Raw genomic sequence first — 58,241 nt, 5'->3', positions numbered from 1 at the left:
GTAATTTGTGTTGCTGAACATCTTGTATCTGTGATGAAAACTACAAGAGAACAGAGGTGGAGGTGGGAGGTGGAGGTGGATGGAGCCAGACAGACGTCCTGTTGACCAAACAGAGATGCAGAAGTCACGGCCCTCAGCCTCCCTGACACGTTGGTGTAGATGATGTCATTTTATTGTCTGTTGCCGTGACAACAGCCTGATGCACCTCCACCTCTGTGATCCTGGCAGGATGTAGTCTGTTGTTACCTGACATCAGGGTCTGCATTTATCAAGAGTCCCAGACAGGAAGTGATTTCTGATCCTATTTATAGGACTTTTAATCAGTAAAATCATGAAGGAAACGTCACATTTCATGTTTCATGTTTGATGTCAGTCGTGTTTCAGTCACATGATTTATGTTTGTTAACATTTAAATCTGTTTTTAACCAACACAACAAAGTTTCCACCTCAATAAAGTGTGAGAAACCTTTTAAAGATGATTTGCATGTGCTTAAAAACACATGGAAGGAAACTCACTTAACAAGCTGACCAAAGGTTTGATTAAACCAAACTTATCGTTTGTCTAAATTCATATTTACACTTATAAAGACTTATCCAACATGTCTGAGTGTCATCAGGAGTTTGGTTGGTTTCCTCTTCTCTCAGGACACAATAAAAGCCTTACAGCAGGTTTTTACAGCTCCTTCAGTGAAAATAGAAATAACTCATCCAGAGTGGACGTGTTTTATATGAATGGTGTAAATCTCCTTCTGGATCAACATCACTCTGAGCATCTCGAGTGCTATCCAGCATTTCTGCCTCACATTAGCATCCTGTTAATTATCTACATACTTAGCAGCTTTAGCTCATTTATGTGGAAGCACTTATGTTAATGAGCGAGGGCTCGCCGCCGCCTGTCCACATTACAATAATCTAATTAGCATCATCGGTGAAACTGAATCATCGACTGGTGTTAGCTGGGTGCTAATGTGAGCTGGAGTGGATCAGACACGAAGGATTAATGAATGGATGGAGGACGAGTGGAGAGAAGAGGAAGAGGAGACAGACAACAGTTTTCACATCAGGTGTTTCTATGGCAACAGGCATGAAGTGAAGTGCATGGGGGCAGATTCATTATTACAGTATAAAAGATATTTAATCAGTTTTCCTTCTGAGTCACGGTTGGATTAACACAGCAGAGGCCCTGGGGTTGAGATGAGCTCTAGACCCCTGTAGACCCCCGCTGTTCCCCCTTCACCTTCCTCCCACTGTCTTTAAAACCAGGGATGCCTTCAAGTACCCATCAAACACAGTGTTTAGTTCACTGTCCATAAGAACAGAAACGTCTGTGTCAAATTATAGTTTCTAGTTTCTACTGGTTGACGTGACAAACGTTCAGCTTCACTGATGAAATCTGAAGTGTGTGAGAAACCTGTTGATTAAAGTGTATCTGTACTCAAAGACTGTTTGTAAGGTAAGATATGAGAAGTCATCACTGTGGAGAATCTCACCATTCACGTTTTCTCAGTTATTCTTTCATTCATAACATTCATTATAATTTGTTTATTCACTTCACATGTCTGAACTAGGACCATCAGTTTAGTTCACTGTAGTAAACAGATCTGACTCAATACATATCAAATATTAAAAATCTAGCCCAAGGAAAACCCTGGAATCTGTAATTAATATTTACATGTAAACATTCAGATACCGGTTGGTTCTGGTTTATATTTTGGTTTGAATCCATTTGGTTCATTAATGACCCCACAGTGACCCTGTTCCCTGTCTGCAGCAGAAGTCTGAGGACAGACTGTCAGCGACTGAGAGCTTTCATTATGTTAATGCTCTGTATGTTTCAGGTCTGTGTCTCTGCTTTGATGTGAAGTGCTGCTCAGTATTCATTTATTCACCTCTCAGATTTTATACTTTTTTCCTGTGAGCACTCAGAGCAGCTTGGCTGTGTTTACGAGCAGAAGAGGAGATTAAATAACCGAATCCTTTTACGAGACGAGAGGACGTGAAGACAGAACCTAAACACAGAGCTGAGGATTAAACACAAAAACCAGCTCCTTCCAGACTCGAGATGAAACTCATCGGGCCGTTCGCATGTTTTATCAATGTGATCTGTGGTACTCACCTCCAGAATAATCTTAGTGCGCCAACTTGTCAACATGAGAGTGGCGTTCAAGTACCTTAACACTGTGTCTGAGTGTTATTCAGAGGAGGTGACGTTAATGTGACGTCTGACTGAATCAGTTCTCACAGTCGCTTCCAAATCTCTAAAGAAGTGTTAATGAAAGTTGTTTTTCTTTGTTATTCGGTCCATTAAAATTATGTTAACTATTGTCTTATGGGTTTACTTGAATGCAGCAGTGGGAACAGTTTTCAAACCAGTTCAAACACAATAAGTGAAGCAACAAGTTACTGCTTCAGAGGGAAAGAATTAGTCTGAGTAACTAAAGAATTCAGAATTTAAGGAGCTGAAAACTGAAATAAACAATCTGTATGATGGTCTGTGAAGGCAGCAGACAAAAGACTAATGAAGGACAGAAGAAGACACTGCAGCAGCCCAGCATCCTGCTCACACAGCAGAATTTTATAACTGCATTGGTGCACGGAGCCAAATAAAAAGAGCTCAGACCTACAGCATCACTGCACTAACAACACTCACACACACACACACACACACACACACACACACACACACACACACACACACACACACACACACACACACACACTGCGTCAGAGAGCTGTTGTAGGTAAAAACCCTTGTGGAGGTTTTAGGATCTATTTTCAACTAAAACAAAAAAACTGAAACCTGAAATACAAAGAGCATTTTTGTTTTCTTCTCTTATTTTTTTTTAGGTTTGTTCAGCTCCGATTCATCAACCTGTTGTAAATAACTTCTTTAGATTTGATGAAACAATACAACTCCCAGCAAATCATTTATGAAACAATAGAAAAAAAGACTTAATGTCAGAAATTGTGTAAAAACCATGGCAGGTTCAGATTGTTCAAAACTAAATCTAATATGTTTTATTGTAGATGGAGCAGCTGTCAGATCATAAAATAAAATCTACTGTTGCTGTTTCACAACAATTCTCTATTGTTTTTATTAATTATTGCACATATTTGAAGAGCTGCTGCATTTTAAACCTTTGAAAACAAAAATGTTTGTTTTACTTAAACTAACTAAAGAATCAGTTTGTTTTGAAAAGAAATAAAATTAATGATGACAATATTTCAGTAAATTTCTAGGAATTATACTTTTCTCGCTTCTTGAGTGAATTAGGGCAAAGACACATCAAGTCGAAATCTACAAACTATGATCGACTAAGTGATTCGTTATGTCGCCTTTAGGAAATATCTCTCTATACCAGCAGGTGGCAGCAGTCTGTATTTATCATGGAAAAAGGGTAGGTAGAAGAAGACCCGGGACAGTCGATATGCAAACTGTAAACAAATCAGCTCTGAGTTAACTCATTTCTTGTTATTTGACTATTTTCACACCACTCTCTGTCACCACAGACGCTTTATAACCACAGTATTTCTATTCAAGGGCATGTGTGAGAAAAAGCTGTTAAAGGCAGCTAATCAGAAAGGTCTTGGTCACTGATGGATCTGCTGCTGCTTTGACGTGCACAGTCGGCCAAAACTCCATGAATGGTGGTCCGACTGGTGCCAACGATGATGCTCATCGGCTCCAACGTTGGCTGACGGCCAGTGCATTGAGTATTGAGTCTTGACCTCACAGACACAAACTACAGGAACAGAAAACCTCCTGCTGTCAGAGTCCAAAGTAAAGAAACAACTTTTTGAGAGGAGATTCTACTATTCACTCACTGTTCTTTTGTTTTGTGTCCCGGCAGCTTGTTTCTTTATGTAACAGACAAGATGCACTTGTTGTTGCAGCTGAGTTTGTGTTGAAAGAAAGAAACTGTACAAGTGGAGTCAGTTTAAAACTCAGTTTAAAGACAAAAATGAATCAACATGACTCAAAAAAGCCAGTGACGGTGGATAGTTAGGTCTCTGGCTGTGAATTTTTCCAAGTGAGTAAAAACCACATATGCAACATTTCCATCGTGTGTCTCAAAGCCATAGTTGTTTTTAATCAGCTGCTGAAGTCGTCCATCAGTTTCCGTCCAATCACAGCCTCAAATGTTTCCTCCAGACACAGAGTCCAACCACAAACGTGTTGTTCGGTCTGTCTCTCTTCTTCTGCAGCTCATCACTGATTATCTCTGAGTTCGTCAGTCAGCAGTTTGTGTTTCTGTCTGGAAGAAACACATTCACATTCCTTCAGTCAGCAGGACAAGAACTAGTTTCTGAGGAGGACCTGGATCTTACGTTAAGTCCAACAACAGTGGGGACACGTCTGTGGAGATTCTCGATCGTCCATTTGAGATTATCTGGATGTTAAGTCATGGCTGCTGGACATTTTTTCCAGATTACAGCTGAGAAGAAACATGTCCTGTGGTTTGAGGTTTTGGTCTCGATGGAGTGCAGCAGGGAGGAGGTTTTCAAAAAATAATGTAATGGGGGCAGGTGATGCTGGGTTCTTTGTGAATTCCACAAGCACTGAGATCTAAGTTGTTTTGGCCTGGTGTGACAAAAAAAAAACAAACAAAACTAACATCTTCAAAATTTGTGTGGTTTGTTTTATGTTTTTGGACTGAACATTATCAGTGGATGAACTCTGTGATGAATGAAGTGGGACAGTATGTTAATAAACTAACACTAATAAGGATGGTAATGTTGTTTAAAGTTTCCGTTTCTTAAGCCAGACCACAAAGTTTCTCTAACCTTCACCAAGTCCAGTGAGCAAAGCAAAGCAAAGAACTAACTGTAGTCAGTCAAACTGGACGTAAACATCATCTGGGAATATTTTATTGACATATTTAGTATCAGTGTATTTGTGACTTCTGTACAGAACCACAGTGGCGACTCCTGTTTAGTTACATAGGAACTTTTGAGGAGGCAGGTTTTCATGAGACTGACTGAGGTTAATAAGACAGTGAATTCCAACAGTTAAGGCCAAATGACGGGGAACAAACATCCATGTAAATACTCATTTATTTTAGTGTTCTGCTCCGTTAAATGACTATAACACCAACATCCAGTCTCTTTCAGTTCCAACCTGCAAAATCTGAGCTTGTGTGTTTAGATAAACTCTGATTTAAAAGTTTGTTAGATTTCCTCTTGGGTGCAGTTTGTCCTCCTCCGCTCCAGCTGGAGCTGAGTTATGGCGGGAAGCAGCAGCCGCTCGTACAGCTGGTGGAGGTGGAAGGAGAAAAGAGAAGAGGGAGTTTTCCTGTGATAGGCCGTCTGTAAGAAGAACACACCTTCTGTCATCCTGCTGATTTTTATTATTCAACTCTTAAAATTTATGGAATAAAAATAAATTATGTTCCATAAATAAATATGGAACATAAATCTATTTCAGACTGACAGGTACAGTTGGAATAAAGGTTTAAATGCATTTCATAAATTCTCCTTCTTGTAAAATATCAAAACTGTGATCAACAGGTGATGTGGTTGTGATGCAACTGCAAGAGATTAAAACATGGAAACTAACATTAGGTTCTGCAGAAATAAGACACTAACATCTCTCAAGGTTCTGAAAGATGAACAGCTACATGGCCAGAAGGAGAAGGAGGATTGGACAAGTGTAGTTTTATTCTTTTAGATACAGAGCAGTTGTCTTGTTATGTAACTGGATGATTCAGAGGAGGAGACGCCAGATTTAGTGATAAAGATGAGGAAGATGAGCAGCAGGTGGAGGTCAGGATGAAGAGGCGGAGGGGGATGATGATAATAATGATGAGGAGGGTGAAGATTCAGCAAACACACACACAGAGTGTTTCTAGTTTCTGCTGCTATTTTTAATCCTGAAACATTTGAGAACTTTAGAGCAGCGTCTTTAGAGCAGGTGTTTTCATCACCGTATGTTTTCTCTGTTTCCCTGTCTACTTTTTAAACTTCCATCTTCACTCATAATTACATGATCCTCTAATCGTTTCTATAAGGGATCCTAAAATCAGACTTTTCAGGTGTGAGTTTTGGTTCACGTCCACATTTAAGACTCAATAGTCTTTTTAGTTATTTTCAACCTCTGCTGATTTCTAAGTGAAAACCTGTGAATGTGGCAAGCTGTTTAGATCCAGAGGCAGCAGAGCAGCCCCGAGTCATGATGCTCCCTCCACCATGGACTGTTGGGTTGATGTTTTCATGTTTATTCATGGATTCTTTGTCAAATCACATGTAATGTTGGGAACCACTGAACCTTAGTTTCACCAGTTCACAGATCTTCTACCCAGCAGCAAAGTGTCAAAGTGTTTTTTGAGAAACTTTAGCTGTGCTGCAGTCAAGCAGAACTACGTATCACACTAAAAGGAAACCACAAACCAATGTGGAGTGTTTGGGTTAGAATTAGTACTTTTACACTTATAATAAAAAACATGCCGTTTATTTCATGGATAAAACAAGAAAACATTTCACTCTGGACTCTAACATCAGTTACTGTGGGAAAGTCCAGACCTCCTCCTAAAACGGACGTACTCGCTCTGTAACCAAATCGTTCTCCTTTGCTTCTGTCATAATTACTACGACTGATTCAGAAAACTGTGCACAACACTTCATCTTGTTCTATGACAGCAACAAATCTTTAACAAGTGAAATTTCATGGGCTCAGAAAGCAGACCTTCGACGAGGGGTGATTTGATGTTGTAGTTCTCTTAGCTTGGCTGAATATGTCGAACCGAAAAAATCTGATTCATTGCTGCTACAGAAAGTCAAATCACATCATAGGTACTGTACATTGAAACCATTTGTAATTAATTACATCTTTCTCCAGCAGTTTGTCATGTCACACCAAAAACAGCGAGCACTATTACCAATACAACAAACTGCACCAGAGCCAGTGCAAGTTGTATTTACATTTTGAAAAACAAGTCGTAGGGTTCAAGTTGCAAACTTTTCACAATGACACGGTCCAGAGAGGTCGAAGTAAACAAGTCACAAATACAGTAAAAAGATCTAGAACTGTGTAGATGAAACAAAATTCTCATCTGACCTCTCTTCACAATGATCTGCTGTTCAGTTGTAAATTAATAATAGGGCAGCTGCATTTAAGGCGCCAAGGGTTCAGTGTCTTGTCTTGGGACAAGAACCAGGAATTCAAAACAACACGTTGGGGGTCCTACCAACTGATCCACAGTCGTCCCCAATTATAGACACAGAATGAATAAATATTTACTTCCTGTGATGCCAGGATTACTAAAAACAACTGAAACTGACTAATTTTGAGCTGAACGGAGAAACGCATTATCAGGCACTTACTATTTATCACTATAAACTGAATAAGCTGATCAGGAAAGCTGGCTCTGTGCTGGGGGCTTCTCTGGAACCTTTAGAGCAGGTTGTGGAGAGGAGGATGCTGCACAAACTGCTGAGCATCATACAGAACAGCTCACATCCTCTCCACGGCGTACTTGTCAAACAGTGTTTTTGTTGCTATTTCGTCTAGAAGCATAAAACTTGCACTGAAGACTGGTGTTGATTTCGGCTTTTCAGTTTTCCATTATCTGAGTCTACAAACTGTCAGAAAATAATAGATAATCGAGTCTGAGGTAGGAGATTCTGGGATGTGAGTCAGTGAATTTAAATGTAATAAGCAAGAAAATAAGCTCATTTATTCACACTCCGTTATCAGTTTCAACTTGCATCATACCAACAGGTGTTTCTACTATTTTGTTGGCTCCATTTATATCACAGGTCAGACTAAGTAACAGAAAAACCTGTCAAATAACAAAGAACAATTCATCAGCAGCACATAGGACAGAAAACGGAAAAGTTTTTATTCAACTCCTCAGATTCCCCACAAATACATCTACCTCTTTAGAAATCAACATTTGAGTGTTTAAAAGTTTTAGTGTTTGGATTAGAAAAGCAGGACACAGAGGGAGTGAGAACGTAAAACATGCCTGGACTCTTAATCTGATAAACCAGATCAGAGTGTATTTCAGTGGGCAGATGGTTTCCGTGGTTCGCTGTCCTGTCAGACAGCAGACAGTCACAGTTGTAATTTTAGGAATGTAAGGCTGAAAATTAAAGGAACGTGCTGCCGTTTTTAGCCTGGCAGTTAATAATCCAGGGTCATAGTGCTGTGGGGAAGACGTCTGTACTCAGCGCTGGCATTTTAATGTTCATTCCTCATATTCTTAATCTGCTCAGCTGTTTTTAGAGCAGCTGAGCAACAAGCTGGAAGTCTTCATCGATAAAAAGACTCGACGCAGTTTCCTTAGACAGAGATTTTAAAAGCAGCGTGGACATAAATCATTCTGTCTCAGTAAAAGCTTCAAACGAATCCTCCAACAGCGTGGGATCGACTCCACTGCTGAAACCACTGCTGCTCCTTCTACGGAAACTAGTCTCTGCTGCAGAGCTCTGCAGGGAGGTCAGAGGTCACAGCAGAAAATGATATTAGAAACTTACATGTTCACACTGGGAGAGACACCAAGATTGGAAAATGTTCCTTTGTGGTTCCTCTGGTCTGGTGGTGTGGTTTGAATCTGAATGGCTCATCACAGATTTTCAGGTGCAGACTTTTCATGGTTCGTGTGATATGAGCTGAACCTAAACTGCTGCAGTTTGTTTATTTTTCACGTTCAGACATGTGAACAAAAACAACAACGATAACGTCATTTGTGTATCAGTCAAACTAGTTTCAGAATCAGCTGGATCATGATATTTTCCTTCCAGTTTGTCCTTCTCCATAAATCTCCAACAAATATAAAACTTCCTGGTCTCTCCGCTGACCCCCATCTGTGTTGTCGCTCTGCTGCCTGTTTATTTTTACCAGCTGTGGGGAGCCGACACTGACTGATGACGACATGCGATATGTGTGAACAAGTGAGATGTGAAACATGATGAAGATCTAGGACCATATAGAAGTGACTTGAAGACATAAAAACATAGAGTATACATGCACTTCTTCTTTTCATGAACTGTGGACTGCAGGGCCAGTGTTCGAATCCTCCTTGTCTCAAGTTTCCTTGGATAAAACACTGAATCCTGAACTCCTTGTGCCTTAAACATAGCAGTCTACCCCCAACGTTTTTCCCATACAAATACACCAATAACCTTACTAGACTAAAAAAAGAGCTGAGTGAGGATAAACCTCTAAAATAAGATGTGTCAGTCTTTAGTATTTCTCAGACCTTTAGTTCTAAAATGAAGATTTTTGTTACAGAAACGTAAAAACTTGATATCACCTGCAAAAATGGGACAAACTGATCTGCTAAGGGTGCACACCGAGGACTGAGCACGCTGTGGACTTTGCCTCCATAAACATGTAAACTCAGGTGTTTTGGCCTGAGTGTGAAAAATGCAGGCAAACAAAAGAAAATGCAATTACGCATGTAATGTGATGTGAAAAAGGCTGCTGAGGTTGTTGTGGCTTCAGTGTTTAATATGTTCAAAAGTGTATTTTTCTTGCTGCTGTTATTTGAGTGAGGAGAATGCAAAGAAGAAAGTGTATATTGACAATGCATGTTAATATATTTAGAATGATAAATGAACAAATAATACAAACATAGTTTCTGTCTGGTGATGCAGAGAAAAACAAGCAGAATCACTGGGGCTGCAGACAGAGGTGACTGTATTTTACCATGTAGGACAAGGCCGTTCTGAGCATCACATGACTGGAACATGTCCTGCTGATTTGAAAGACTTAACAACAGGAGGTATTTCTGCTTGAAAACTGGTTCCAGGAGTGTCAACTTGTCATTTAATCTATTTTTGTTCTGTTCTTAGGATCGAAAGTTTTAGTGCCAGGTGTGACTAATTCTGTAGGCCGCCTGCTCTATTTTCTTCTGAATGTGTAAGTGTGAAGATGCAGTGTTGTTTCTGTTTCTTTACTCTCTGAAGCTTTAATGTCGTTTTACATGCACTATATTGTTCTGTTTGGTAATGTCAGATCAAGTAATACTACACATCAAGTAATACTACACATCAAGTAATACTACAGTGTGGTTTTGGTACTTTTACCTGTTTCTGCAGGTAATGCACCTCATTGTGTCAGCATGATAAAATCATACTTTAAAGGCAATGAATACACAAATAAATGTGATTTTATGGCTGCCGATAAAAAACACAAATGATTTAGACCAAGATGGTGGATCATTAACCCTACCAGTCTACCAACATGATCAGATCATGACTAGTTCAAGATAGCTTTAAATAAAAACAAGCACGTAGAGCGATACAATCAACTTTTGTTGAAACTGACCCCTATAGGTTAACATCACCTAAACGAAACCAGGTTCTCTTGTATTTTCTGGATAAACCGTTTGATGAGTTGCTGCTCATCAAGTGATGGAACTTTAAACATCCATCACTTCTGTTCGACTATCATACACAAAGTCTTATTAACATATTGTTTAACGTCCCTGGTGGATAATATGAACTTTACTTTCCGAACTAATTCCTCCCTTACTGAATTAAAACATTAAAATGACATTTTGACAGATGACAGATGATTTTGACTGACACCAGTCGGTGGCAACATGAGCCAGTTAAGAACACATGTAATCCAGTGCTGAGTGTGACAGTAAGTGAAGAGTGACGGCCGGTTTTCTTCTGCCATCGCCCATCGAACAGCTGTAACATACCAGCAGTCAAAGTGACATACGACTAATGAGAGGAGTTTGTAGAAAAGGGATGATTTAAGACTAGCCGTTGCTGCAGAATAAAACTCTGATTCTTTAGTTTTGATGGCTTCTTGGTTTTTTTTCCACAATCTTCAGTCTTTCCTGCAAAGCTAAAGTCAAACTGTTCACTTAGAATTAAGTCGAATCGTCTCATCTTACGGCTCATTTCCACTTTTCTGCTGTGAAGTCAAACATCATTTATCAAACGTAATCTTTGGACAGCTGGAGAATTGAAGAGCCGGCCCTGTGAGGAAAAACCATCCCTCACACAATCATCCAGTGACAGAAGAAATACTGAACTGTGATCATACAGAGAGACGGTGCTCTCTGCAAACTGATGACTGAGGAGTTTCCAATTCACTGAGTAGTGTCGAAACGTAAACTGTACTTATATATGTATAACATATAACTTTACACATTTTAAAAGAAAATATTTTGATCATGTTCTAATTTTGACACAGTTTAGTTTTGGATTTATTTATATTTGTCCTAAGACAATAACACACAGTCATGTAGTCACTGCAATATTGTATTAGTTCTAAATAACATGTACATGATCATATTACTACAAATGAAATAGGCGCCTTCCAACAATAGTTAGTTCCTATTACTGTTGCAGGAAGTATGCGACACTGCAGACACCTCAGTGTTTTTTTTTTTTTGTCACAAAGCCGCTCCAGTCGCATGATAGAAACATCGTCAACACGCCCACTCGCTCTGTCCGAATGTTCGGAATAATTATCTGGTGGTGACGTTCATTTAATGTCCAGGCTGAGTACATTATTTTATCATTTTTGTTTAGTTAGTAGGAGGTCATAATTCTAACATAACATCTATTTATGTTGATATCCTACAGCATAATTACATTAACAAAACGCACATAATAAATCTTAGTTTCTTGTATTAACTCTTGATTCTGACATAATATTGTATTTTGATGTACTAATAGTGTTTTCTTATTATTTTGAATTAATTTACAGTAATATGTCATCATTTTATGCAGCTTCTTAACAATTTGATGTAGTTTCTCAAAACTGGCACCAGGTTTTTCATCCCTTTGACACAGCAAGTCACAATTTTCACAACACAATCTTTGAATTGTAAAAAATAAACCTTGTCTTACTAAGTCTATATTTTTAAATAACTAATTTAGCCACTTAGTGTCTTACAAATATGACTTGGCTATGTCACTGAATATGGTCAGAGATCCCAGCATAAAATTGTCTCTTTGTCTCTTCACTGCCTGTTATTCAGCTGCATAAATTATACCTGCTGACTGATGGTTCCTGCAGGATGTTGCTTTCAAGAAACACTTTAACTCTGCATATCAGGGCTGAGCAGGCAGGATGCCACCAACACAAAGGAGGGAATGGCTACAACAGGAGCTCGCGGCATAAATGGCCTTCAATGTCCAGGAAATGACGATGGAATCAGAAAAAGTCCCTAGTTTACATTTGATTTCTTGACAAATATTCGTACAGTTTCCCCAGTGGGACAGTGTTTTCTTCCCAAGAGCTGAGTTATGTCTCGGGCTGCGCTCTTTTATGGTCTGTTGGAGAAAAAAAATGTTTTTAATGTTTAATCCATAAAAAACGTGAAAATAGCAACAGAAGTTGTTGGAGCCATGCAGCAAACACGAGGATGAAAACGTCAGTTACTGTACATGTGCGAGCTTCATTGTCCTTATTGTCATCGATATGGAGGCTCTTTAACGCAGAGAAACAAAATGAAGAAAAAATATGAAGGCAGGAAAAAATGAAAAATCTCATGGTCAGTCAAGATGATCAGGAGGTAAAAACAAGAGTTCTTCTACAGAGGACTGTGCTGAAAGCACAGTAACCAATTAAATAGTGAGAAGATAAAATAAAGGACGTGATCTTATAGTAAGTCAACAAACAGCAGATCAGAACATTCTGCAGGTTTCACTGCGGTCAATCACAGGCAATGGCGCTGAAACCCAGCAGCTCTTTTTGGAAGTGTGGACATTTTTACCGTCTTCAGCTGGACACAAACCAGGGACACTGGTGTTTGCGTGTTAAGCATCTCAGTCCACTTGATCTCTCAAGTGAGTCAAGTCACTGAGCTGTAAAACAAACACTGAGCCAGAGATCATTAAACTCATCAGAAATGAAAGAACAAAATGTCCCCGGTTGACGTTTGATTTACTGTAAAATATTCATAAAGTTCCTGATGGCTGATTTTCCCATGAGTCTCTGGAGCTGAGTCATGTCTCAGACCGGGTTGATTTATGGTGTGTGTCAGAAAAAAAAATTGGAATAAAAACAGGACAATAAAATGTTTGTTATCTGTGTTTGTTTCCTTTGCAGAACTTCACATTTGCTTATATTGTGTTCAGTGTCAATGAAAAGTCATGAACGGCAAACAAAGGAAAACACAACAGCAAAAAGGATCAAGAAGAACCACTGCATATATGCTGCACAGTGAATTAGCTGGATGAGGTTTTTTGTCCGTGATATCTATTAACCAAAAATCAAAAAAAGATTTCTTCATTCCATTTTCTTACATATGTTCCCTGGTTGCTATGAGTCACATACAGATCTTGCGCATGTTTAGCTACTTACTTCAGATTTCTGTAAGAAATGTGATGATTCAGATTTGACTGATCACTGGGCAGCGTAACACAGAGCTACTGTCTGAAAGACTGGAGGAGCTTTGACAGGGATTATAGGCACATTTATGAGATGCTGTGTAGCTCATTTATCAGTGGACCCAAATGTTTGAATACTGAGGAATAATCATGTTCATGCTCAGTAATTATTATCTTATTAAGTGAAGGAGCTAAGTTTATACTTGAAGTTGTCGACATGGAAAAAAAAGACTTGATTTGTTTAAGCTTAATTTATGCTTCTGAAGTGCAGCCCCCAAAATGTAACTACATGTGGTGGTGGCACAACAACTGTGATTGATCCACTCTGTGCATCACACACAGACCAAGTCCTCCAACGTCTTCTCTCTTTTCAGTGTTAAAGTAAATCAGTAAAAGCTCCAACATGATCTGCTCTGTGCTGTGTAAACTGTAGAGTCAACACAGAAGCATAAATAAAACTGGAATTCCTCCACTAACCAGTGACAATGTAGATTAAACACGTCTGACTCATATTTTAATACATTTATGAAGAGTCCAAATGGATGATTGCATATTCAGATCCTCCTTGCTGCCTTGCTTCCTGTCCAGCGTGTTAATGGCTGCTGATGTTTTCTTTCACTGTCTTGAATCTTCACAGCAGCGATAATAAACATCAGTCTGATGCATGTGTTGATATCTGTTCACATTTTATCACATTTTCTTCATCTCAACGTACGTCTTATTATTTTAATCTTAAAATAATAAGATGAATCTCAATAGAAAGAGAAGAACAGGAGACTGAATCATGATGTTTTATTTTTATAGTGGAGAAAAGAGCCTAATAAAATAAAGTGTTTACTCAAAGTACGGAAGACAGTTTCTCCCAGCAATATACAAAATAATTCAAATTAAAATGATCAGATAATTAGTGAAAGTTTCACCTTTTAAGCTGTTTCATGACACAGTAAATAGTAAATACACTGATTTATTAATATGACTTATGTATAATTCTGATTTGCATCAGACAATGGTCTACTCTCTATACTCGTCTTGTTAGATCTTAGTGCTGCATTCGACACTATAGATCACAACATTTTATTACACAGACTGGAACATGTCATTGGAATCAAAGGAACAGCACTAGAGTGGTTTAAATCGTATCTATCGGATAGATTTCAGTTTGTACACGTTAATGATGAGTCTTCCATGCACAGCAAAGTCAGCTATGGAGTTCCACAGGGATCTGTGCTTGGACCGATTCTTTTCACGTTATATATGTCCCCTTTAGGCAATATTATTAGGAAACACTCTATAAATTTCCATTGTTATGCAGATGATACCCAGCTATATTTATCTATGAAACCAGGAGAAACTAATCAATTAGTCAAACTTCAGGAATGCTTAAAAGACATAAAGGCCTGGATGACCTCCAATTTCCTTCTCTTAAATCCGGACAAGACAGAGGTTATACTGTTTGGGCCTAAAAATCTCAGAGACACTATGTCTAAACACATTCTCACCATTGATGACTTAGTTCTGGCCTCAAGTAATACTGTAAGAAACCTCGGAGTTATCTTTGATCAGGATATCTCCTTCACTTCATACATAAAAGAAATCTCTAGAACTGCCTTTTTTCACCTAAGAAACATTGCTAAAATTAGGAGCATCCTGTCCCAAAGTGATGCTGAAAAACTAGTCCATGCATTTGTTACTTCCAGACTGGACTATTGTAATTCATTATTAATAGGATGTCCCAATAACTCATTAAAGAGCCTCCAGTTAATCCAAAATGCTGCAGCCAGAGTTCTGACTGGAATTAGCAAGAGAGATCATATTTCTCCAACGTTAGCTTCTCTCCATTGGCTCCCTGTTAAATCCAGAATTGAATTTAAAATTCTTCTCCTAACTTATAAATCCCTTAATAATCAGGCTCCATCTTATCTTAAAGACCTCATAGTTCCTTATCTTCCAAGCAGAACTCTCCGTTCTCAGACTGCAGGTTTACTTGTGGTTCCTAGAGTCTCCAAATGTAGAATGGGAGGCAGAGCCTTTAGCTACCAAGCCCCTCTCCTGTGGAACCAGCTCCCAGTTCAGGTTCGGGAGGCAGACACCGTCTCTACATTTAAGACTAGACTTAAAACTTTCCTTTTTTATAAAGCTTATAGTTAGAGATGGATCAGGTGACTCTGAACCATCTCTTAGTTATGCTGATATAGGTTATTCTGCTGGGGGACCTCTACTGATAAACTGAGCTCCTCTCCTCTCTCCTTTCTCCTGTATCAATGCAAATGCCACCATTGCATGTCATTAACTTTGTGTCTTCTCTCTCTTTTAGTTGTGTTTCCTCCTCTCTGTCTCCCTCTCTCTGTACTTTTCTGCAGGTATCCTCGGCCTGGAGCTGTACATCTCCAGAATCCAGTTCATCTGCCCAATGTTCTTGATGCTTGTTGTTGTCTTTATTGCTTGTTGTTGTCTTTATTGCCTGCTGTTCTTTTCTCTCTTCTCTTTCCACTCACCCCAACCGGTCGAGGCAGATGGCCGCCCACTATGAGCCTGGTTCTGCTGGAGGTTTCTTCCTCTAAAGGGAGTTTTTCCTCTCCACTGTTGCCTAAAGCTTGCTCAAATGGGATTGTTGGGTTTTCTCTAACATTTTGTATAAATATTTTCTGTAAGGTCTTAAACCTTACACTGTAAAGTGCCTTGAGATAACTTCTGTTGTAAATTGGCGCTATACAAATAAAATTGAATTGAATTGAATTGAATTTGTTCCACAATTTTTAGTTCCAAATTTTGAGAACTTTGATTATTATTATTTCTAACTTCTTGCAGAACTGATCCTTTATAAACAAAAAGGAAAGAATTTAATAAGCATCTGAATGTGTAAACATCACATTAAGCCAAAAGAAACAAGGACTCGATGTAGAATAACAACATTAAATAATAATAATAAATAAGTTGTGCAGCCCAAAAATGTTACAACCATGTGTTCCAAATTTTGAATGGTCATAAATTCAATAAGAAAGATTTTAAACAATTGTGTAAAATATCCCACATAAATAAGAGAGATTTGTGTTTTTATGTCAATACTTAATCAAAAGTGATAAACAAGTAATTATAAGAGAGGTTTTAAAGAAATGATGAGCTAAGATAGGTTTAATGTTTGGGTTGGTAGAATAGAGGTTGTTTTTCTCATCAGTGTCACATCTGACTGATGATTGATAATGATGATGATCTTCACAGCCTCTACAACTTGATGAACAGCCAGTTTGAGTAATAAAAAACAACAGACTGTTGTGCTGGTTTTGGCTGCTGTCTTCTTCTTTCGGCTTTTCCCATCAGGGGTCGCCACAGCGAATCATCCTTTTCCACCTAAATCTATCATGAACATCTTCTACCCTAACATTAGCCAACCTCATGTCCTCTGTTAAGACATCCTGGTTTTGGCTGCTGTAATAAAAGTAATGACAAAACCAAGCAACAAAGAAAATATGTTTCAGAAAATTACTTCAAAATGGCACTTATATTAAAAGAATGCACGCATGTGCCGAGGAGGATAGACAGACAGAGAAAATTGGCAGTATATTTGGTGAGTTACAGAGATTTTTATTGTGGACAAATCATTACCTGAGTACACAGTCATAAGTTTCCCACATGATGGTTGAGTTGCATCCCCAACATCTAAATCACCTCATGTCCCTGTGAGTCATACATATTTATTATGTCCTAATGATTGTGGAACTAATGCTGCCTTCACCTTGTGCTGTTTAAACTGTTAACATGAGCATTCAAGTGGGAAAGACGTCAGCGCCCAATGTGATGTGTAATTCCGAATCTACTGCCAAAAAATTATAGGACTGGCAACGTAACAGGTTCCAAAAGTGCTAAAAAACAATGATCACTGTCAGTTTAAAATGAACAAAATACATCTTGTAATTCTCGATCTAAGAATGAATGTCCAGTACTTAAAATGTATCTGTCTGTAATTATTTTCCTTTATATTAGAACAGTCAATAAGGAAGTAGCTAAAGTCAAATTTCACGTTTTTGTAGTACTATCTACCAGAACTTCCAGTTGTTACTGACCAGTCATTACGTTTGTCACCCCACTCCATCATCAGGTGTGTGCTGCTTCCAGACAGTCACAGGCTGGAAGTTCTTGCAGGCTGGCATCATCTTTTTTTATCAACTTGGAGATTTTCTCATTCATAATCAGCGACAAAATCTAAAAACGTCTTGAGGCGCAGCAGTTCAGTTAACCAATCAGCAGCCAGAAAAAAGTATGGATGAGCCATAAATAAATAAAACTTGTATTTTGGCTTTTTTGGTCAAAATAGAGCATTTTAGCGTAATGAAAAAAAAAAAAAAAAACTGGAGACAAATATAGATGCATATTTATTTGAAGGCAGCTTTTTACTTTATTCTTTAACATTTTGTAAATACAATTTTTTATGCTATTGTGATATAATCTGCAGGATCTAGCCAATTTCCATCTAAAATAGTTGTCCGTCAGGCTGAGAGGAAAGTTTAGTTTGCTAAAGGTCAGCAGGCGTCTTTTGTCCAGACATTTTGATTTAGAGGAGAGACAAAGAATTTCTATGTTGACAGTCACTTACATCAGTCACAGTCTATCAGAGGTTATTAAATAACAAGCACTGACTTCATAACACACACATGCACATTACATAGACGTTCCTGTTTCAGATGTGTGCTGAAATGTTGACAGAGTGAGTCCATAAATTGTTCCTCAGTGAGAAGCAGTTCAACTTTTCATAACCACACAGGAGATGATCCTGCAGGTAATAAAGGAGCAGTCTGACATTTCTACTGAGTCCTTTATCTGTGTTTTCCAGAGTGAGATGAGCAATAAATATGGTACAACTAAAAACTATGTTTTACAGCTAAACTATGTTTTTTTTTTACACAATCTAAACGCTAAACATCTGCAAATAAGTTTTCCTGTGTCCACTTGTACTAAAGCATGTGAATGTTTTGACACTTGCAGCTCATAGTGCTGGATGTGATTTAATATTGGAATTATTGGAAAATTGTTTCATCTTCTGTGTCAAAATCTAATTTTAATACTTCAACATTTAGAAAAACCTGGGTAGAGTTGAATTATTTCATCAGAAGAGCAGCAATCCTGTGACACTGCAAACATTTTTTTTGTATCAACATATACAATTCGAAGCTTGTACCACTAGATTTTTAACTGTAAACTTGTCAGTTATAATTTTAAGGCAGGTAATCAATGAATCATTTCACATGTGGGCACTAGTTGTTTTCTTTGTGTAAATAATTAAAGTGAAATGTTTAGTGGGGGTCTGCAGGGGCCTAACAGCAGATATCAGCCCCATGGGCCCCTCAGGAGCTTTTTCCAGCCCTGTGTATTACACAGACTAATTTCTCTGTGTGAATCTCACCCATGTGACGTTTTCTTAAGAGTCTGATGACTTTAGGGGTCATGGGAAGGAGTAGCTGGTGCTGGATGTAGATTTCCTCTATAACTCAGATAATCAAATGTATTTGTACTATGGATTAAAGGGATAAATCTGATGTTTAAGGAACTTAAAAGATAAATTCTGACTCCATGAAAAGATAAATAAAATCTCTGTCATCCAGTTTGCTTTAGGCTACATGTTACTCAGTCTACTTAATAATATGTCCAAGTTTGGGATTTATTTTTTTCAAATTCATTTAACTCATTACTGTATAGGATGTTGTATATTATTACAATGCAGAGGATTCAACTCAACCTGCAGCTGAAGAATGAGCAGCTCTCAGCCTTTAATAACCCAGTGTATGCGCTGACAGAGCACTGCATTTTCAGACAAGCCCTGAAGGTAATAATAACCATTAAAGGTGGCAAATGTTCACACACATATACACACAATGTGACTTCACTGCCTGGTGGTTTATGTTTGTCTGGGTGTTTTATCAGAGCCGCTCTCCTAAACATCTCAAGCTCATTAATGATGAGGCTGAAAATTAAGTTGCTATCAGTAAACAGTGTCTGAGGAATAAACAAAGAGCTTGACAATAGGACAGAACATTTCATCCCTAGGCCACAGCAGCACAGAAATACTCACTGAAAAACAAATATCTCACACAGTCAGCACAGTATCTATACATAACTTAATATTTTAGTCAGCAAGTTGTTTGACCCCTATTTGCTTCTCATTGAAAACATAATGAAATTGTCTACCTCAATTAGAGCAACAACAGTTTTTATTAGATTTCACTGGTTAGTTAGACTATTTACAACATACAACTGTTTATTTCCACATCCAGCAGTAACAGAGCAGCATGAATCATCTGGAGCAGTGTGTCTATCATCAGATGTTTTAACTTGCTCCAACTACATCAACATGACGAGACAAGACTCTTTTTAAAATCAAATGTCTTTTAGTGAACTAACGAAGACATTACATGACTTGTGACACAACATAAAACAACTTGCAGCTACTCAGCAGCTTCCAAGTTTTCATCCAACTCAGAAGGATGAGAACACGCACACTTCCTACTTCCACTTGTAGCATTGTGGGTAATGAAGTTCTTACTAGTAAACAACACAAACATATGTTCCTATTCAAATTTTATTTTATTTTACTTCACAAAGAAAGAAAATATTAAACTAAATGTATTGTTCCCTTAAGTCAATATTTATCATTTGATGTTTTTCTCTGATACTGATTTGTATCTAACTCATTCCACCTGATTGTTGTCTCCACAGTCAAAAATTGTCCTCAGTAGAAATTCAAATGACGCAAACGCAAGCAAACAACTTAGACTATGTTTTTGCTGGTTTTAGTTTTGACCACACACTCTCTCACACTCATACTCTGTCACTTACCTTCAGTGGGAGTCGAACCCACATGTTGATGCTGTTAGTCGGTGCTTTGATGCAACATCTGTTTCCCCTGGATCATCTTCAGTGCTGAGAAACAACCAGAGTGATAAGATAATTTCATAATGTCTCAGACAAATCATGTTTGCTTTTTTAAATTTTGAAGATGTCACTGAAGCACAGTCATGAATAATTAAAACTGGGCTCAAACTGTAAATCTTTTATAATCAACTTTAGTTTTTCTTTATTCCCATGCAGTGAACTGCTTTATTCTTTCTTGTGTAACGATGTAGACATACATTTCTTCACATTTCTAAACCTTTTGTTTTATGTTGATTATAAGTTTAAGTCAGGATCATGTGTGCTGATTATAGCACAGGAGGTAAAGTAAATGCACCTGTAATTTGAATGTTTGTGGTTCGATCCCCAGTTTAGTGAAGCCCTTTGTTTCTTTCAAACTTTATTTGCATTTTCTCCTTGTCCACATTTTCAGTTGTAAAACTATTCTAGCTGATTTTTGTCCTCTTATTTTGAGCACAAACACACACAAATACAAAGTAATTAGAACTGACTTGTCATCATTTTATAAGTTTATATGTTGAATTTGTTACCAGATAGTTGTTCATTTCCACATCCAGCACATACAGAGAAGCGTTTTCGTCCACTTGTTTCCTGTCTTTTAGCTCAGTGTTTGGGCTCCACCAACGCCTGAGGAAAATAACTGCTTTTTGGGGACTTGGTGATCTGTTGGCTGTTGGTTCAGTGGGTAGGTCAGTTACCTGTGACCTCTAGAGTGGGTGGTTCAACTCCTGCTTCTTCCTGAAGCCTGGTAACACGTTAAAGAGTCTGACTACTATTGATTTTGTGAGAGTGAACTACAACAGTAAAATTATGGTCTGGATGAGCTGAGAGTAACTGTGAAGCTCTGTAAAGCTGAGGGGAACTGCACATTCATCTCATACTTCAGTCTAGATTCACTTTATTGTTGTCACATTTCCTTTTGCATGTTAGAATATGTTATATATTGTTGATTATAGAGATAATATATTACTTGCAACAGTTGAGTGAACTGTTTTTCTCTCTCATCGCTCCCTAAATCTTTATTCCCATCATCCCCCTCCTCTTTATCTTTCCCATGTATGAGCAGCAGTGTTGATACCCAGGTGTGCAGGTTCAAAGAGTCTTTGTGGAATCTGAAGGTGATATAATGTCGCCTCACCTCATCTTGACTCACATTTTTCATCCGAGGACTGTGACATAAGAAAACTTACATGAACAGTAACTCCTGAACATGTTTGATTTCACTGTTAAAGAATTTCCACCCAGGCTGAGTCTTAATACAAGCAAACACTCACGTGAACGCGACAGATTTATGTTTTCCATATGTGCACATAAAACATATTACAGCATGTGAGTATTGTCTAAAACTGACTTAACAAGTATTGTATGTCTTCTTCCTCTGAGCCAGTGAGCTCTATTGTTTTTTCTATAAACTATTGAAAACACATCAGTGAGCGTCACGCTGTGACTCACTTTCATCACCCTGAGAACGCACATTACTCACTCCCACAGACACTGACCTGCTGCCACAAATACTCACTAATTGTCCATTTTCTAATGCAAGCTACAGCGAACAGCTGTTTTATGAAGTTGAATGATTTTATTTTAATGAAACTATATAATTGTGATTTCTAATTACTCCATATAACATATTACTTTCAGTTGGATAAAAAAAATCTTTTGGAGGAGGCACAGGTGACAAAGAATGAACAGGTCGATCACAGTTTAAATAGAGCCTTCATGTTCCTGCTGAAAGTCAAGAAACGTTCATATTGAAGTTCATACATATAATTTAGAAACAAACTATGTTTTAACAGAACTGGTTGCTCTTGATTCCTGGCCACATGTAGAAGTGTCCCTGGACAAAACACAACTCTGAACACTTTGAATGTAGACAGAAAATTCATTACTGTAGTTTTAAAGGTAAACACGTTAAAACAGAATAAAATCAAACATCCTTAATTCATCTGGTTACATGAGTCATGATTTTACTGCTAATCTCACAACCTGAGTTTCTTTTACTAGGTGAACAGCAGGTGTGTCCTTACACTGATGAAACATAGTTTATATTTTACTCCTGACAATAAAGGTCGACCACCAAACCACCATCATTCTACATTATCCTCAGTGTTTCAGTTTAAACTTCAGTTTCTGTTTGTTTTTTCTCTGATGGAGATAAACGTGATACGGATTCCTGCTTCAGTCTGATCTTCTTTCTCACTCAAGTTGTTTTTCAGTGCTGAAGATGGTCCAGTGGAAACAACTGTCGCATCAAAGCACTGACTGACAGCAGCGACACGTGGGTTCAAATCCCACTGAAGGTAAGTGACAAAGAGTGTGTGTGTGTGTGTGTGTAAATAAAACTAACAGCAAAACTCAAACCATCAAACAAAAACAAAGTCTAAAAAACCTCCAACACAAACTCAAACAACTAAAACTCGCCGTTGTTCGTTTGCGTCATTTCAACGTGAATTTCAGAATTTGGAAACAACGACGAGTAAAACCAGGTGGGATGAGTTAGCTAGCTTAAATCAACCTAGCTAGCTCAACTGTTTTTGGGATTTGCTGATGCTGGCTTACTTTTTAGTAAGAACTTCATTACCCACAATGCTACAGGTGGCAGTAGGAAGTGCGGGTGTTCTCATGCTACTGATTTGGATAAAAACTTTAGTTTTAAGTTATGTCACAAGTAACGTCTTTGTTAGTTCACTAAATGTCATTTGATTTTAAAAAGAGTCTTGTTTCTCGTTATTTGACCCATGATGTGAGTTATTGCCGATGACAGCAAAGTATATATACAGTATTTACTGTATATATATATATATATAGTATACACGGTATATATACACTTCAGTCTGTACATATCTGTACATTGTTGACATGCAGTGGCCAGAAGTGCTGCAGAGAAACAAACTCAAGCAGACATTAGTGTAAATTTCTCTGATTTGCTGTCACTCTCTCCACTACAGCACATCAACAAGAGGTTATTGTTGTCCTGCTGCCGACATGGTGCACATATCTAACTGACCTGAAAATAGCCCACGCTCTCCCAGTGGGCTACTTATATCACCTGAGACTGGTCGACCTTGACTGGGAGTGACTTTAAACTGGCCTCATGTCACAGACACACAGACAGTGGAAACAGCAGCTCAGTCTGTGTCTGATGAGGATTTAGATTTTTAGTGGCTCATTCGTTCGTGGATGTTGTTGGACGTTAACTTGGTGTCGTGTTGCTGCTACTGACCTACAATAAGAAGTCAATTTCTTCAAAATAATGATAATAAGGAAAGGAAATATTTTATTGATCCCCTTATGGAAATTGAAGTTAAACAATTGCCAGACAGTACATATTGGTGCTACCACAAGGACACCAAAACAAGCAGGCAGGAGGAACCGGGAATCGAGCCGCTAACGCTGGGGTTCGTAGATGACCGCTCGGCCACCTCAGCTACTGCTGCTCCAGTCTTTGAGTTACTGTGACTTATGTGATATTTTTGGAAACACTTAACAGTGATATAAAATAATTCTCATTCATTCAACTCAGATGACTTGTACTGAACAGTCCAATAGAAAACAGGCAAGTGACAAGTAAGTGAATTTAGAAAAGTACGAGGGGACACAAATTACCACAAACGGAGTCAAAATGAACACAAAATGACTACAAACTGAATCAAAATGAGCACAAACTGAGTCAAAATGAGCACAAACTGAGTCAAAATGAGCACAAACTGAGTCAAAATGAGCACAAACTGAATCAAAATAAGCACAAACTGAGTCAAAATGAGCACAAACTGAATCAAAATGAGCACAAACTGAGTCAAAATGAGCACAAACTGAGTCAAAATGAGCACAAACTGAGTCAAAATAAGCACAAACTGAGTCAAAATAAGCACAAAGCTCAAAGAAGCTCATAAGGACAAACAAAAGGAAGAAAGAGACTGAAAACTACCACAAATAGATGATTATTAGAAGGAATCTTTTACGATTTTCTTAAAATCAAATAAGTGGGGGAACAAATGAGTGATGGTCTTCTGAAATTCAGTTGTATGTTGAATTGTGTGATGTGTAAACTTGTTTTTAGTTGTTTTATTAGGCGGCTTCAGTCAGTATCTTACTTTCTGTTGGTGATCTTTGAATTTTACTGACTAGAAGGAACACAACAATTAAACGTAATTAAATGAAACTGACTGTCCAGAACAACACACTGTTTAGTACGTGGTGTAAAACTGAAGATATGGAGATAGTCACAAGGAGGTGTATTTTACTTGAACAGCTGTTGATACCAGTTTGATCCAACTCAGTAAAGACCAGCTGATGCTGCTTTTAGTATTTGTGTCATGTTGATCATTAGGTTGATTATTATGAAGACAAACCGTTTGTGGTTTTCTGTGCGCCACCATATGGTCCAACCTGCTTTGACATGGACGTGTGGCACCTCCAGCACCGTGAGAGTAAGATGCTGTGGTCTTTTCCTTTTTTCTTCTCCTCACTGAACTTTCCCACAATAAACATTTGCACCATAAAAGGACACAGAGAATCGTCGGTTTAACCCGAGGAGGAGCACCACCACCGGCCGCCAGGTCTTCACCGTGCGGAGCTGAACCGCGGCTTCACCTGCTGCCGCGTCCGGCACCGGCGCCGCGCCATGGGACTAACCCGCAGCCCGGAGCCTGGTCCCCGCCGACTGTCACGGATTTCTACCTGTAACAGTTGGGATGTCTTAAACCTCACGGAGCTGAACTTCTCCTGAGACGAACTGGAGAGAAACACGCAGGAAAACGCGCATTAATTGATGTTTTGCGCCGGAAAATCTCCAAATAACGTTGATTGAGTGACTGAGTTGAAACAAGAGACGGAACAAACCGGTCCGGTTTCAATAGTCACAGTTTACTGAGGTGAACGAACCGGTTTCTGTCTGGACCACGATGAGTCTGTGGACTAACGACTCCATCGCGGATCTTTACGCCGGGACGCAGCTCCCTCTGTCGGGCTCCAACTTCTCCTCCAACCGCACCAACGGCTCCCTGCACCGCGGTCACCACGACGCCGCCCCGCTGGACCTGAGGCGGGCGGTGCCGGTGGGCATGGTGCTGGCCTCCTTCATCATGTTCGCCATAGTGGGGAACATCCTGGTGATCCTGTCGGTGGTTTGTAACCGACACCTGCGGATCCCGACCAACTACTTCATCATCAACCTGGCCATCGCGGACCTCCTGCTGGGAACCACCGTGCTGCCGGTGTCCGCCACCCTGGAGGTCAGTAGGAGGGAGGTCTGATCAGTTATTGATCAGTTATTGATCAGTTATTGATCAGTTATTGATCAGTTATTGATCAGTTATTGATCAGTTATTGATCGGTTACTGATCAGTTATTGATCAGTGGAGATTTGTCAAATGTCAATAGAGGAAAGAAGTAGATAAAAATGAAAATCAAGAATAGAAGAAGTTCATTAATGGAACAAAACAAATATCCACATATTTTATTATTTTATTATTATTTATTTACTTATTTTTATTACATTTGATTTTAGTAATAACTGAAGGAAAACGTCAAATGTTCAGATTTGATATAAAGAGAGAAAGATTAGATCTGATTAATCAAATATTAACATAATGAGCTAGTCAATAATTACGTCGTTTAATGCTTGATGAGCTGGTTTAAAGATCTAACAGACAAAAATAACAACAAATATTCTTTGGTTTCACTTTCTTGAATGTTTGAATTTGATGTTTAAACTGCATATTTGTGTGTTTTGTACTGTTGATCTGACAAAAAGAGAAAAGAAGGACGTCACCTTCAACTTATTTTGCTCTTCTTTGACGTGACATGACGGGGGACTGATAATTTCATCCAATCATTTATAATTTGATTTTGGCTGGTACAACTTCATCGATCCAAACAAGACACAAGAGGTTTGTAGGATTTCTGCTGACGGTTCACTTCTCTCTAAGGCTCAGTTTGTACGACATAATATCAATTTAATAATATATAGGTGTACGTAGGTAGCTACTGTGGGCATTATGTTAATAACATTACAGTCATCTTCTGGAGAAACAGCAGTGAAATGTAAAAAGCTTTCAGATGAGTGATTCTCAGTTTGCAGGTTGACCGTATTAAGGAGCATAGACTGTAAATACTCAAATGTAAGGTTTTATATCCCAGAAGAGAGAGGCATGGTGAAACGCTTTAGATTTGACTTTAATACTGTCAAGATGCAAAAGAAACATCTATGGAGCTTACTGGTATCTAAAAGATAATTACTCAGGGACTTAGTCTGTGTTGAATGTTGGTAGATCTTTCTTAAATGGCTGAAACACAGTAGTTTATTGACTGTTACACACAATGACTGCTCTTTGTCTGTGGTTAAAAAAAGAAAAAACACTCCACTGCCCCAGTTTTTATTTTGAAACTCGAAGAAAGAGTCCAGCAGGCTATAAATAAAGACTCAAATATGCCTTTGTGAACCCCTGAACTGGTCTGGACCACGTTGTGATAAGGCATCCTTTATATGGACATATTGTCTACGCTGTTGTTAATACAGCAGCTTTATTAATGTTATTAGTGACAATATGTCTTTTTATCTCTTTAATTCATTAAGAGAAATGTCCAGTGGACTGTTTGACCACTTATCCTCTGGGCAACAGCCCAGATGTCCTTCTGCAGGACATCTGAACCAAAATCCATTTAGAAAGTGTTTTTCATTACAGCTGCCGACCTGAAGCTTTTATGTAGAACCTTTTATTAATGATTATTGTCAACATCTCTGGTGAAGATGGAGCTGAGCTGAAAAGCAGTGCAGAGCTGCTGCTCATTTGCATTAATAGAAACCAGCTAATGTGGATCGAGCATTTTATCTGGACCATCTGACCGTGTGGTCGACCCAACACGCACACATCTGGCCTGGGAACACAGGTGTATGGTTAGAAATGCAGCTTTCTTCCAGAAGAGACATGTTCAGACAGTTGAATGGAGCGGTCTCATAATGGAAAGTGTTGTGCAGGAGGAGGATGCACAACCTTGTAACCCCAACCCCCCCCAAAATATTACTGCTAATAAATCCATTAATTGTCTTATCAGAAAGTGGCACCAACAGGACTGAAGGCATTCATGATTTTAGTAACATTTGTTCTCAACCCACAAGAGACAGCTCCACATTTACATCATGCAGAACTAGACTAGACGCAGGTTCTTCCTGTCTCTGCAGGTTTTGGATTACTGGGTGTTTGGACGGATCTTCTGTGACATCTGGGCAGCGGTGGACGTCCTGTGTTGTACAGCGTCCATCATGTCCTTGTGTGTCATCTCCATCGACAGATACATCGGCGTTCGCTACCCACTGCAGTACCCGATGATTGTCACAGAGAAGCGGGCGCTGCTCGCCATGCTGGGTGTTTGGATCCTCGCCTTCGTGATCTCTATCGGCCCTCTGCTGGGCTGGAAGCAGCCGCCTTCACAGGTACACCTTCAAAGACCACAGTCACCTCAGTAAACACACAAACTGAAACAAAAGGTTTTAAGAAAACCGTCTTCTGCTTCCAGTTTGTAAAATTGAAGAAAGAGTCCAGTAAGAGTGATGAGTGTAAATTAAAGAACCTCTCGTTTCTGCTGCAGGACGACACCAAGTGCCAGATAACAGAGGAGCCTTTCTACACCCTCTTCTCCTCCCTCGGCTCCTTCTACATCCCACTGGCCGTCATCCTGGCCATGTACTGTCGAGTCTACATCGTGGCCAAACGCACCACCAAGAACCTGGAGGCCGGCATGATGAAAGAACGCCAGGAGGACTCCAACGAGCTCACCCTGAGGATCCACTGCAGGAACCAACAGGTCCACGAGCTGTGTCCCGGACCCTCGGCCGGACGGAGCTCGCTTTCCGTCAAGCTGCTCAAGTTCTCCAGAGAGAAGAAAGCTGCCAAGACGCTGGGCGTGGTGGTGGGCATGTTCATCCTCTGCTGGCTGCCTTTCTTCTTGGTTCTGCCCATTGGTATGTGAGTTATGTCTGTACTCCTAACATTTCATGATTAGTCAGATAAATAATCGGCAGGTTAAAATAGCTGCAGTTTACTCATTCCAATGTCCAATTCAAATGCGACTTCTACTTTCATTTAACTTCAGTTCAAACGGTTTTGTTGACATATTCTGAATCAGAGTCTTTGTCCGAGTAAAGACTGATTTCATGCTTCCTCTGGAGGGTGATGCAACACCCCACACATGCTTCTCAACTTTTTTGTGTCGCACCTCCTTCCAACACACAACCTGTAAAGTTTTGGCTTTGACTGCTTTTAACTTCGACAGCAATCGCTGCAGTACACTGGTCCACAGCGCCCCCTGCAGTGTCGGAGAGTAACAGTGAGAACAAGAGCGAGGTTCCAGGCTTAAAACAGGCAGTGATGCATTTAAAAGCGTCTGGTTAGTGTAGTGGGAAACTGGGGTTCGAATCCCAGCTGTGGTCTACCCTAGCAGGCGTCCTTAGGCAAGCCTCCTCACCCTTACCCTGCCTACCATTGTAAGTTGCTTTGGATAAAAGCGTCTGCTAAATGACTAAATGTAAAAAGAAGAAGAAGGTATAAGATAAAAGGAGGGAATCAATTTGTGGGCATCGAGCATCTGCCTTAGGGTAGAAGCTCCTGGTTTGGGCAACATGAAAACAGCCACATGTTTATGTGATGCAGTTTTGAGCATCAATTTAAATGAAGAATAGCGTTGTTCACTGGTTGCAACTTTTTTAAAATTAAATTGTAATTTTGACTGACATTTTGGATTTTGGGTAGTCGTGAGAATTAAATCATAGCTAATCAGCTAATTTACAATTTCGCTTCACAAATGATGGAAACTATCAATCAATTATTCAACTGAGTATTTTCTTTGGGTGTGAAGCCTGGAGCTGTGCTCACAGATCAGTCAGGCTGTCACAAAAATCTGAATAAAACAAGCTCATTTTTATTCATTCTCTGGTTGAAAATAATGCGGTTTTCTAACAGTGCGATAAATCTTCGCAAATCCTGTCGTATTTTATCAGAACGCCCCACTTGTCTAGTTTGTTTCCCCGAACGAAGGGTTCAAGTGTGACTGATTGTGAGAAAGCCTGAAGTCTTTTTTATTTTTGTTTTCTTCATATTTTAAATATTTGGCCTGAAGATCGGAGCTTCAGCTTCTACGTCACAGACCGATCAGCAGCCAGTTTCTGAAAACCAGAGGTGACTCATTTTTTTCTCTAAGCACTCGCAGTGACTCAAAGACCAGAGAAGAAAGTGTGTGCAAGTTACACACACTTGTTATTTCTTCATTTTCTGTGATGGATTTCCCACAACATGGACACTGGAGCCACGCCAGGCATTCCCTCCCGGCTGATATCACAGATTAGAACTGAGCCCACTTGGATCAGTTAAACTGGACAGGGAACTGTTTGTGTTCATAAATACTGAGTGGACTTTGTCAAAGCCAATAAATCACAGCAGAGGTCTCTGCTCCTGTAAAGGCCCGAAAAGAAACTAAAGTGAGAGCTGCACCGAGACTAAATAAACGACGAAGAGGTGGGTTCTCATACTGTGATGGAGCTGCTTCAACCAGCTTCAATAAAATATATTGATTCTACTGATTATCAACTAAATTTCAGATTAGTTTCATAATTCTGTAAAAAAAAACGTACAAACATAGAAAACAAATCTAAATCATCAGCTGCATTTTATCTTTTCATACATTTCCATTAAATTAAAGTTCCAGCTTCTAAAATGTGAGACGTATTTAGTTGATTTGATCACTGGTGAAATTTAGTTGTGTTTTTATTCGTTTTTTTGTTCAAAAAATAAGACTCAGGAATTCCGTTCAGCATTTTTACATTTTAAAAATCAATTACTGAAGAAAATAAAAAACATATTTATCAATACCAAAATGTTTTTTTTTGTTCTTTTTTGTTGTCTTAACTCTGTGGAGTCCAGACGACTTCAGACCTTCATCAGGTCCAGTTTCCACTGACCAGCACCTTTGGAGGAACTTTATTTCAACAATAACAGTCATAACACACTGAACTCAGTTATGAATTCCTAAAAAGGTTCCTGTTTCTTTAATTGTGTCTGTGGTCAGCTTTAACCCTTAAACATGAGCCATAATAACATTTATCTAACTGTAAGACCCTGCTGAGTCCAAATGAAGCACTTCCCACAATCCCTCTGTCTTTGGAGCACAGCAGGTTTCATAAGAGAGAGAAGGAACTGGTTTTCTTGGCCGAGGGCGGAATGAGCCTTTAAATCTCAGAGAAACAGTTCTGTGATCAGAGGATTCAGACAAGGGACTGCCATCAGGTTCAAACTCACCCTTTATTTAAATACAGCAGAGATGGAGCTAAAAGTGGGGGTGTTGGTGGAAAGTGTCCAACGCAGAGATATAAACAGCTGCTGGACGCATCGAAGTTCAGTACGGTAAAAATCCAATTAGGCTGTAAAATAATTTTCAAATTAAATCAGATAATGACGATGATAGTGATTTAATAATGATTAATAATGAAGTCTCTGAGTAAAAGATGGAAACCATGCTTCTGTCCTGCTCCTAGATAACTCCTTACCATTACCTATAATTAAAAATTCAAACAGACAGCACCGGACCCACAGCTTCCTCTGAGGTACTTTTAATGACTTAAAGCCTTTTTAATAAAGAATGTTTTAATTGCTCCTCCTGTGGAAATCACCTATAATAAGATTACAAAGCTTTAACATGATGTTCAGGTTACCAGTGCAGATGAACATTCAGCAGAACAACATTTTCCTCACATTCATTACTTGTCTGCATCATGAAGGAACACGAGGAGCTTTAACCTGCGTGAGGCTGAGTGTGAGTCTGCAGCTTTAATCCAGCTCAGGGAATAAAACCGGTCATGCAGATACACAGCATTAAATGAAAGGACTTCTTTATATTGGAGGAGGAGGTTCAGTCTGTCCTCACTGCTGATTTACTGAGGACGCAGTGCAGATCATGACTCTGCATAAAGCGGAGACTGCGTCACTGAGCCACGCAGCGTTTAATAAAACAACCGAGTGGAGGAAGTGATTTTATATTCAGCGTCAGAGAATATCCAGCTGGGCCCTTTGAGCTCATTACAGCCACAATATTAACAGACGTTCTGATGATTTATCCGTTATTGGAGGTACATGTAAAGTGTGTCCTGAGGGTGGTGACAGAGGAAATATCAGAGTCACTAAAATTTTACAGGGTAAGTGTCGTAGAAGTGTAATCCCTTTGCCATTTAGTAACTCATAATTATGCTGACAAACCCCCCACACGTTGAAAAATACATGTAATCTGTATGTAAATGGAAACTGTAGCCTCTGTAATCTGACCCAGCTGTGTGAAGTTACCGTGTCAGCCCTGTTCAATCACGTCGAGTTACAGCAGCTGTTAATAGTGAAGCCTCTTGCATGGAAACTTGATGATGATGATGACAAACCGCCTGCTGTGGTCACCTCTCTCCAGCAGGAACATGTAATCTTCTCTTGCATGCTCCAGTTCCCTTTTCCACTACACCCCCTGTTTCCTACATGAGGGGAAAATAATCTGGTCACATGCTCTTTAAAAAAGGAATGCAATAAATTTGTAGCTCTGTATTAGTTTGATATAAAAAACAACAAAATGTCGACATAGATTTGAATTTGTAAAATAGTTGTGAACTTTGCAGGTGTTGATTATCACATTTAAATGAGCAGCAGCTGAAGCTCAACTTTGATTTTATTAACACAGAGTCAGTCGCTCAGTGATTTAGTTTTTCAGTCAAGTCACTGTCGAGGTTGCAGAGAGTTGAACTTCAGACACAGACGAGGAACCTGAGTTACCGATACTGTGCGAGGTGAAAGGGACAGTTGCGTGCAGGTGTTAGTTATTGTGGCTTAGCACCAATAGGAGTTTGGAAGATCAGGACACTTCAAACACGTCATATGTAATTTGTGTATCTTGTCCTCCCTGTCAAATTGGAGACAGGTGCCTCATTATACACTCAAAAATATGACCTGAAATCTGATTCAGATTCAAACATTAAACCATCACTGAGCTTCTGCCTGCAAAATACAGACAGGATCAAACATAAGAGAGAAGAATGTGGCAGGAAACCAAAACTGTACTTAAATGAGACCAAAATATATTTTTTCTGTGTTTGGAGGAAGAAGCACCAAACTTGGAGATACGTGTTTTTAGATGACAGTCGGGCGTCACATGTTCTTCACATGATGGTCGTCAGGTTTAACAGTGAAATTCTTCATATATAGTCAGAGGCAGCAGCCTGAGGTGCAGGATGGCCTTACAAGTCCATGTTCAGGGAGAAATAATCCACTTGCTCAGGAGTCAGTGTTATCTGCAGAACATCAAAATCCTGATCCACAAAATCCACCAAAATCCTCTGAAAACCTGCAACATACTGGAGATCACCTGCCTCATCTACAGGTCAGAACCTTTAAGGAGAGAGGAGACAAGGAGGGAGCACAGGCAAGGAGAGAGGAAACAAAGAGAGGAGGAGAAAAGAAATTCAGTAAGGAAATTAAACAAGAAGGCGGGAGAAGATAATAAGATAAGGAGGAATGAGAGGAAACAAGAGAAGGAGGCAACAGAAGAGACTTAGAAAAAAAGGAAAAAGGAGAGAAGAACAGACAAAGACACAAAGGAGAGGAGACAAGGAGAAGAGATAAGGAGATAAAAGTAAGACAGAGGAGAGAAAACAAGGCAACAGGAAACATTAACAGGAGACAAGGAGGTAGGAGAAGAAGAAAGGAATCAAGGACACGAGAGTCTTAATATCTATGTAACGTTTGCTACTGTATACTTACTATGTTCCATTATACTGCAGCATGCAGTTTAAATACTGTAATACTGCGTATACTCTGCACATCAGCTTCTTTGAGGACAGATAAGTGATATTTTATATCTTATCTTACTGATCACAGCTCCTGGGGTGTTGCTGCTCCCTGGTGGTGAAAGTCTGACCTGCAGCTCATCAATAAAGACTTTAACTGTTATACTAGACTGCTGCCTACATAGCATGTAATCACCCATATGAGGATGGGTTCCCTGTTGAGTCTGGTTCCTCTCAAGGTTTCTTCCTGTTGCCTTCTCAGGGAGTTTTTCTTGCCACCGTCGCCCTCGGCTTGCTCATCAGGGACAATCTGATTTCATGATTCATACACATTCACTGTTCTTTGGTTGTGTAAAGCTGCTTTGTGACAATGTCAATTGTAAAAAGAACTATACAAATAAAATTGAATTGAATTGAATTTGTTAAGTTTTATAAACCAGTAATTAATCACAGACATGCAGCGACAGACAGACGTTTATAAAGAAATGTAACTTTGAAATACATTCATCAGACTGTTGATTACTTTCCTCCGGTTAACCCATCACCTGCTGCCAGTTTTAGAATTTGCCAAATTCCTAATGAAGTCTTGAACAGAGTCTCAGACGTGTGTGTGTGTTCAAGGCGGCTGCAACATGTGAGACTCTTCTGGTTTAAAAACATTTCTCTTCTCTGCTTTTCTGTTTTTGTGTTTATTGCCTTATTGGTTAATGTGTTTGTCTTCAGGATCGTTCAACAGCAGCCTCCGTCCTCCTGAGACCTGCTTTAAGGTCATTTTCTGGCTTGGTTACTTCAACAGCTGCCTGAACCCCATCATCTACCCCTGCTACAGCCGCGAGTTCAAGCAGGTAACACAGTACTGCAGCTGGTACTGATATTACTACTGATACCAACGATTCTTACTAACAGTACTAATGCTCACAGCTGTATGTGTTAATACTCTCCACTGCCTCAAAGGCCTCACCTAAACAAACTGACAAATCACTAATGTTTTCATCTAAAATGTCTAAAAAGGACATTAAACACACCGAGGTCTGGTTCTGGACTAACTGGTTTTCTGTCTTTAGGCCTTCATCCGGATCCTACATTGTCGTTGGAAGAAAAAGCGTCAGGGCTGGCAGGCGTACTCCAACTACCGCTGCCATCAGGGCTCCAACACCTCGTCTTTCCTGAACGGCAGCCAGCAGACGCTGTCCTCTATCAGTCCGAGCCCACTCTGTCCTGCCCCCAGGATCCGACCCCCACCCTGGACCTCCTCCTCAGACCGGGGCCTCCTCCCCGGATCAGCCCGGAAAGGACACCCAGGCCCTGTGGCACCACTTGCTAAGAATGCTGGGACGTCGCTGGGGGTGGGAGCGGGGCGGGGGAGCGGAAACAGAGAAGAAGAGGAGAAGCCCAGAGCTGCAGAGGAAACGCCGGCTTCTAAACTGTGACAGAGCAGGAAGGTGGAGCACTAACTGAAGCACCTGCTGCTGGTTGTAAGGATGCACAGGTCGCCAGACGCTCCACCCACTCAGGTGTGATGACTGTTCTTATCTCAGCCTTAAAAACATACCTGTGGAACAGGGAACTCCTCACCTGCACAACATCCTGCAGGTTTCAAGACTTTTAGTACTTGGTGGTTCCTACAGATCATAACCATCTGTTCTGAGTGAAGCTTTTAAGACAGCTGATCAAAAATAAAATAAAATACTAATAAAGGAATTTAAACAAACTGAGACACAATTCAAACACACTACAGACAAAAAACAAAATATTGCCTCAATAGACAACTAAGTAGAATTAAGTACATCGACATACCAAATAAAAAATACTAAAATATTTTCAAATAGATTTAATCATGTTTCTTTTTGAACAAAACAAAACTGAACAAAATCAAAACACTATGAACAGTAAAATACTGTTTATATCTGTACATGGTCAAAAGTCTCCAGACAAAAGTTTTTAAATATTATGAAAATGTCTAATAAATTAGCTTAAAAGTGAAAATAATAAATTGCTTAAGAATCTATGAAGAACTTTTTTTAACTTTGGTTTGTTATATATTTATGTATCTTTATGCTTGTTTTCAATTTCTTTATTATTTAATTGTGATTTTTAAAAGTGTTTTTTTTTTAAGAAACTTGCAAGAAGATATAATATATTCAACGTGAGGAGGCCATATTGTATTATTGTGTGTTAAACATTATTCTTTTAAATTTTGGTTGTTTCACTTATTTTTCCACCATCACTCTGTATGTTTAATGAGTGTGTTTAATAAAGGCATAACATAAAAGATCAGGACTGTTCAAAAACTCCCAAATCCCCGAACAGTGGAGGTTTGATGACCATAACATGACTCTTATTGTGAAACTCCCCCAGTGTTCATATCAGTTGTTGTGTAAAACTCGTAGTGAGGTTTTCACTTTTACATACTTGTTGATCACGGCAGCATGTGGTGGACGTCAGACCAACTACAGCACACAGTCAGTGTAGCATCCCCGTCGAATTAAAAGAAACGTGTTTTACTGATGGTCTGGTAGTTTTTATTCCTTGGCCTTAACTCCACAAACCAACGTAAGAGCTAAAGTAAAACAAGTACAATCCATTAAAAATAATGTCATGATAACTTAAACAAAACACAATAAAAACTTTACAAATCCGTGAACAAACCTTGTTTCCACTTCGACGGGATCTAAACAAAATAATTAACTAATTACTATAAGTAATTAGCGCCTTCCTTGCTCCGTGTCCTTGTTAACCTTCATTAGCTTGCCGTGCGCTAGCGCCGTATAATTACCGTCTACTTACTTCCTTCAATTGACTCTTCAAAATAAAATGCCCAATTAAACAGGAAATACCAAAACAAAAGCATTCGACAAAACTAACTACAGCAGAACAATTAACACTCAAGTATTTGCCTTTGAGGTCACTTACACTCCCACCAAATTATGGGTGTTTACATATAGCTACAATTAAACACAAATAATTTCTCAACTTAAAGTGACCTTTAGTCCATAAGGTTTACTAAAAACTATGAAAATATGCATCAATGTGAGTTCACATGTAATTATGTAAGCCTCTTCATACTAAAAAGGATATGGCCATGAAGGGGAGAGTGCTTAGATAGTCTCTAGCAGCAGAACAAGCTTTTGAACTGGGCGCTCGACAACAGAAGGCTTGCTTGAACACAGTCCCTTTTGTCCCATCTTCTTGTCTCCAAACAGTATCTTCACCCTCCTCACAAGTCCATAATCAGACAGCACTGTCTCGATAACTCTAGCCAACCTCCACTCACCTTGTGGCAAATCATCTGCTTTCTCCATGACTATGTCCCCAACCTTCAGGTTCCTTCTCTGAGGATGCCAACATTGTCTAATGGCAACATTGCAGAGATATTCTCGTTTCCATCTACTCCAAAACTGCTTTGCAAGATACTGAACATGACGCCACCTCTTGCGTGCATACATGTCCTCTCTAATAAACGTGCCTGGAGGTGGTAAGGTCGTTACAGGTTTCATAGTGTGCAGGTGGTTAGGTGTTAACGGTTCAGCGCTAACTGGATTATTTAAGTTTTGAACTGTGAGTGGACGACTATTTACAAAAGCCATTGCCTCATATAGGAAAGTCCGCAGTGAGGCGTCATCTAGCCTGCCTGGTGAGAGTGAGAGTGTGTAACAAAGCATGTTCCTCACAGTCCTGATTTGTCTTTCCCCTTACGCCTCCAACATTGCTGTATTGGGGAGCATTCAAGTTGAAGTCACACTGTTTCTCTGCCAGAAATGCAGTTAAACGATCAGCATCCACTTGCTTTAGAGCTTCTTTAAGTTCATTTTTTGCTCCCACAAAATTACTTCCCTGATCACACCTTATTTTACATACTGCTCCTCTTAATGCTATAAAACAACGTAGTCCATTTATAAAGGCATCTGTTGACATGTCATCTAGCATTTCAATGTGGATAGCTCGACAGCAAAGGCAGGTAAAAAGCAGACCATATCGCTTGTGTACCTTGCGTCCTTCCTTGGTAATGAATGGGCCAAAACAGTCCATTCCACAATAGGTGAATGGTGGTGATGGCTCTACCCGCTCTGACGGCAGATCTGCCATTCTCTGTTCTTCTGTGAGTCTTCTGATTTTCCGGCACTTGATACACTGATATATGTGTGATGCAACAGCTTTGTTTATTCCTGGAACCCAGTATCCATTTGATCTGATTTCATTAATAGTGAAACCTTTTCCTTGATGCTGAACCTGCTCATGATAGTGAGTGATTATCATCTTGGTGACATGATGGTCCTTTGGCATAACTATTGGATGTTTCTGTGAAGTAGGGAGACAAGCATTTTTCAGTCTTCCTCCCACCCTGAGGGTTCCATCCTTGTCCAGAAAGGCTTCCAGGGGATACAGTTTGCTCTTAGATGGAATTTGGGATCCCTTACTAAGCAACTTGATTTCCTCTGAATACACTTGTTTTTGCACATCTCTTACAATGATGCACCCTGCTTCCTCTCTTTCTTGTACAGTGCTGTGGCCTGTGGACTTGTTGCCCCTGATACGACGAAGCAAACGTGCGATAGCTTGAGTGACCTTATACCATGAAGAAAATCTTAACAAGCAGTGTGAGAGACCTATTTGTTCTGTGGTTTGTACATTCAGTGACTGAACCTTTCTGACTTCTGGATCACCAATCGTTATTTCTGTGATAACCTCTTTAGGTGAAAGAATCTCTTTCTCCCACAAAAACTGAGGTCCTGTAAACCAGTCTGATGAAAGAAGCTCACTTACACTTGCACCTCTTGAGGCGATGTCTGCAGGGTTCTTATCAGTAGAAACATATCGCCACTGTTGTGGGGTTGTGGTGAGATGTATCCTTTGTATCCGATTCGATACAAACGTGTGAAAACGACGTGCCTCGTTGTAGATGTACCCCAAAATCACCTTGGAGTCGGTCCAGAAGTATTCATCCATGTTTGAGAAACCAAGCTCCTCCTTTAGAATACTACTTACTGCCACTGAAACAACAGCCGCTGTTAACTCTAACCTAGGAATGGTAATGACCTTTAAGGGAGCCACTCTCGACTTTCCTGTGATGAGAGCACAATGAACATTCCCATCTTGATTCACCTGTCTCAAATAGGAACACTGACCATAACCATGTGTGCTTGCATCAGAAAAGTGGTGTAACTCTTTTTTAACAACATGTCCAAAATCAGCTGGCACATAGCAACGAGGTATCTTTATCCTTTCCAAATTTGCAATGTCACTCTTCCAGTTTTCCCATACTGGCTGCAGTTGGCTGGTGAGAGGATCATCCCAGCCTGTTCCATTTTTGCACATTTCCTGAAGAACTCTTTTTCCAGTCAATAGAAAAGGAGCGACAAATCCCAGTGGATCATAAAGACAAGCGACTGTAGACAGTATTGTGCGCCGTGTTGCTGGCTGATTCTTCAGGCAGATGTGATATCTTAGAGTGTCACTTTCAATGTGCCAAAGTACTCCCAGAGCTCTTTCTATCCTTGTGTCACAAAATGTGAGGTCAAGGGTCTTTGCTTCTGTGACCTGCTCAGACAGTGGAATTTTCTCCAGCTTTGTTGTTACACACAAACTTGTGAAGCCTCAGACCGCCAACAGCACAAAGTTTCTGGGCTTCACTCGCAAGCTGCACAGCTTCATTCACACTTGCTACGCTTGAGACATCATCATCAAAATAGAAGTCTCTCATGATGAACTATGAGCCAAGGGGAAACAGGCTCTCATTTTCCCTTGCAAGATATTTCAGACCATAGTTGGCGCATCCTGGCGACAATGCAGAACCAAAAAGATGAACCTTCATGCGGTACTGTTGTGGATCTGCCTTCAGGTCGCCATCCTTCCACCATAAAAAACGCAGATAGTCTCGATCAGCCTTAAACACATGTAATTCATGGAACATCTGCTCAACATCATACATGAGTGCCATGTGGTGTGTTCTGAATCCGATGAAAACACCAGCTAGACTGTTTGTCAGATCTGGGCCTGAAAGCACATGGGCATTGAGACGAGTACCTTTATACCTAGCAGAACAGTCAAAGACAACACGATGCCTATCTGTTTTTTTTGAGTGATAAACTCTGTGGTGGAGTATATACCAATTTTCCCCTTCCTTTCCTTCATCACAAACCTCTTCTGCATAACCTCTTTCGATTACCTCGTTAACGAACTTTATGTAATGTTCCTTGTAGTTGTCATCCCTTAACAGCTTCCTCTTCAGATGACCAAGCCTGACAACAGCTAGTTGTTTGTTATCAGGTAGGTGTGGTCTTTCCTTAAAGGGTAGTGGCATCTCGTAGTGTTCTTGAGCATTTTTTTGAATACCTTCCTTTAACATTTTCAAAAATACAATGTCATCTTGAGACACAGTCCTATCATCCTTACAAGTGTCTTTAAAGTCGGACTCAAGCACCTTAATCACATCAGATGGAGTTGCAGGAGGGAGTTCCTTGACTGCTACCCTGTGGCACATTTTGTTGGTGTTTGGTGTGTCATGGTAGGATGGTGTACAGCCTACAATGCTCCAGCCTAGATCTGTGCGAACTGCATAAGGCTCATTATCCTTCCCTACGATTACTTGCTGTGGTGCCAGTGCTCTTGAACAGTTATAGCCTATTAGTAGACCAACTTCACACTCCAGATGTGGTGGAATTTGCTCTGCTATTTTGTTCAGATGATTCCAGTGCTTTGCCGTTTCACAGGTAGGAATGCATGCTCTATTAACTGGTATACAATCTTTGGTGTTGGCAGGAGGGAGGTCAATGAAGAGCGTGGAGTTGTAGCCTCGGACTTTGACCCCTTTGATTCTTTCACTGTGCACCAATGTAGTTTTTCCCGTCATAGTGGCTAGCTTCAGTCTAACAGGGTGTGACTTAGTCTGTATGCTATGGCTGACGTCTTGGTCAATGTAGACTGTGTCACTTTGTGTGTCAAGCAAGGCATAAACCAGCTGTTCCACACCTGGGTTGCTGACTGAAGAAAGCCAAACTGGTACAATCATGGAGGTGTTGAAGGATGGTTGCTCACTCTTCACACTGAGAGACAATGCGGTAGGTCCTTCACTTACACTGCTTTGATTCGAGGCTGCTGTTGCCTTGCCCTTGTTGAAATTATCATCGTGGAGATAGGTTGGGTGTTTCCCTTTACAGACATCACATGTGTGTCTGTGTCGGCATTCCCGCGCACTATGACCTGGCTGCAAACAACCATAGAAAAGTCTCTTTTCCCTTACATATTTTTGTCTTTCTTCAAGAGATTTCCCTTTAAACTCAGGACAGGCGTGCAGGCGATGTTTGCTGTCTTGACAAAATGTGCATGGTGCCTTTATACGTGGTTTCACTTGAAATTGGCTATCGGTCTCGGTTGCTGTCTGTGTGTGGACCACACTGAACTTTGCCTTTCTTTCCTTAAGACAGAATTTCTCCGTGTGTGTTCCTGATGAGTGAAGAGCATGAAAGGATGTTATGGGGTTGCAGACAATATCTGCCTCTTTCAGCATAAAGGTTACAAAGTCCTGGAAACTTGGAAAGTCCTGCCTATCTTCCATAATGTTAGTGACCTGTCTGTTCCACCGTGATTCTGCCCAGTCAGGTAACCGTTTAACTAGTTTCTGGTTTTCTTCACGGTCATTCAAAATATCGGGACCTTTGACATGAGGCATGGCTTTTTGACATGTTTGCAGGAAATCTGCAAATGTCCTAAATCCTTCAGCATCCTTTGAGTGAAGCTTTGGCCAGCTTGCCAGTCTTTCTCTGAAAGCTCTCTGTATGATAAATGGCTGACCATACCTGTTGTTGAGACGAGTCCAAGCATCCTTGTATGCTTCATCATCATTCCTATAAAATATGCCATCAAGTGTTTTTCTGGCTGGACCTCCTAAATACCTCTTCAAAAAATGTAGTTTGTCTGCTGAAGAGATGTGTTTTTTGTCTATGAGTGATATAAATGAAGCTTTCCATTCAATGAACTGGATAGGGTCTCCAGTGAATACAGTTGGTTCTGGCACAGGAAGCCTATTCATGAACATGCTGTCTTGGAGGGCTTGAGCAAGATAAGAAACATCATTTTGTGAAAGTGATGTTACCGCTGGACCGTTGATGGGCTGCTGCACAGGGGCTGGAAACATAGTTGCCTGGGGATATGTCTGCTGCTGTCTACTTGTGTTGTAATCAACACTTCCTACATCAGTGTCCTGCTTCATTTCTTGATTGTAGACATTCAGTTTCGCTTGTGCAGCTCTTATATCCCTTTCAAATTTAAACTTTTCCAGTTCATGTTTTTGAACTGCTAGATCTCTTTTCTGTTGTTCTTCCAGCTGTTGGATTCTTTCACGTTGTTTTTCTTCTTCCATTAGCATCTCATACTCCACTTTCTTTGCTGCTAGCTCTGCTGCAGTATCTGCAACTTTGGTTGCTACGATGGAGGTAACAGAATGTATGCTCGAGCCTGAGGCTGTAGATCCATAGATGGAGCGAGCATAATCTCTATTGAGTAGTTCACGAAGACGCTGCTTCACTGTTGTACTGTCAAAATCGCCATCTATCCCTGCAATCCTTTCATAGGCAACATTAACAATGTCCCTTGTCACTGCCTCACAAGCATCAATCCGTCGTCTTGTTTCGCCAGACGGTGTAACATGGTCTCTAACTTCCATGTAGATATCAGCAATATCATTCTTTGCCTTCTCTAATGTGTCTATGAGATCTGCAATTTGGCTCTCAGGAATATCTACCTTCAGCTGTTCTCTGGCCTTTCGTGCCTGGATTTTCCATTGCTCATAAAGTTGCAAGAGCCTTTTCTCCTTCTTGTAGGACTCCTCTCTCTGATATGCTAGCATCCTCTCTGTGGGATTCCGTGTGTAGCTCTCTCACGACAACACAGACACAGGTCGGTTCTTTAAAACGGGCGTTTATTTCTTCTCTTCTTCAGTTCTTATTCACACCTTAACGCCGTGAGAACTGCATTTTGAACAGCACACAGTACATTAGCAATTAGCCATTTACACGGCACCTAGCATGTTCGCACAACAAATAAAGACATTTTAAACACATGAAAGAAAGTACATAAACAAATACCTCGTTGGCCGCTTGTCATGAAAAGAGTTCTTTGAGTCTTTGAGATGTCTATCTTTGGCTTCAGTGGTAGACAACTTAAACTTAATGTATAACACAGCAGAGTCCCGATGGAGCCGTCTGCTCACCTGCAGTCCATGTGGTGAGATGCTCACCTGCCTACTCCCGCTGCATCTCCAAAGTCCCGCGAGACACATCACCCCATGATAATGTCCCCTAATCACGCCAGAGCAAGTGCTCGGCACACACAAGTACCACATTACAGCGAACAACACACTGTGACATCAACATTTCAACAACTATTTTCATTTAACCATTTAAACAAAAGCAAACAATCTGCACCACACAATAAACTCAACACCATGAACCAACACAGAGGCACTTACACTCCCACCAAAATCACTCATTAACTAAAAATGGGATTTTCCTCAAAATAATATTAATTGACAATGTTTCTTAGTCCGTGTGAATGATGTAGCCTTATATATCTGACCTATTTGGCCTCAAGTAATGTGACTACCTTGTGGATAGGCCTTTCAAGATAAACTGATCTAGTGAGTGTTTTTCCTTTATCAAATGTAGTGTCACTGACTAGTAGTTTCACCTTTCGCACCTTGCCATCTGAACTAGGTTGAGCTTCTACAACTCTAGCGAGCTTCCACTCGTTTCTTGGTACACTGTCATTTTGTAGAATGACGATATCATCTACTTGTGAGTTCTGTGATGTCTCTTGCCATTTCTGTTGTTGTTGGAGATTTAACAACTATTCTCATTTCCATCTTTGCCAGAATTCATCAGCTAAAAACTGCACTCTTTTCCACCTTTTTTGCAGGTAGAGATCTTCTTTGCAGAACTGTCCAGGAGGTGGCAGAATAACTGACAATTGATTTAAGGGTTAGTATGTGGTTGGGAGTGAGGAGTTCTGGACCAGTAGGATCATGAAGGTGCTCAACACTTACTGGTCTACTGTTAATTATGGCCATTGTTTCATAAAGAAATGTCCTCAGACTGGTGGTGTCAAGTCTGCTAGCTGACTTGTCGAGCATAGCTGTCAGAATACTTCTGATTGTTCTTATCTGGCGTTCCCAGACTCCTCCCATGTGACTGGCTGATGGAAAATTAATCACAAATTCACAACCAACTGCTCGCTGACGATCTTGATCCATTCCTTTGAGAAACTCAGATAGCTCCTTTCTGGCAACAATAAAATTTGTTCCTCTGTCACATCTTAATTGGCGCACAGATCCTCTGATAGCTATGAATGCTCTGAGTGCATTCATGAATCCATCTGTTGATAAATCATCAAGTGTTTCTATATGCACAGCTCTGGAGCACAAGCAAGTAAATAACAATCCGTATCGTTTTAGTTCTTTTCTTCCTTCCTTCACCATGAAGGGGCCAAAACAATCAAGGCCACAATAAGTGAAAGGAGGTGAAGTCTCAGTTCTCTCTTCAGGCAGGTCTGCCATTTTCTGAACCTCTGTTGTTCTTCTGTATCTCCTGCATTTTACACATTTGTAAATGTGTGAGGAGACCACATTTCCACATCCCAAGATCCATATGCCATTTGCACGCAACTCATTCATGGTCATGCCTCTTCCTTGGTGGTGAATGCGCTCATGATGATGTTTGACGAGCAGAACTGAGACATGAGATTTCTTTGGCAATATTGCAGGGTGGTTGACTTCATAGTGTAGGGCTGACTTGGATAGCCGTCCTCCCACCCTGAGAACGTTGTTTTGGTCTAGAAAGGCATTCAGCTTGTTTAGCCTGTTGTGCTTGTTCAGGCTGCCTTTTCTCTGGGCCTGAATATTCTTTATGTCTTCAGCAAAGGCTTCTTCCTGCACTTGCTTAATGATGAAGATTTCCGCTTCTCTTCTTTCTCCAAGGTTAGTCGATTCATTTGTTCTAGACTGAGATCCCTTGAAGTCCCTGATAAATCTTTTGAGCTTGGCAACAGCTCTCACCAACCTAGACCAGTCAGAGAATTTAGCGAAGCGTTTCACAATTGGATTCAGTTCTCTTGCCTTGACTGCATGAACGTGGACCTTTCGAAGCTCTGGATCGGTCGCTTCTACTTCTCCCACCATCTTGTCTCCAGGAGGAAGCTTTTGCTGCCACAGAAAGTCGGGTCCTTTCAGCCAGTTAGACTCCTTCAGTTGGTCTGCAGTCAATCCTCTTGAAGCATGATCCGCTGGGTTGTTTTCAGAGCTAACATGACACCATTGTCCAGGTTCTGTGCTAGATCTTATTCGTTGGATCCGGTTGGCCACGAACGTGTGAAACCTCTTGGCGTCGTTGTTCACATAGCCAAGGACCACCTTAGAATCAGTCCAGTAGTACTCTTGCATGTTTTCAATCTCAAGCTCTCCTTTGACTACATCACCAATGCGAACTGAAGTCACAGCAGATGACAACTCAAGTCTTGGAATAGTTGTTAGTTTGGTAGGGGCTACTCTTGCTTTCCCTAAGACAAGTGAGCAACTGATCTGTCCTGTATTGTTCATAGCTCGGAGATATGAGCATGCACCATATCCTTTGAGACTTGCATCAGAAAAGTTGTGAAGCTCATATTTTACAGCTTCACCAAAGTTTGAGGGAAGGTAGCTCCTCTGTATCTTCAGGGCTGCCAAACGAGGCAAGTCTTTGAGCCATGACTCCCATTGTGGAAGGATGTGATCAGGAAGATGCTCGTCCCAACTCACTTTATCTCTGCAAAGTGTTTGAAGAATCTGCTTACCAACCAGGATAAAGGGGGCCACAAACCCTAATGGATCATAGACTGAGGCAACAGTGGAGAGAACCCCTCTTCTTGTCAGTGGGTTTTCCTTTACCACCACTCGGAACTGGAACTCATCAGCCTCGACGCACCACTGGACTCCAAGTGCTCGCTCAATGTGTAGTTCTCCCAGGGCCATGTCAAGATCCCTGGTTTGGGCACGTTCTTCTGGTGGTATTGTGGCAAGCACATCTTTCTCATTAGATACAAATTTGTGCAGCCGAAGATTTCCTGTTCTGCACAGGGCTCTTGACTCTTCAACCAGATGTATGGCTTCAGCAGGTGATGTTACGCTAGTAAGGCCATCATCAACATAGAAGCTTCCCTGGATGAACTTGATGGACTCTTTACTGAATTTCCCATTACCTTGTGATGCCAGATGCTTGAGTCCGAAGTTGGCACAGCCAGGGGATGAAGCTGCCCCAAACAGGTGTACCCTCATTCTATACACAGAGGGAGTAGAGTCCAAATCACCTTTGTCCCACCAGAGGAACCTGAGATAGTCTTGGTATTCCTTCGCAACGTGGAACTGGTGAAACATTTTCTCAATGTCACACATTATGGCTATTGGGCACTTCCTAAATCGACACAGAACTCCAACTAATGTGTTAGTCAGATCTGGGCCTGTCAAGAGATGGTCATTTAGAGAGGTTTCTTGAAAGCGTGCTGAACAGTCAAAAACCACACGGATTTTGCCTGGTTTATGGGGGTGGTACACACCATAGTGTGGAATATACCATGCTGGTTGGTTATCAAGTTCAAGCTGTGGTACCTTCTCAGCATCTCCTCTGCTTATGATGTCGTTCATGAAGTTGACATAATCTTTGTAGTATTGTTCATTTCTCCTCAGACGTCGCTGTAGTGAGTTGAGCCTATGAACTGCACATTGTTTATTGTCCAGAAGATCAGGCTTGTCTGTCTTGAAAGGAAGTGGGAGCTCATAGTGGCCATCTTCTTTCTGCCTTATGCCTGCCTTCGCTTTAGACAAGAAGAGAAGGTCTTCCTGAGAAACTGGGTTATCATCTGTAGCGTGATCTGTGAAGTCTGACTCAAAAGTTTTAATTATGTCTGATGGATGGATCTCTTTGACTTGAGTTCTACAAACAAAGTGAACTTCTCTCTTTAGCTGAACTGATGCTTGCACAGCTGGTGTCACTTGTCGCACTATGATTCTGTGGCTGGTTCCTATCGCATCACTATCATCACTTGCTGAATATGAGCAACCAACAATACTCCAGCCAAGATCAGTTCGTTGTGCATATGGGTGATGTTCTTCACCAGACAGGATCTCTCTTGGGAGAAGGGCTTGTTGGCAGTTATAGCCAATGAGAAGGCCTACTTCACAGTCCAACTGTGGTGGGATCTTTTCTGCCAATTGTTGCAGATGAGGCCATTTTTGAGCTGTTTCAGAAGTTGGAATGTGTAACCTGTTGGCTGGGATGAACTCTCGTGTGAAAACAGGTGGCAATGGGATTCTTTTGTTTGAGTTGTATCCTCTCACCTGTAGATCAGTCAGTTTCTGACACGGTATGACTGTCGACCTGGCAGACATTGTGGATAGCCGCAACCTGACATTCTCTTTGTTTGCGTTGAGATCTTGTGCCACTTCATCTAGGATAAAGGTTGTATCACTCTGCGTGTCTAAGAGAGCATATACAAGGACTTCATTTTGTGGCTGTTTGGTGGATGACACCCAAACTGGTAAGATAGGGGATGTCTGTGTGCTTAAGGCATCTTGTATGACTCTGTTAGTAATCGCTGTTGCAGCTCTTTCTGTTGTGTCAGCCTTGTCCTTTAAAGTGTCAACTCCGTTTTGGGGTATTGGCCTTTGACGTTCTTTGATTTTGTCATCATGCAGACATGTCGGATGTCTCCTTTGACACTTCTCACATGTGCTCTTGTTATCACACCTTCTTGACTGATGACCAGTCCTTAGACATCCAAAGCAAAGTTTCTCTGTGTGCACAAACTTCACACGATCTTGAACAGGTTTTTCAGCAAACTTTCTGCACTTATTGAGGATATGTCCTGTCCCTTTACAGAAGAAACATGATGGAACATTGCTTTGTGTTGTGTTTGTGATTAGCGTCTTTGCTTGAAATACTTGGTTTCGTGGATACTTTGGTTTCTCACTTTCCACACTCTTGAGCGCTTGTATTGAGGATATAGGATCACAAGCGAGGTCTGCTTCCTTCGATAGGAAATCGACAAACTCCTTGAAAGATGGATATTCTGCACTTATTTGCCTTGCTTCCATCACCTTACGATTCCATCTAGAAACCAACCAATCTGGTAATTTCAGCAGAATCCTTTGACTCTCAATGCAGTCATTGAGAACCTCCAATGTTTTAATGTGGGACATTGCAACTTCACAACTCTTAAGAAAGTCTGCAAACTCTCTCAACTCGCAGCCATCCTTAGAGCTTATCTTTGGCCATCCATGCAGCTTGTCTCTGAGGGCCTTCCCAATTATGAATGGATCCCCGAAACGTTTCTCCAGCAACTTCCAGGCTGAGTCATATGCTCCCTCTGTGCCTAGTATGAGAAAACCTTCTACAGCCTTCTTTGCTGTGCCACCTAAGTATTTTCTCAGGTAATAAAGTTTCTCGTTCTTTGGAATGTTTTTTCGTTCTATTAATGTTTCAAAGGATAGTTGCCAGTCTTTGAATTTCAGGGGGTCTCCAGTGAATAGTGCGGGCTCTGGTGTTGGAAGACGATTAGCACTTATAGCTTCTGCTAGTACATTAACCAGATCTGACCTGTTTTGCTCTTGAGGTGCAAACACTGTAGCTGAAGGTGGCTGAGTCAACATTTGTGGATGAGGAGCCGGACCTGTAAATGCTTGAGATTGAGGAATGAATGAGGGACTTGCACCAAGAGCTTGGGTTATGATTGGCTGAGTATGAGGTCTGAATGATGAACTACAAGTATGTGGGGTTTGCGTTGTGAGTGGTAGAGAATGGGGTATGAATGGAGGGCTGGAGGCATGCAGGTTATGTTTTGTACTTTCTGCAAACTGAGGCATGTATGGAAGATTTGAAGCACCAAAGGTTTGTGCTGTGAGTTGTGGGATTGTGTGGTTAGGAACTTGAAGCTCAGCTGCTACTGCAGCACTATACAACAAGTCAGTAGTTTCAACATTCTCTTCAACTTCATCATAGACCTTTACTCGAGCTCTTGCAGCGTTGAGTTTCTTTACCTCTTCTAGTCGTGCAAGCTTCCGGTGTTTGTCTTGTATTGCTTGTTGTCTGGCTAAGCTCTCTGATTCTAGCCTTTGGAGTTCTGTTTCTTCTCGTTCTTGTTCCTCCAATACTGCCAAGATCTCCTGAGATGCAGCAGCTTCAGCCAGAGCCTCCATTCTCTTGACAGAGTGGATGCAAGAATGGGCAGAACCACATCTTGATCGATGAAACAGTGGTCCTGATACAGAATCTGTGGAATCTAAGATTGATCCAACACCAGACCAAGGTTCTTTGTCTGTATCTGCTCTATTCCCTTTAATCTGTCCTCCTGCGCTCAGTATAATGTCTTCGGAGAGTGACATGTATGCATCGACTCTGCACCGTAGGTCTGGTTCAGGGGATTTTTTACCCTACGTAACTCTTCATAGATGACCTTTACATCAGAACTAGCATGCTTCATGTTCTTAATAAGCTCATTCAGCTCATCCTCAGAGGCATCATCATTCAACAATTCCTTTCCTATTCTTGCACAACACCTCCACCTCTCATAGATGATTTTATACCGACATTGTATATTTTTCAATCTTTCCTCTTGGAGGTCTCTTCCCTTTTCTGTTAGGGTTCGAGTTCTTTCACTTCTTCGTAGTCTTTCTACTTCTGTTGCAGATTCAGTGTCATTAGCTTCAACTTCAGCTGGTGGTTTGACAGTTCTATAGTCGGTCTCGGTGCTTGTGTCAGACATCTTGAAATAACTTCAGTGGTGAATTGTATTCTAGGCTATGTGTTAGTGAAAGTACAGTTGATATAGCCAAGAAAATATAGTCCTGAGTTACTTGTAAATGTGTGTAGGGATCTTCTAAACACTGTTGAAATATATTGCACAAATACAATTACCTTCACACAAATATGAAATATAAAACCTTAATCACAGTTGAATTGACCTTAGAAAGGCATCAAATCACTTAACAACTCAAAATATATCGATATCAGTATAATCCCTCTTTAGACTTTAGACCCTTTAGTAACTTGTAGTTTACTTGTAATGATATCACTTTACTTTAACATTTACTAACATTCTTGAGCTTACCAGCTAACTATTAGACCAAGGTACTCTTTAAAACTTGCCAAAACATGAACACATGGACATTAATTTTATCTCCTTAATGAGAACAGTATGCACGGTTAATAGAGCTGAGTTCTTAATTGCACTTTCCAAACTTAACCACTTCTCACACCACCTTACTTAATGGTTGTGGTAGAGCTCTTCTTGGCTTTGGTCTGAAAATGTACACTTTCAACAGTCTATTCACCGTATTTTGCAACCGATATGCCGCCGTTGCGTTAGGGCCTCTGCTGATCTGATGCGTCGGATGCTGCGCCGTCATCCGCCGCGGTCCTGTCGTCTCTCCTACCCGTGTTGAGCAGTCGAGTTCTCACTGTAGCTCTCTCACGACAACACAGACACAGGTCGGTTCTTTAAAACGGGCGTTTATTTCTTCTCTTCTTCAGTTCTTATTCACACCTTAACGCCGTGAGAACTGCATTTTGAACAGCACACAGTACATTAGCAATTAGCCATTTACACGGCACCTAGCATGTTCGCACAACAAATAAAGACATTTTAAACACATGAAAGAAAGTACATAAACAAATACCTCGTTGGCCGCTTGTCATGAAAAGAGTTCTTTGAGTCTTTGAGATGTCTATCTTTGGCTTCAGTGGTAGACAACTTAAACTTAATGTATAACACAGCAGAGTCCCGATGGAGCCGTCTGCTCACCTGCAGTCCATGTGGTGAGATGCTCACCTGCCTACTCCCGCTGCATCTCCAAAGTCCCGCGAGACACATCACCCCATGATAATGTCCCCTAATCACGCCAGAGCAAGTGCTCGGCACACACAAGTACCACATTACAGCGAACAACACACTGTGACATCAACATTTCAACAACTATTTTCATTTAACCATTTAAACAAAAGCAAACAATCTGCACCACACAATAAACTCAACACCATGAACCAACACAGAGGCACTTACACCGTGAGCGAGCAGAACGGCGAAGTTCCTCTTCTCCGCCATGATGACAGTCATCCCATCTCTCGTCTGAATCCTTGTTGTTTAGGGTTAATGTTGCTGATGCTTCCATATTAGCATTACAAACTTAGACCATCATCAAGTCCCTCTGCAGTCGTCTTGACCATCAACTTTAATGTAGTGGGACCAGTGAGGACAAGCTCTTACTGTAGCATCCCCGTCGAATTAAAAGAAACGTGTTTTACTGATGGTCTGGTAGTTTTTATTCTTTGGCCTTAACTCCACAAACCAACGTAAGAGCTAAAGTAAAACAAGTACAATCCATTAAAATAATGTCATGATAACTTAAACAAAACACAATAAAAACTTTACAAATCCGTGAACAAACCTTGTTTCCACTTCGACGGGATCTAAACAAAATAATTAACTAATTACTATAAGTAATTAGCGCCTTCCTTGCTCCGTGTCCTTGTTAACCTTCATTAGCTTGCCGTGCGCTAGCGCCGTATAATTACCGTCTACTTACTTCCTTCAATTGACTCTTCAAAATAAAATGCCCAATTAAACAGGAAATACCAAAACAAAAGCATTCGACAAAACTAACTACAGCAGAACAATTAACACTCAAGTATTTGCCTTTGAGGTCACTTACAGTCAGTATTCAGTGTTTTCATTTTCTCTTATTGTGAAAATCTGTTCAGGCTCAAACAGAATCATTAAATATCTGACGTGTGACTTCCTGCAGCTGTTTGTGTTCCATTAGTTGATGAGTCAAACTGTGTTTTACTGACTCTTCTTCTGTTAAGTTCCAACTTCAGGACGGATCAGACGCCAAAACACTTCAGTCACTCAGACTAACTGTGTTCTGGACCGGTCTCTGTACTGAAGATGAAACTGGCAAGATTTAATTAAATGTCACACTTTTCTTTTTGATAATAAGAGAAACAGTTTGAAGTGTTATGTCATAATTTAAGTAAATTACTTCAATAAAATAACAGTTTAGACACGAATCATTAACCCTTGTTGTTCTCAGAGTCTTAAACTGCAGAACTTAGTTTTCTTAGTAACACATTAATCCAGCATAAATCTAAATGATTGTATGTCAAAAAACTATTTGTAGACTGAATTAGACAAACAGTAAATTAGGGATTAATATTATTGTCTGTTAGTATGTGGTAAAGTCTAATCTTTGGCCTTTTATTTTGAAAGTACAGAATGCGCATGGAAACAAATGAAGACTTTTATTTTTTCACTTTAACCAAACTTCAGCAACATTGTATCAAGAATTTCTTCGTGAAACTTGTGTGTGATATTTGTCTGAGTCGAATTAAATGTGATTGTATCTTTGAAATAAACAGAACTTCAGAGAAACTCAGAGAAACATCAGTTTATGTCGAAATAAAGAAAAGAAGAGAAAGAAGCTTCAACCGCTGCTGGAGCTCCGCCTCCTGTCCTCTATCACGTCCGCAGAGCAGCAGTAAAAAGCCCCAGTCGGACTCCGAGCTCCAGATCCGACTTTGATCCGACGAAGAAGATCAGTGAACGATGAGTGGAAGAGGCAAAGGCGGGAAGGGACTCGGGAAAGGAGGCGCCAAGCGGCACCGGAAAGTTCTCCGGGACAACATCCAGGGAATCACCAAACCCGCCATCCGACGTCTGGCTCGTCGCGGCGGAGTCAAGCGCATCTCCGGTCTCATCTACGAGGAGACCCGCGGGGTGCTCAAGGTGTTCCTGGAGAACGTCATCCGTGATGCCGTCACCTACACCGAGCACGCCAAGAGGAAGACGGTGACCGCCATGGACGTGGTCTACGCCCTCAAGAGACAGGGCCGCACTCTGTACGGCTTCGGAGGTTAAACCTGCTCCTGGACTCCAACTACAACCAAAGGCTCTTTTCAGAGCCGCTCACAACATCGACAGAGCTGCTTCCTTTAACAGGTTCCTTTAGTTCTCTACAGAACACTCACTGTCAATAAACACGTTGTACAACAGTTGGTCTCAACCATCAAACACAAGAAGAAACTCAGGGAGACACGAGTGAACATGATCTGGACGAAGGATGAAAGGGGATCAATCATTAGAGAAGGGGAACTCGATTCTTTCAACTGACTCAGATCCGTGAGTGTCCAACTCTGTTCAAATGAACCACTCATTTTGTTCGTTTTACAGCGGGTTTCGGTGTCGCTCTCTAGTGGCGAAGTAAAAATGGCCGCGGTTCTCAGACACTACAAAGTGAAGACAACATGGTTTGTTCAGCTGACAAATCCACGAACAGTGAACTGCTGCTGCAGCCTGAGCTGTGACGGCTGGAAAAGGACGACAAAAACTTATCGATGTTGTTATTAATAATGTTACATTTAATTATTTTATGGAAGAGAATAACACAATTAACATGTTTTTAACTTTCCAAAGTATTTATTTACAAGCATAATTTACATTATATACACAAAATAACTACACACATCTTCAAGCATCAAACACCACTAATTAATTAAGATTCCATAAATCCAAATGAACGTCAGATATCAGACATCATTCGTTACTTTGTTTCTCAGTCCACAGCCCGTAGCTACAGCTGTCACGTGACAAATGAACGAAAGAACGATCCGTATGAAGGACTCGCTGTCACGTGACAGAAGAAAGCGGACCTGAGCAGACACGTACAGTTGAGTGAGTCGTGAACGAATCATTTCTGTTTCCTGAGCTTATGCAGCTGCTGCAATGTGGCATAAATAATTCTGCACTCCCCATATATATATATATATATATATATATATATATATATATATATATATATATATATATATATATAAACTCATGTATAATGTCAAATATTTGCTTCTCTTTACAGATCAAATGAGTAAATATAAATGATATATTTTTCATAATATGTGTCCTGTAAGATACTATTGTGTGAAGTCCAAAGACATCAGAGAAGTTAAACATGAATCAACTCAATGAAATGAATCAATTAATTAAATTTGAGAAACTTTTTATTTATTTACTTCTCATTGAACTGTGGTGTCTGTCTGGCGCATGCTCAGTCGCATGCTATGCACAGCCAATCGTGTGCGAGCGACAGCACAGTCGTATTTGCATGAAGCGACTATAAATCCACCGTCACGGCGTCACTGCCTTCATCCGTGGAAGAATCTACCGAGGAACCAAAATGCCTGATCCAGTGAAAGCACCGAAGAAGGGCTCCAAGAAAGCCGTCTCTAAGAGCGTCACCAAGAGCGGCAAGAAGAAGAGGAGGACCAGGAAGGAGAGCTACGCCATCTACGTGTACAAGGTCCTGAAGCAGGTCCACCCCGACACCGGCATCTCGTCCAAGGCCATGGGCATCATGAACTCGTTCGTCAGCGACATCTTCGAGCGGATCGCCGGGGAGGCCTCCCGCCTGGCGCACTACAACAAGCGCTCCACCATCACCTCCAGGGAGATCCAGACCGCGGTCCGCCTCCTGCTGCCCGGTGAGCTGGCCAAGCACGCCGTGTCCGAGGGAACCAAGGCCGTCACCAAGTACACCAGCTCCAAGTAAACTGCTGCTGCAGCTCCATCAACACAAAGGCTCTTTTCAGGGCCAAACACCTCATCTAACAACAAACGTTCCTTCACTGTCACCAACGCTCGTTAGGAAACAACAACACTCACTCTTCATCCTCTCCTTCTCTTTCTGTCTCATCTTCTTTAATCACTCATCCTAAATCCATCAATCATTACTGATGCTCACTGGAAACCACACATTTCATCCACATCTTCCACTCAAAGGCTCCAGCTTCATCGGCTTCAACACATTTTAACCACACACTCATTATGTTGCTTCTTACAACAGGTCAATTCTTCTATTGTCTCTGTGGCTGTTTGAGGTTTTCATTAACCGTCCTGGTTAAATATTAAAAACACGAATCTACATTTACTGTACAAAGACCCATCTAATTACAAATATAACATCAGTGTTATTAATTATCTTACCAGTAACAGCAACAATAATGAAATTATCTTTACTATTACAGTTTGATTTATGACCATCATACATCTGGTTTTATAATAATAATAAAGTACCTTGTTGATCCCCTTGTATTGTGATTATGAGTTGGAACATCTCCACATGTTCTCCCTCAGTATTCTGCACATGATGGAGCTGTTTAATCATAATAATTATTATACTGTTGTTTTGCACATCTACAGATGTTGTTGTACATTTATTATAAAGTTCAAATGTAAATATTTGTACTGTTCTTGAAAGACTTGTTAAAAAGGAGATGGCCGCCCACCCTGAGCCTGGATCTGAGTGTTTCCTCTCCACTGATGCTGCTCAGAGGGGTTGTTTTTCTGTATAATTCTGTGTACAGTTATATTTTATAAGTTCTTAAACACTGTAAAGTCCCTTGAGATGACTTCTGTTGTGATTTGGTGCTATACAAATAAAACTGAAATGAATTGAAAAGAACTATTGCTGTAACGTGGCTGGATAACGTGTAATAAATACATATTTACAACTAAAGAGTTAAAAGTAATAGCTGTTTAAAAAGTGATTGGATTGTTTCACACTCCTCTCAATCCTGGACAATCGCTCAGAGTTCAGCCAGAGACTGATCAACATTAAGTTCTCCAGAGAACCACAGGAGATCCTTTCTACCTGTGACCATCAAACTGTACAATTCCTGGTCCATAATTATAATATTATATAATTATCTCATATATTCTGTATATATACTGAGTTTTCTGTATTGAGGATTTGCTGTATTTGTGTTAATGTAGATCTTTTCTATCAAAATCATTTCCTTCTTGGATTAATTTTAATCTTCAATAATAAATATTACGAAATAGTTTTAGGCCCAGCAACATTTTATTGATTTCATATTAAAAAGATGTATTTTTAAATGAGCAGTTCTTCTTAAATGACTCTACAGCCTCTTTAATTCTGCTGTCTGCAGGTTTCCATAAGTAAATCACTGACCGACTGAACTCCTTCACCGTGATGATACATTGATCTGTGTGACACTGTAACTTCTTATTTAGATCGTTAGATCTGAAAATATCAGTCATTCTACAAACAACGTGTTCCAGTTTATTCTTTATCTAGAACAACACTTTTCATTCCAACCTGTTTTCAGTCTGACTGAACTCCACCATGATCCTCATCAGTGTGTTTGCTGCGACCAGAACATCTTCACTTCACTACAACAGGATCATCAGCAGACGGTTGATTTGACTTTCAGTCCCCGAACAAACATGTGGAGCAGCGGAGGAACCGGTTCTGGTGGATTCTGGATCCGTTTGAAGTCCTTTGAGGAGAGAAATGAGCAGAGGAGCGCTCGTCAGGACGCGGAACACGGGGACGTTTGGAGGCTGCACCGACAAAATGCAGCGAACTTCAGACTCGACACGAGCCGAATATGAAGACCCGCATGTCCGCTGTCAGCTCCGCTCACTTTCCGCCCTCGTGTCCGCTCCCACGGGGCTTTTTCTGGGTTTGATCGGTGCAGAGAAAACACAGAGTCCCGGTGTTCACGGCGCACCGAGGAGCCCCGGAGCGGCTGAGTCTCCACGGTCCTCATGCTGTGTTTAAGTGCCGCCTCCTGCTCCGGGATTCTCCACACTCCAAGTGAAACGACTCGCAGACAAAATGGCAGAAGAAGCTCCAGCTGCAGCTCCGGCCGCCGCTCCGGCCGCCGCTCCGGCCAAAGCCGCCAAGAAGAAGGCCACCAAGCCCAAGAAGACTGGTCCCAGCGTGGGCGAGCTGATCGTGAAGGCCGTGTCCGCGTCCAAGGAGCGGAGCGGCGTGTCTGCTTCCGCCCTCAAGAAGGCTCTGGCTGCCGGAGGCTACGACGTGGACAAGAACAGAGCCCGCGTCAAGACCGCCATCAAGAGCCTGGTGCTGAAGGGGACTCTGCTCCAGACCAAGGGCGTCGGAGCCTCCGGCTCCTTCAAGATCAACAAGAAGGCGGACACCAAGCCCAAGAAGCCGGCACGCAAACCCGCCGCCGCCGCCGCTCCTAAAGCCAAGAAGCCCGCCGCCAAGAAACCGGCCAAAGCCGCCGCCGCTAAGAAGACCAAAGCTGCGGCAGCGAAGAAGCCGGCAGCCGCCAGCAAGTCCCCGAAGAAGGTCAAGAAACCCGCAGCGGCCAAGAAACCCAAAGCCAAGAGCCCCAAGAAGCCCACCAAGAGCCCCAAGAAGGCCACCAAGAGCCCCAAGAAGGCCGCCAAGAGCCCCAAGAAGGCCGCCAAGAGCCCCAAGAAGGCTCCTGCTGCTGCTGCCAAGAAAGCTCCGCTCAAGAAGACTGCGGCCAAGAAGAAGTGAGCAGCTCACAGCAAAGCTGCTCCACTCCAAAAGGCTCTTTTCAGAGCCACACACTCCTTCTCTAAAGACACACACCTCTCACTTCAGCTCACAGAGAAAATTACACACCAGGACAAAACTGGTCCAAATAATAATCAATGAAAATTGAAGTTCAATCATGAAAATCAAACATTACTTTTGACTTTTCATTTAATAAAATAAAGTAAACGGTCCTGGATATAAACGATGGTTTCCTTAACTTCATATTTTGTTGCTCATCCCTCCACCGGTTTCTCTCACTCTCACTGAGACGTCTTCACCTGTCCACAGGTGTTTTGTTTCCCTCCTTGTTGTCTCAGCGTCTTCTCCCGTCGCATGTTTCAGCTCTTTCCACACATGTTCAATAGGAGTTAGTCGCTTCACAATATTCCCCTGATTCGGCCGTTTCTACCCGTGTTTTCCTTTATTATCCCGTCACACTGAGACCAAGCTTTCTGACACTGGGCAGAACGTTTTGCTCCACAAAGTCTTGACAGTCTTGAGATGAACCCTGGGTCCTAAGTCTTCGTCTGCTGTGCTTCATGTTCAGTGTGGTAAACACCATGACACCAAACAGTCCAGTGATTCAACTTCTCCCATTAAATAGTTGTGAAGACATCTGTGATGTTCGTTACAGACACACAGCAGTTGAATAAGTCTCTGTGGTCAAAGGATTTTCAGTCTTTTCTGTGGCTTCATCATTTTTGTCCAGTTTCTTTAGTTTGATTTTATACACTGCTCAAAAAATAAACAACACAATCTAACTCCAAGTCAATCACACTTCTGAGTAATCAAGCTGCTCACTTAGGAAGCCACACTGATTGACAATCAGCTTCACATGCTGTTGTGCAAATGGAAATTATAGGCAATTAGCAAGACACCCCCAATAAAGGGGTGGTTCTGCAGGTAGTGACCAGAGACCACTTCTCAGTTCTTTTGCTTTCTGGCTGATGTTTTGGTCACTTTTGAATGCTAGCGGTTCTTTCACTCTAGTGGTAGCATGAGACGGAGTCTACAACCCACATCAATGCGAGCTGTGGCAAGAAGGTTTGCTGTGTCTGTCAGCGTAGTGTCCAGAGCTCCATCCACCAACACCACGTTCACCACAGACTGTCCAAGAGTTGGCAGATGCTTTAGTCCAGGTCTGGGAGGAGATCCCTCAGGAGACCATCTGCCACCTCATCAGGAGCATGCCCAGGCGTTGTAGGGAGGTCATACAGACACGTGGGGGCCACACACACTTGATTTATTTTAAGGACATTACATCAAAGTTGGATCAGCCTGTAGTGTGTTTTTCCACTTCAGTTTTGAGCGTGACCCCAAATCCAGACCTCCATGGGTTAATACATTTAGTTTCCATTGATATTTTTTGTGATTTTGTTGACGGCACATTCAACTATGAAAACAATAACAATAAAAGAATATTTAATTCAGTCAGATCTAGGTTGTGTTATTTTAGTGTGCCCTTTATTTTTTGAGCAGTGTAAATGTTTCTGTTGAACCAAAACTGAAAAGTAATTTCACACTTTATCAACCATCTGTAAACTGTGTTGTAGAAAACTTTGTGTGACAGCTGCATTAAGAGAAAGATTCAACAGAATATGTTCAGATTACACTGAATCATGTTATTGTTCTACAGTAACCTGGTTAATAAATGTGTTTCTATAAAAGTAATTTTAGTTATTTGTTGTTAGTTTAATGTAACTTCACGTTAAGTGTTATCACATGGTTTGAATGTGGCATTTTGTGTATTATAATTTATCAGCTGAACAAACCATGTTGTCTTCAGCTTATAGTGTTTGAGAACCGCGAAGAATCTAAAAAAAA

At 40.8% G+C, this 58,241-nt stretch overlaps 4 protein-coding genes across 4 annotated transcripts; 3 read left to right on the top strand and 1 right to left on the bottom strand.

Annotated features, from left to right (window-relative positions):
• Positions 1–24,960: 24,960 nt before the first annotated feature.
• Positions 24,961–34,934, top strand: LOC113160306 (alpha-1A adrenergic receptor-like). The gene is made up of 5 exons (XM_026357508.1): positions 24,961–25,436; positions 27,386–27,637; positions 27,793–28,165; positions 33,737–33,858; positions 34,078–34,934. Exons 1-5 carry the CDS (start codon positions 25,107–25,109, stop codon positions 34,441–34,443), a joined length of 1,443 nt encoding a protein of 480 aa, XP_026213293.1. The 5' UTR covers positions 24,961–25,106; the 3' UTR covers positions 34,444–34,934.
• A 136-nt stretch (positions 34,935–35,070) lies between these two features.
• LOC113160973 lies at positions 35,071–41,858 on the bottom strand. Its single transcript, XM_026358443.1, has 5 exons — positions 41,106–41,858; positions 39,167–40,217; positions 38,820–39,007; positions 35,663–38,578; positions 35,071–35,573 (listed from the first exon to the last, which is right to left on the bottom strand). The coding sequence occupies exons 1-4, from the start codon at positions 41,856–41,858 to the stop codon at positions 36,632–36,634; spliced, it is 3,939 nt and encodes a 1,312-aa protein (XP_026214228.1). The 3' UTR covers positions 35,071–35,573; positions 35,663–36,631.
• Positions 41,859–53,224: 11,366 nt separating this feature from the next.
• On the top strand, positions 53,225–53,698 carry LOC113160376 (histone H2B 1/2-like). The gene has a single exon (XM_026357598.1). The coding sequence runs from the start codon at positions 53,259–53,261 to the stop codon at positions 53,628–53,630; it is 372 nt and encodes a 123-aa protein (XP_026213383.1). The 5' UTR covers positions 53,225–53,258; the 3' UTR covers positions 53,631–53,698.
• Positions 53,699–54,988: 1,290 nt separating this feature from the next.
• On the top strand, positions 54,989–56,463 carry LOC113160349 (histone H1-like). The gene has a single exon (XM_026357569.1). The coding sequence runs from the start codon at positions 55,722–55,724 to the stop codon at positions 56,394–56,396; it is 675 nt and encodes a 224-aa protein (XP_026213354.1). The 5' UTR covers positions 54,989–55,721; the 3' UTR covers positions 56,397–56,463.
• Positions 56,464–58,241: the final 1,778 nt, after the last annotated feature.

This window comes from Anabas testudineus, chromosome 10, assembly GCF_900324465.2.
Source record: "Anabas testudineus chromosome 10, fAnaTes1.2, whole genome shotgun sequence".
Taxonomy (NCBI): Eukaryota; Metazoa; Chordata; class Actinopteri; order Anabantiformes; family Anabantidae; genus Anabas; species Anabas testudineus.
This window is presented reverse-complemented; position numbering and strand designations above follow the sequence as displayed.

Bases quoted from the DNA above. Each gene is read 5' to 3' on its own strand.
- LOC113160306 (XM_026357508.1), top strand. From the start codon at position 25,107: ATGAGTCTGTGGACTAACGACTCCATCGCGGATCTTTACGCCGGGACG. The intron at 27,638-27,792 runs GTACACCTTCAA...TTTCTGCTGCAG, and splicing joins GGAAGCAGCCGCCTTCACAG to GACGACACCAAGTGCCAGAT. The intron at 33,859-34,077 runs GTAACACAGTAC...TTCTGTCTTTAG, and splicing joins ACAGCCGCGAGTTCAAGCAG to GCCTTCATCCGGATCCTACA.
- LOC113160973 (XM_026358443.1), bottom strand. From the start codon at position 41,858: ATGCTAGCATATCAGAGAGAGGAGTCCTACAAGAAGGAGAAAAGGCTC. The intron at 39,008-39,166 runs GTTATGCAGAAG...ATGTGCTTTCAG, and splicing joins TAACGAGGTAATCGAAAGAG to GCCCAGATCTGACAAACAGT. The intron at 38,579-38,819 runs GTTCATCTTTTT...GTAACAACAAAG, and splicing joins CACAACAGTACCGCATGAAG to CTGGAGAAAATTCCACTGTC.
- LOC113160376 (XM_026357598.1), top strand. From the start codon at position 53,259: ATGCCTGATCCAGTGAAAGCACCGAAGAAGGGCTCCAAGAAAGCCGTC.
- LOC113160349 (XM_026357569.1), top strand. From the start codon at position 55,722: ATGGCAGAAGAAGCTCCAGCTGCAGCTCCGGCCGCCGCTCCGGCCGCC.